General features: G+C 44.6%; 9 protein-coding genes across 16 annotated transcripts in view; 5 read left to right on the top strand and 4 right to left on the bottom strand.

Moving 5' to 3' along the window:
• wrap53 (WD repeat containing, antisense to TP53) overlaps window positions 1-4,394 on the bottom strand; it is a 361,447-nt gene extending 357,053 nt beyond the window's left edge. For 2 of the 3 annotated variants that reach the window (XR_011078122.1, XM_068588412.1), the window contains exons 1-6: window positions 4,209-4,394; window positions 3,353-3,807; window positions 3,051-3,237; window positions 1,705-1,800; window positions 693-801; window positions 1-24 (exon numbers count right to left, since the gene is read on the bottom strand). The exon at window positions 1-24 is cut by the window's left edge and continues 65 nt beyond it. Coding sequence is in view for 2 of the 3 variants with exons in the window: in XM_068588412.1 (XP_068444513.1) it covers window positions 1-24; window positions 693-801; window positions 1,705-1,800; window positions 3,051-3,237; window positions 3,353-3,629 (693 nt within the window). In the remaining variant the exon portion in view is untranslated. Of the gene's footprint in view, window positions 25-692; window positions 802-1,704; window positions 1,801-3,050; window positions 3,238-3,352; window positions 3,808-3,913; window positions 4,051-4,208 lie in introns of those variants that run through there. The other variant, XM_068588413.1, reaches the window with a different exon arrangement.
• Window positions 4,395-10,248: 5,854 nt separating this feature from the next.
• On the bottom strand, window positions 10,249-27,469 carry gigyf1a (GRB10 interacting GYF protein 1a). Of its 3 annotated transcripts, none has more exons than XM_068588030.1 (25): window positions 27,222-27,469; window positions 22,924-23,558; window positions 22,773-22,836; window positions 21,002-21,131; window positions 20,142-20,237; window positions 19,833-19,950; window positions 19,104-19,212; window positions 18,030-18,235; window positions 16,644-16,921; window positions 15,944-16,073; window positions 15,586-15,774; window positions 14,954-15,099; window positions 14,680-14,845; window positions 14,271-14,560; window positions 13,826-13,923; window positions 13,637-13,737; window positions 13,474-13,547; window positions 13,234-13,371; window positions 12,898-13,113; window positions 12,577-12,797; window positions 12,296-12,453; window positions 12,039-12,202; window positions 11,691-11,735; window positions 11,142-11,286; window positions 10,249-10,396 (listed from the first exon to the last, which is right to left on the bottom strand). In XM_068588030.1, exons 3-25 carry the CDS (start codon window positions 22,805-22,807, stop codon window positions 10,329-10,331), a joined length of 3,321 nt encoding a protein of 1,106 aa, XP_068444131.1. In that variant the 5' UTR covers window positions 22,808-22,836; window positions 22,924-23,558; window positions 27,222-27,469; the 3' UTR covers window positions 10,249-10,328. The 3 variants fall into 3 exon arrangements, with proteins under 3 accessions (XP_068444131.1, XP_068444133.1, XP_068444132.1); XM_068588032.1 differs by having other exon boundaries at window positions 16,644-16,876; XM_068588031.1 differs by lacking the exon at window positions 11,691-11,735.
• A 1,044-nt stretch (window positions 27,470-28,513) lies between these two features.
• On the top strand, window positions 28,514-33,288 carry LOC137792616 (uncharacterized). The gene is made up of 4 exons (XM_068588357.1): window positions 28,514-28,870; window positions 29,304-29,948; window positions 31,675-31,944; window positions 32,701-33,288. The coding sequence occupies exons 1-4, from the start codon at window positions 28,514-28,516 to the stop codon at window positions 33,286-33,288; spliced, it is 1,860 nt and encodes a 619-aa protein (XP_068444458.1).
• Window positions 33,289-34,958: 1,670 nt separating this feature from the next.
• si:dkey-85k7.10 (endonuclease domain-containing 1 protein) lies at window positions 34,959-36,306 on the top strand. The gene is made up of 2 exons (XM_068588356.1): window positions 34,959-35,282; window positions 35,725-36,306. Exons 1-2 carry the CDS (start codon window positions 34,959-34,961, stop codon window positions 36,304-36,306), a joined length of 906 nt encoding a protein of 301 aa, XP_068444457.1.
• Window positions 36,307-36,688: 382 nt separating this feature from the next.
• ufsp1 (UFM1-specific peptidase 1) lies at window positions 36,689-37,896 on the bottom strand. The gene has a single exon (XM_068588052.1). It carries the CDS (start codon window positions 37,782-37,784, stop codon window positions 37,011-37,013), a length of 774 nt encoding a protein of 257 aa, XP_068444153.1. The 5' UTR covers window positions 37,785-37,896; the 3' UTR covers window positions 36,689-37,010.
• A 265-nt stretch (window positions 37,897-38,161) lies between these two features.
• LOC137792429 (zona pellucida sperm-binding protein 3-like) lies at window positions 38,162-41,623 on the top strand. 2 transcript variants are annotated; one of them, XM_068588098.1, is made up of 9 exons: window positions 38,162-38,748; window positions 38,840-38,973; window positions 39,624-39,727; window positions 39,805-39,982; window positions 40,128-40,245; window positions 40,546-40,637; window positions 40,733-40,851; window positions 40,932-41,050; window positions 41,429-41,623. In XM_068588098.1, exons 1-8 carry the CDS (start codon window positions 38,440-38,442, stop codon window positions 41,021-41,023), a joined length of 1,146 nt encoding a protein of 381 aa, XP_068444199.1. In that variant the 5' UTR covers window positions 38,162-38,439; the 3' UTR covers window positions 41,024-41,050; window positions 41,429-41,623. The 2 variants fall into 2 exon arrangements, with proteins under 2 accessions (XP_068444199.1, XP_068444198.1); XM_068588097.1 differs by having other exon boundaries at window positions 41,362-41,623.
• A 6,258-nt stretch (window positions 41,624-47,881) lies between these two features.
• Window positions 47,882-54,473, top strand: epoa (erythropoietin a). 2 transcript variants are annotated; one of them, XM_068587950.1, is made up of 5 exons: window positions 47,882-47,931; window positions 51,391-51,521; window positions 51,670-51,756; window positions 51,934-52,098; window positions 53,118-54,473. In XM_068587950.1, the coding sequence occupies exons 1-5, from the start codon at window positions 47,919-47,921 to the stop codon at window positions 53,268-53,270; spliced, it is 549 nt and encodes a 182-aa protein (XP_068444051.1). In that variant the 5' UTR covers window positions 47,882-47,918; the 3' UTR covers window positions 53,271-54,473. The 2 variants fall into 2 exon arrangements, with proteins under 2 accessions (XP_068444051.1, XP_068444049.1); XM_068587948.1 differs by lacking the exon at window positions 47,882-47,931 and adding an exon at window positions 48,233-48,335.
• Window positions 54,474-55,181: 708 nt separating this feature from the next.
• On the bottom strand, window positions 55,182-57,450 carry pop7 (POP7 homolog, ribonuclease P/MRP subunit). 2 transcript variants are annotated; one of them, XM_068587953.1, is made up of 2 exons: window positions 57,317-57,450; window positions 55,182-56,357 (listed from the first exon to the last, which is right to left on the bottom strand). In XM_068587953.1, exon 2 carries the CDS (start codon window positions 56,287-56,289, stop codon window positions 55,834-55,836), a length of 456 nt encoding a protein of 151 aa, XP_068444054.1. In that variant the 5' UTR covers window positions 56,290-56,357; window positions 57,317-57,450; the 3' UTR covers window positions 55,182-55,833. The 2 variants fall into 2 exon arrangements, with proteins under 2 accessions (XP_068444054.1, XP_068444053.1); XM_068587952.1 differs by having other exon boundaries at window positions 55,183-56,342.
• Window positions 57,451-62,904: 5,454 nt separating this feature from the next.
• Window positions 62,905-66,572, top strand: LOC137792614 (GTPase IMAP family member 4-like). The gene is made up of 3 exons (XM_068588355.1): window positions 62,905-63,007; window positions 64,690-65,582; window positions 66,567-66,572. Exons 1-3 carry the CDS (start codon window positions 62,992-62,994, stop codon window positions 66,570-66,572), a joined length of 915 nt encoding a protein of 304 aa, XP_068444456.1. The 5' UTR covers window positions 62,905-62,991.
• The last annotated feature ends 1,926 nt before the right edge of the window (window positions 66,573-68,498 follow it).

Below are 68,498 nucleotides of genomic sequence, written 5' to 3'. Positions count from 1 at the left end.
CTCCGCCATCCTCAGCACCGGACTCTGCCACAGGAGGAAACAAAGGAGAGAAGTCTCATCAGGGAGGTAAAGACTCGTAGTGGCGGCTGAGATGCCGGCACTGAACGGGCGGCTGCCTCGGCTTTGCCTCCTCGCAGTACTGAAAAAGCCAGTGGCAGCGTGTGACAAATGAAGCAATAAAAGCTCAGTTTCTCTGTTAACAAGCGGTGAGAGATCTCTGTAATGGGGGGGGAATGGATTATGTTTCAATTATTTCTGTCCAGTGATCCCAATCTAGCAGCCTGCAAGAAGATTAAGAGACTGGCTCCACACTTTTATTCTTTCCCAAAACCTAAAAAAGGACAAAATGTCTTTCCTCGTCTAATGATTTTCTATTGCCGTGTTTTTTCTTGGAACGCAACATACATGGAGGTAAGAACTTAAAACTGTAAACTTAACTTGAATCATGCTTTACACTGGATGCATCTTCTCATGAGGGTTGTGGTATCGTAGCACTTTAAATGAAGTTAAACAAAGATGTGCTTCTGGAGATAATTAAGGAAACGTTGCTTGCCCTTCGTGCATAAATTCCCTATTTCCTTTAACTAGACTTCAGTCCCACGATCGGTACGTGAATGGTCACTGATGCATCGTGGTCAGTAAAACTCCATCGGTATCGTGCGTCCTCTCCTTCAGTAAGCGAAGCCGCTCACCATCTCATGGAGCAAGTCCCAGCTGTAGCTGTAGATCTCTGCAGGCAGGTTGTACAGACGCAGCACGTTGTCAGCGCTGTTGGTCAGGATGCAGGAGCCGTCAGGAGCCCTGGTGGAGGACAGGTGAAGGAACACAGCGGTGAACTACATGCACACAGTTGTACATGCACAACTACGAGCAACATGCACACAGCGTGTTCCACGTTACTGGAAGTGAAAGTCATCCAGGACCCACGTCTGCTGCTGCTGGGCGCTTCAGAGAAGCACCGTGCGTCATCTTCTTGGACAATCCTGACTTCTGTGATATTTAAAGTCTGACTTGCAGATCTAAGAACTACAACTTTTCACCACGGCCCCAAAATTATTATTTCAACCTTTCTGAAGTCAGTGTGAACCGTGAATATTTGTAAATGACATCTAAAGTGGTTATTTGCATAGACAACACACTTGTGTGTTTTTTATCCCAAAAAAACACTAAATACACGTTTATATTTTCATTTAAATATGCGCTTTAATTGCATGAAGTTTTAGTCTTGTTTAGTTAGTCTTTTTCACTCAAACTAAACATCACAGACGTGTGTGTTTCTGTGTGTGTGTGTGTGTGTGTGTGTGTGTGTTACCAGCTGTGCGGCAATGTAAAACAATCACGTGTGTAAATTAAGCAGAACTAACCGTCTGGACGTGTCATATTTTATCATAGCAATTAACACTAAGCCTAATTATTATCATTTTTTTTGTGCAATACTGTTATTTTTTTATCATTATTTTTTTACCTTAAGTTTATTATAATTCTGTGTTAGGAGGACCGAGCAGAAGAAGCTTTTCATTGTCTAGAATAACTGTGTCATCTATGCTTATGACAGTAAAAACATCTTGAATCTTGTGGCTGACTTGTTGAGAAGCAGCAGATCGATCTCTTCACAGAACGTACCAATCTAACGATCACGTTTTTTAACGTGCACCATGAAAGCCTGGTCCACATGGGCGTCGTGTCGGTTTTAGAAGACGTTACCATTTGCAGCCTTTGAGGTAATTCTCCGTGAGGTTGGAGTACTCGGTCCAGGAGCCAGTCAGCATCTGGGGGTTCTGGGTAAAATCTAGGCCAAGGCTGGAAGCAAGAGGGAGAGCAGGGCAAGTCTTCAGATAATGCGTCTAACAGACGGGAGCGTCACACAACAAACTAAAAGATTACATTTTCCATCTCCCGAGCGCCAACGGCATCGAGTTACCGGAATGAACGGAACCGCAGCCGTGATGCGCCGCTCCGCCAAGACCTGTGTGAGTTCTGTTAAATATCATTTACGAGCCCGGCACCAAACACGGCGTCCAGTTGCACAAAGAAAACCAAGCAGTCGGTGTCACCACACAGTGGATGGGGTTGTTAATTACAGCTCGCACACATCAAAGGTTCTTTCCGCCATTTTCCACCTCATCCTCTCCAAATGTTGCGATGGTTGATGGTGGTAGATATGATATATTATTTATATAATCATTGGTTAATGCTGGTACAGTTAATGCTGTACTTACTGCAGGAAGCAGAGCAGCGTCTGACTGCATCACCATAATATTCTGATTATTATAACCTCGAGTCCCTCGCTCACCTACCCGCCACTTCCTGTTGGGCTGAAGAAGCTGACAACAGGGTCGAGTTGCTTCTAGATTAACAGTCTTCTTCATACGTGCGTTACTTGCATGAGAGGCCCAATTGACTTTGTCTTTGGTGGAAAGTCTGCCAAGTAAACTGCTTTGTTGACACTTAATGTCAGACGTTTACTAAAATAGCATATCTAATACCCAATATTGTGTCATGAGTTTACATTATATAGATAAATAGATAGATAGATAAATGGGCTGGGCAAGTTAACACGGTAATAACACAGTTGAACATGGACAAAACTAGTGGTTTGTCCCTCACAGGGACCCTTACTACTGAACACACTGTTTATGTTGTTTCATGATAAAATACTAATGATTCTTCTGGTTCCTGTTCAGAAAAACTGATTTATAAACTAGATATGTATGTATGTTAGCTTGCTGTTGCTCCAGAGTGCTGTTATGTTGTTCTGATAACATTACTTCAAAATAAAAGCGTGCAATACACTAGTTTGTATTTCCTTATTGAATTTGGCGAATAATGAGATTAATCGCAGAAAACTCATGTGATTAATCAGTTACATTTTTTCAACTTTAAATAAATATATATCAGTATAATAATACCGTCTCCCTCTATTTCAGAAACATGTTCAACACCTCTAACTCCACCACAACTTCCTCCTTTAAATAGCTCGCTTGTTGCTGTATCTTTACCCGTACTTCAGTGGAAAGAGGATATAAATAAACCTGACTCTTCCCCCTTACCGCTGTCCATCACTGGGGTCGTCTGCAGATCCGTTGCCGCTGTGCTCCTCCTCCTCTGCCGTCGTCTCTCCTCCCTCTAAGGGCGCATCGGGCCCTCCATCTCCCTCCTGATGGCGTTCTTCCTCACCTCCCACACCTATGGGCTCCTCTTCCTCCGCGTCCTCACACTGTGGTGGTTCTCCTGTTCCTAGCAAAGAGAGAGGACATGTGTGATGGTTAACTCAATCTGTAAACTTGATATGAAAGCCTTTTGGATCCATTTTCTTCACTTTATCTGATGCGATCAGCTGCGTATACGTTACTTTGTGCTGGATCTTCCTGCAGCGAGCCCGTCTCTGCCGGTGTTTCTCCGTGCACGCCGGCAGGCTGCGCCTCCTGCTCCTCCTGCTCCTCCTCGCTCATCCTGGGCCGCTTGGCACACAAAGGCACCTCGTCCTCCGAGGTCACCTCCACCTCCGGGCGGAGGGAGGGAGCCGGCGCCTGATGAGGGGGCTCGCTGTCTGCTTCTGCGTCCGGCCCGGCGCCCGCCACCACACCACCACCACCGCCTCCTTCACCACTTCCAGCCGAGTCGGACATCTCTCTCTCGGGTTTCCTCGATGTCTCCCGTCAAGTCCTCTGCCTGGCGTCTCTAAAAAAAAGGCCTCGTGATGGTCTGTCAGACGTGGGTGAGGTAGGTGCTGCTGGGGTAGTGCTTCTTCCTGCAGTGTGGGGGTTTGAGTCTGCTGGGGGTCGAGGACATCACGCACCGACTGGCCTGGAGGATGGAGGACACAAGGGGGAGAGACAGGGCCGGTGAGGACAACAACAAAGGGATGGATGCGAAATCATGAGAGCAGTTTGCAAAAGTCCGAAGACCTTACGAGAAGTGGACGTGACGTTTCCGGTCCGGAGGAGCAAATAACGAACTCCCAACTGCTCGTGCGCGCGCTCTATTGACACCTGTGGCTAGTCGTGACGTGCCGACTGCTCCGAGACGAGCATTAATGATAATGTTTAGCTAAGTTTACACTCGCACACAACCTGCTCCCGTCACGTAACTTAAATGAAGTTGGCAGATGAGCGGAGATGTTGTGAACAGTCGGAGCAAAATAACAGAAACACCGCAGCCGCCTCTCGTTAGCATTAGCCTGTGCTAGCAGTCCGAAGCTACCGTACCTGTGTTGTGGCCTTGTGGCTACGCACACTCGTTTCTCCTCGACGGCGGGAAAAAAAGATTCACCGTGAGACGCAGGCCACGAGGGAGTCTCAGAAATATTTTCGGCGTCCTTCTTCTTCGGGACGACAGTGTTGTTGGTCATCAGTTCATTGCGAGAAGTTGGGAGCACTGTGGGCGGCCATGTGTTTCATAGTCTCGCGAGAGTTGCGCCGATGACGCTGACGCGCTCTCGCATGTTTCACACGGTCTGTGCTCATAAGCGCTCATGTTATGTATTGTAGATTCACTCTTTTTACACACAGTCAAAAAAAATCACAAAGAAATACTAAGTCAGTCACTGCTAAATGCTATTTATTTAGTATTTATTTTGTTCTTCAAACAAAACAAAAAAAGCCAAACTATTTACACATCTTTAGTCATCAGTTGTTCTTTTCCTAAACAGTTTCATTACAAGTATGCTGTTATTTTAACAACATTCAAAGACGTATTAGGCAAAGGAGCTGAGCTGACAGGGATACAAATTTCATTATGTCATTTCGGGCAATATTGTTGGAGCTACTTTCACCAGAGCTAAAATAAACCAGATGACCTCGTGCCGCTGAGGAGACTCTTTTCTAAGACCGCAACCAAACATCCAGGGCTTCTTGGACAACATAATATTGGCGTTTACCTGATCATAAAAGTATATGTAGTGCGGTTAAATTAACTGCAAACAACCTCGTTTTACTTCTCTAAGACTGACCGACTGACAACTATTAAAAATGTCAAACATAGGTGTTCTTTAAAGATATTCACCAATAAGAGACTTTATAGTATATTTATGGTTTTGGCAACTGATCACATTAAACGTAGCAACTTCTTTCTTTAAGCACAATTTGACAGTTATGTCATACTGGAGCTGTTGCTACTTCAGCCCACATCGTCCACCAAGACCCCAAACTAACGCACTCGTGTACAACAAGTCCAAGCTGAAGATATTCATTGAATATCAGCCCTCATTTGGATTAAAAACTGCATATTGTTCAGATATCGACGATACAAAAATAAACTGGTCGACTAAAAGCATTCGTCTCTTAAATCCAATTACATGTACGTGGAAACGAGACACTTTCCCAAATGTTCAGGACGCAGACTTCCCTTTGAGATGACACCGACTGACCGCTCGGCTCCTCGTCTCTTCAGCGCTACAACAAACGGTCGGCATGCAGCGGCGCTAACCCGGCTCACCGGCTCGGCTGCAGCAAGCGTGACCCCACCTCAAAGGGTTAAAGCGTCCAAAAACCCACAAGTATTACCAATCGTGCGTCCTACAAGCCTGATCGGACAACTCAAAACTGTAAGAAAATTAAAGAATAAAGTACCTAGTTGCTTCCATGACATTTCAGACCCCCCCCCCTCCCTCCCGGAGTGTAAAAACACAACAACCAAAAAGCCCAACTTAATCTCTGGTTTAGTTTGGCCTTGAGCGGCACATCCACCAGCGTTGAGTCCCGTCAGCTCAGCCCCGGACAGCGCAGACTCCAGCCCTTTGTTAAGCCTGCAGCTCCAGCAACAATCTAAACAGGAAATCTGAACAAAACCACTCTCATTTTTTTTTTTTTTTAAAGAAACCAAAAGGGCAAAAAAAAAAAAAAGCTCACTGGCAAAAATCAGCTCAATCGAACAGCGCTCGCCGCGCGCCGTGTTACACGTAGCACGCCGGACGCGCGGCGCAGCGGTCCTGCTCGCCAGCAGTAAACAGACGCGTAGAAAGCTCCCATCTTTCTTTCGCTTCAGAGGACAGTTAAGGAGGTGGCTTCCAACTTAAATCCCTCGTTTGGAGGACACTTTCAGTTCGCCGTTCAGGACTGAACTATACAATTTAAGGCATGTTTAACAGAGAAATAAAGCAAAACCACTGAGGGAGGAGAAATCAAAACACAAACATTTACATTATTTACAAAGCTATTATATTGACGAGCAATGATGTGTGTGTGTGTGTGTGTGTGATGTTGGTGTAGCCCTGTTATGTATGTGGTTCCAGAGAGCCACTGTGACTAAGTGTACGTTGCTTTTGCAGTGTGTGTTTCTATGTGTTTGTATGTAGTGTGTCTGCAACTCCTTTTGAGCTCTGGAATCTATGTGGCATGTCGCTACGAGTTTGTGTTTTTGTCACGTTTTAAAGTCTGTTTGTACAATTCTTTCAGTTCCTCCGGTCTCGCGCCCGCCGGAGATTCCTGGTGACTTCGGTGTAATCCAGTCACAAAACCCCCCTCTCCTCTCTCTCTCCTCTCAAGTCTCGGACGTCTGGGAGAGTCTTCTGTCCCGCCGGAGAGAAGTCGTCCACACAGCCACCGGAGAGTTTCAGGCCGAGGGAGGGAGAGGCGGATGATCCTCTTTGACCTCCTGCCCGCCAATGAAATCCCAAATCCAACACAGACGGGGGATCCACCGGTTGGTAAAACCGTCGACGTCGTCTGGTTGCTGTCCAACTGATAATGCCGATGGCCCGCCCCGGTCCGAGGGTGAAGACAGGAAAGTTCTCTTCGGGTTTAAGTTCAAATGATAGGTTAAGGGTCAACAGGTTCATGGGTCGGCTGTAGATTAGATCCTCCTCGCGGAGGGCAGCAAATAAAAGCACAGCCAGACTCCTGCAGGGGAGGGGGGGAGACAAACACAAGACTCACTACACCGTCCCGACACAGCGCCACCAGGACCAAGAAGAGCCAAAAGAACGACAGCTTACCATTGCCGAAGCTCGCTCCTCCTGCAGTCAGTCGAGGCGGTCGTCGGGTTGGGAGGAGGTGGACGCCTCCTCGCCCGGAGCGCTCCAGCCCGCCGGCCTCCTCACGGTGCATCTTGATCAAAACTCTCTTGGCGGGGCTCTTTGTCGCGACCGCAGCATCCATTTTGATAAGTAACTATCAGTCAGTCTTGGAGCCGCTGTTGCATGCCCGACGCCTCAGTCCTCTCTTATTTTTCTTTGTTTTTTATTTATTTTTAGATCTCCCTTCCGTCCCTGATTATTTCAGGGTTACTGGCAAACTAAGGGAGACTCACAGCGAGTCTATCTCAAACTATATTCAAAAAAAGATTGGTTTTCTTGAAGAACATTCGCTCCATATAATCAACGTCTCATGAATATTTTCCTTCATCCATTTGCACATTTTCTTTCTGCTCTGAAAGATAATACAAAAATATGGTTATGTACAGACGGGAGGTTGGGAGGAGACGCGCTCCCCCGAGTCTCTTATTTCAGTTATCGGTGACTTTGTCAAAAGTCGTAGCGATCCTCCCGTTGTAAATTTGTGCTCCCATCCCCCCCAAAAATGGTACCTCACAGCTTGAATGAACAAAAGTGCATAGGTGAGTCGGTGAGTGGGCGGGGTGCGAGCGCTCAGGAGGGTCGAGGCCAAAGACGAGCGCACTAACCAGGTGGACTCGCGTGAAACCCTCTCAGTCAGTTCCCTCGAGGGGTTAAAGCGGCCCTGCGCTCCGTTCTCCACCACAAAAAAAAAAAAAAACACAAAAAAAAACAGAGCCCATCCTTGATTTTTCCCGCCTCCGCTCCATGGTTGATCATCAAGTCTCAGGATCCACAACCACACACACACACACACACACACACACAGAAGGTCCAGTCGGAGGATCTTGTCCATGTTCTTGTGATACCTGCCACTCTTCCTCAAAAAAAACAACAAAAAAAAAGAAATAAAAACACCACTCAATGTCCATATGGCAGAAGCGCACTTTGCAAACCCCACCCGTCTTCCGTGGGAAAGAAAATGAAAATAAAAACTGCACCCACAGATATCCATGTGGTTTGTAAACAACCAAAAGCTCCAGTCTGGAATAGAAAGAGTCCTTTCTTTTAATTCTTAGTCACCATTTGTACGACCAGGATTGTAGAGGCAGTGTGTTCAACTGTTTCCATCCAGAGGTTTCTTCTTCTTCTTCTTCTTCCTCTCAACTGTCTTTTTTTTTGTGTTTTTTGTGTTTTTTTTTTAAAGTTCTCGCTAAATTCTTTGAAGCTTTTTTGTATTTTGTTTCCATTTTTGAAATCTTCAGAGGAAAAAAAAAATAAATCTGGTATCAGCACGGGTTTCTTGTCATTTTTTTTTGGAATACATTCAATATTTTCTTAAGAAGTAATACACACACTTCACATGGCGATAATGAAACAAAAATGAAAAAAAAAAAATTAAGGAAAAGAAAATTTTAAACACACAACAAAAAAATAGCAGCCCCAAGTGCTCATTATCTTAGTCCAAATACTTTTTAAACTTTGTATATAATGTATATATTCATATATATTTTTCATTAAAAAAAGAAAACTCGTCATTATCAAATTGCAACAACGAATGAGTAACACAATATGCTAACATTTCATGCACCGCTCTGTGCACGTGCACATTAAGATGCTGTTTTGTATTTTTTTCAGTCAGCAACTCGACACCTTTCATTCACAAGTTCGAGAGCTGACAAAAGGCAACGTGATCACACCCCCAGGACGACAGACTGGACTAACCTTCCGATGGATCACCCCTAGACTGAACTAGAAATATTGACGATATAGAAACTCACGCTCGCTTGTACATACACTGTGCTGAGCACTGACGCACGTCACACTCGCTCTCGAAGAAGAGTTAATGTCTCAATGGCCACGCACCCGATCCAAGTTCTTAGGCACAAATGTGCATTCATACGCATACAAAAACAGCACATGTATTCAGAAAAAAATGAGTACCTGTAGTCTTAAACTCATTTCTATGAACTGAAAATGAACATGCGCACCCACACACACACACCCACACACACACACAGTCTCATTGTGATGCACACACAGTAATGTCCCTCATGATTCGCCCTGCCTGCTTGGCCTCACAGGCCCAGAGGCAGCTCCCCCTGCAGGGGGAGGCTAAGGGAAATAAACCAGTGGTGGTCATCGTGTGATGAGCGCAAAGCTAACATTTACAAATGTATGCATTTCTAATTTTGTCAATCTGGGGATGAAGAGCTGGTGAGAGAAAGGATGTGTTGTGCAATTGCCTCCTCTCTCTCTCTCTCTCTCTCTGTCTCTCTCTCATTCATTCATTCAAAACATCTCGTCACTCGTACAGATCAAGTCCCTGTTTGGAGAAGGGACACACATGGACACACAAACACACACAGACACACACACTCTCTTAACATGAGAATACAAAATTACCATCTGAACAAAAACAAAACAAAAGACAAAAATGGCCTCTTATGTTTCATACGTCTTGGTAAGCAACAAAAGAATGAAAAGAAATGAAACACTTGTGCAGACTGGTATATTACTGACACAAACCATCAGGCGTTCTCACAGTCGCACCAACACATTCACAAAAATATTCACTTCTAGAACTAACCCCATTTGTTTGATTTTTTTTGTTGTTTTTGTTTTTCTTTTTTTAGGCAAGTGCAAATCTTCAAGTTTTTTTATAATCCATTTTTTCAATAGCTTTACTTTTTATATAAATGTAAAAAAAGAAAAAAAAGAAAAGCTAAACAAGAGAAATATCAACAGTGTTTGTCTTTCGAGAAAAGGATTTGCTCTCTGATACGGTTTCAACTAAAAAGGTCCCCCTGACTTTGAAAACCTCACAGCCCGACCATTCGCCCGCCGCCGCCGCCGCCAGCGCCGCCGCCGCCTTCCAGTTGTGACGCACGCACACCGTGTGTGTGTGCACACGGACTGGCTGTGCGCACTGATTCCCAACACGCTCACACACACACACACACACACACATGAACAAAAAAATAATATTCAAATCCCATCTCAATAAAGTGCATTAGTTCAATATAAGGTGCTTAATCTTTTGAGTGCCAGAGGATACCCATCTTCCTTTTGTATCGCCCCCCCTCTCTCCTCTGCTCAAGTGATCAACTGGTGCAGCAGGGAGCCCTTTTGTTTGTCTTGCTAGAGAGAAGGAAAGAGTGGAAGGCGCAGATCCAGGCGCCTCCACACCCTGCACATGCCCTCACGCTCCCCCCTTCCTACCCCCACCACCCCCCACCCCGCCCCCAGTTCCCCCAGCAGTGCACATTCGTCATCAGGTTTGTCTGATTAAAAGACAGAAGGCCTCAGGTAGCTATTGCTGCTGCGCTGCGTCACATCAGTAATCCTCCACCATCTCCATCTCATTCAGGCTCAGACACTCGCCCGTGTTGTGGAATGAGTACCCTGCAGGGGGGAGGAGGGGGGAGGAGGGGGGAGAGAGATCAGAGGAGGATCGGCAGAGGATGAAGGAGACGCAAGCCAGAAACTAGTTGAGAAGAAGAGCCCTCTGCTGAACTAATGTCAGGGAGAAACTAACTCATGACAAAGTTTACAAATTACATTTACGCTCTTGTCCTGAGTAATAATCAATTGTAGAGAGCATCCGAGCCGAGGAGGCAACATGCACACGTCACAATGTTTAAACGTTTTAAAATCATCTCTTTCCTCTACAGAATGACATGGAAACCGTATGGATGGCATCGGCTTTCTCTTTTGGCAATATCACATTTGTTCGGCCGCCTGTTTGCATCGATTCACCGAGGTGTACGCTCAGTAAATACACCTCAGACATAAAAAATAAAAAAAATCACTTTTAAAAGATATGTTGATGGTAACTATGAACATCCAGCATGATATGAGCCAGATTCCCCAAAAAAGCCTCCTGGAGCGTCAATAAGACACCTTTATGGAAAGATTAGGACCTAAAGAATCAGAATCTAAAACAAAAATCACAATAAAACAAAGTCTTGGTCTGTTAGGAAGGAGCTTCAGTCAAGAAAAACGGTCGTTCGGTTAAAAAAAAAAGGAAAAATATTACGTTTTTTATGCTAAAAGATTGTCTGAATGGGGCATGCTGGGACTTAAAATTGGAGCAGGAGGATTTTCGCGCACGGTTTGCAAAAGGTTAAATGGCGGCGAGGCCGCGTACCTAAGATGCTGGGGTCAGAGTGCAGCATCATGGGCTGTTTCTTCTTCATCTTCCCCCCCTGGTTGTCGTACAGACCAGCCTTGCCCATGTGGTTGGCTTGAAACATGGACTGCAGGGTGCTGGGGTTCATGCCTCGCATTGATTCCTGAAAGGAGGAGAAAGAAAAGAAAAATAAAGACAATCCTACACATGATAGTCCAGACATTCTCAATGGAGACGCCATCTTTAAAGCTACGACCCTGAAATGAGAGACGTTCTTAGGTCGCAGCCTTCAGTAACCGCTAATGCTTTCTCTGTCTTGACTGCTAACTTAAACATCAGTCTTGCACTTGGACAGTGATGCTGTCTAGTTGCTGTGTGTGCGTATTGGGAGTTCTCATGGTTTCCCCTGAGGGGCCGCGTTCTCCTGCAGGATGGTCAACATGTGGACTTGTGTTTCAGGCGCCCGGGTGTGACATTCAGCAACAAGTCCACAATTGAACAAACAGCAGCGGGAGGCATGGAAACAACTCCATCAGTGTGTGCACGTACAGAACAATCTGCATTTACCTGCAGAGGGAAGTTCATGTTCAATCCAGCCACTTCCTTTGATAACTGGGATACATAAAGAGGGGGAAGAGGAGGGACGTATGAATTTAAATAGCACACTTCAAAAAGGCGCCTCCATTTTTAATCTGACCTTTTATATAAAAACACAATTATGCTCTTTTCTTCCCTCTTCTTGACAGGAACCATTTCCCAGATGTGTCACTCAAGATGTACATCAGCACATCCCTCGCCATGGTTCTAAATATTTTGTTAGATGTATTTTTATGTCCGGGCGGCCAACAGGGAACGTTTTAGACATGCACGGTCCTCACAAACAAAAGAAGACAGGCGGGTGGAGCTCCAGCCTACCTGCTGCTGCTGTCTCTGTTGGTTGGCTTTCTGTTTGGCACGTCGCTCCAGAAACTGTTTGGCGAACTCTTTGGCTTCCACTGTGTCCCCTAGGTAGGACCGGATGAAGTCCAGCACTGCATAGGGAGACTCCACCTCCTTCAGGTAGGACACAATTGTGGCGACTGAAGAAAGACGAAGGGTTGGAATGATTAGCGAGGGGGAAATGTGTTGAAATCAGTTTACTTGGAATCCAAGTGTAGGGTGCAAAGGCCTACCATCCAGAGAGGGGGAGGAGTTGGTGACGGAGGTGTTGAGAGCGTGCAGCATCTGTTCACACCAGGTCGTGAAGCCGTCCTGAGGCTTCATGCCCTGCAGCAGCTTCAGCAGCTTCTCCTCATCCTCCGTCCTCTTGCGGCGCATCATGTACTGCTCGCTGCAGGAAACACGGGTTCAGTGAGCCTTCAGTGCGTTAAACCGCGAAAAACAACAATGTCTGCCGCCGTGAGGTGTGGGAAAAACATGGCTTTGGTGCGCATACACCATCTGCTCCGTGTACCTGAGCGATGGGCTGCTGCGGCTGTTCTTCAAGCCCATGTTGTTGTTGCTGTTGCCGCGAAGGCCGGCCTGGTTCTTCACCGCCTCGTCCCACATGCCCATGCTGCCCGACGAGCTCACGCTGCCACCTTTGCCCTCCATGCTGCCGGGCCCGCCCCACATGCTCACGCCGTCCGCCCACTGCCCGCCCATGGAGGAGCTCCCCATCGACAGGGCGGAGTGCTGGAGAAACAAAAAGTAGAGATAGATAAGCGTTGACGAGGGTCTTTTTCTACGGAAAGCTTTCCGATTGAAATTTCAGAAAACGGGTCCATCCACTCACGCGCTCCCTCTGCTGCGCCCTCTGCTGCTGCTGCTGCTTCAGGAGCCGCTCCGCCTCCTGCTGCATCTCCAGCAGAGCCAGAGCCGGCGGCTTCCCGGACTTCCCGGACAGCCCGGAGGAGGGAGAGCCGCTCCAGCCTGAGCCGCTGGCCCCGGGGCCCTGCTGCTGGGGGGTCTGCTGGAGCAACTTCATGATCAGCTCCTGCTGCTGACGACACTGCAGCGAAACAGAGGGAAACACGTTGGAAAGAGGTCGTTCAGAGCTCTTTCATCTTCATGCAACATAAAAGGTTAAACATTTGGAGCCCGAGGCAACAGCGTCGGTCCTTCAACTCACCTGCTTGCGTCTGAAGAGCTCCTCCTCCTCCCTCCTCTTCTGCTCCTCCTGCAGCCTCCTCTTCTCCTCCCTCCTCTTGCGCTGCTCCTCCTCTTCCCGCTTCGCCCTGAGTTCAGCGTCTCTCCTCTCCTGCTGGAGCTGAAGGGGGAAAACACCGGGAGTCAGATTGGGTTTAAAAAGGCACAGATTAAAATAAAATACACCACGATAATCTGGTTTTGCGTCACGAGATGAGCCCACCTTCTGAAGCTGTTCGAGAGTTGGACCCTGAGTAGAAGGATTCATTGTTATGTCCCAAAGACTGGTTTCACCGCCTACACGGACACAAACATTGGAATTAAATTTGGCACAATCGGGTGCACGCGCTGTGGCTCACCAGCAGGTCGCAGTGTGGAAAACGCACCTGACGACTGTGAAGCTGAGGTTTGCATGTCCCACATGGACCCTGTATCTGGCACTGACATCGACCTGTTCATCGAAGGCATGATACCCTGCTCGCTGCACCTGGAACCAGCAAAGCAAAGTCAAACACTGGAAGAAGAAGCCGCTGTGAAAGTTGCAGAAGCTAGGAGGAGTCAAGACAGACGTCTACCTGTTGATGAGCTGGTATAGCTGCTGCTGCTGGAGCTGCTGATAAAGAGCTGTTGCCATCTCCTGTTGCTTTTTCAGGCGATCCGGGTCCAGGTTTCCCTGAAGACGATTACCATGTCATTACTCAAAGTCAAGACACCAACACAAAGACATGTCCATGTAGGGTGAGAGATGGCTGAGAGAGAATTGCTCGCAGGGAATTTGTCTTTGAGTTACAACCGCAGACTGCGCTCGACAGATACGCTACAAACGGACCAAACAAGAATTGTGCATATCCTAAAAGATGCACACATCTGAAACTGTGCCACGTCCGTAGGTGCTCAGGAAAACATGTGACACTATCTGCAGAGCTATATTCCAGCAGGGGATGCAGGTTTGGAAACTCTGTTCTGCTTCATTCATTTGCAGAAATCGCTCAAGAAAAACGAAATGAATCATCATTTTACCGTAATCTGCCTGTCGATCTTCCCTCTCCTCTGCATCCTCCCCTCCCCGTCCTCCACGTTGGCGGCGCTCTGGCTCACGGAGCGGGCGGGCTGCGAGCGCTGCGTCGGCGGCTGCTGTCTCACCAGCAGCGGCGGCGGCGAGGGGCCGGGGGCGAAGGGCACGCGGCCCCACATCTTGATGACGTCGCCCAGCGGCTGGAAGCCCTCGTCGCAGCCCCGCTTCACCAGCAGGGTCATGGTGAAGTAGCCCGCCTGGAACCACTCGCACATCTCCACGGTGGTGAACGGACCTGGACGCCGAGAGAGAGAGATGAAGAGATGAGTCTACAAAGCAAACCCCTTCGCGTCGCTCCTTTCAATATGGATGAATCCTGTGTGCAGTGCGTGGACCAGCGTCTCATGAATCTACCCTGGATCTCCCCCTGCGGGTCCTTGTAGAACCACTTCATGGCGGCCTCGTGCGACAGCGGCAGAGCGGCCGCCGTGTTCCTGCTGTCCTGCTGCTGCAGCGCCTGGGTGAAGCACTCCTCCTCCAAAGAAGTGTCCTGCAGCGATGCCACCATCTTTTCTGCCTCCTGCGTGTGCACACAAGACGGGTGTGGCGTTACACCATGACACATACAGCTCATGGACTAGATTCAGATGGAGGTTCTGGTGGTTCTGGAGGTTCTGGGGGTTCCTACCTGCTGCAGGTGCTTCATGCCCTCATCGTCCTCCGCGTCCCCTCCGGGTGGAGGGAGCAGAGGAGCAGCAGAGCAAGGAGGTGGAGGAGGCAGAGCGGAGGAGCCGGAGCTCAGCTGGACCTTGAAGCCCCCGACAGTCACCATGTCTGACACAAAAACAAGAAGGTTTAGGGTGTGTGTGTGTGTGTGTGTGTGAGTGTGTGTGTGTGTGTTACTGGCTCTGTATCTGACACGGCAGGAACAGCGGGTTCAGTAAACAAGATATTAAGTGACTGGGACTAAACATATTGTGTATCAAACCAAAATATCAATATGGCTGAATTTCCTTCCACACACCACACACACGCACACGCACGCACACGCACGCACACACACACACACACACAAATAGTCCTGAGACTTGAAGAGCTTGGCTCAATGCAAGAATCCAGAAGCTCTAAAGTTACAGAGCCAGAGACTCAGAGGAGCTAAACGTTTGAGTGAAGGCAGTAAACTGTGTGTGTGTGTGTGTGTGTGTGTGTGTGTGTGTGTGTGTGTGTGTGTGTGTGTGTGTGTGTGTGTGTGTGTGTGTATATATGATATATATGACACGATAACGCTGCTCCCTCAGTGCACGTGTGCAGCAGGCGTACCTTCGCTGGCGCTGCTGGCCATCACCAGGTGGCTGTTGTTCAGCTGCAGGTTGTCCGGCGCCGGGCCGGCGTTGCCGGGCCGCGGCTCCAGGCAGGGAGGGGAGCAGTGCCGGAGAGCGGGGGGGGAGGAGGAGGGCGTGGCCCGCTTCGTCTCTCCATCGCCTGCAGCGGAGCTCGCTTCTTTACTCTCTGAGAGGACGGAGCGAAGGAAAGGAAGTGAGGCGCCACCAGCGTGAATAACTTCAACTGCACGGACACGGAGCCGGTTCTGTTCTGCACATGCAGGACGCAGAACAGAACCGCCGACATACTCAAGAAGCATTTCAAAGTCATGAACTGAAGAGGCGTCTTTCCTCACCCTTGTCTTTGTCTCCTTCAGCACTGTTCCTCTCAATGTCAGCGAAGCGGTCCTCCTCCTCTTCCTCCTCCTCCTCCTCGTCTATGCCCTTGAACTCAAACTCCTCCTCCAGGATTATGTCCTTCCCACCCTTTTGACCCAAAGAAAAAGTGGAAATTAAGAGTGGAACAAATAGTGATGAGGGTCGAGTCTGACAGGGTTCATATGCATTTTGACCAATGATTTCTATGACTAAAAACCAAATTTCCATATTATAAACCAAATTTCCATGACTATAAACTAAATTTCAATGACTTTTAACCCAATTTCCATGACTATAAACCAAATTTCTATGACTTTGAACCAACTTTCCATGACCATAAACCAAATTTCCATGATTATAAACCACATTTCCATGACTATAAACCAAATTTCCATGACTTTCAACCAAATTTCCATGATTATAAACCACATTTCCATGATTATAAACCACATTTCCATGACTTTTAACCAAAGTTCAACATATGAATATAACATTTACATTACTTTTACGCAACCATTTTTAAATTCCATGACTTATACAGGTTTTCAATGACTGTGAGGACCCTGCTCTGATGCACATACTATCTGAAATACAACATGTCCCAGGTGTTCCAGCACATTGTGAATATGTGTATTATAATATATGTGTGTACAGAAACAAGATGAATGAAGAACTCACCTTCATGGTCATGAACGCTCCAGAGGAGTCGAACGTGCCCATCTCCCCGTCCTCGTCGTCCGTGCACCACTCCGGCAGCCCGTCCCGGTCGTCGCCCGGTCCCTCGCTGCCCGCTCGCCGCCGGCCTCCGCCGACGTGGACGCCGTCGGAGTCCCGGAAATCGAAATCGAACTTCCGACGTCGGCTCTCCGGGCCGGTGTGTTCCCGCCAGCCTGCTGAGCGAGGACCACCATCTGACAACCCCAAAAGAAATGGGTTGCCATCAGTGTCAAACTGGACTGGAGTCACAAATGTAAAGTATTAAAAAAAAGGGTACAGGATGAAGGTTTCAGGAGATGCACATTGCTCAATGACAGCAGCTGACTGGACGATCGTGTGGTTATGTGTTGGATCTGTTACAGCTCACCTACTGAGAGTGTAAGGAAAAGAACAAAGCTCGTGGTCTTTTAACCCGACTGTCCTCAAACTGTGGAGGCTTTAAAGTTCAGCTACAAGCTGACTGAGGATTCACTTCACTGCCACTGGGTGTCGCTACATCTTTTCTTTAGCTTCAATCTGTTGCACAGTCACAACATGAATGCAACATCCACTATGTTTAAGTACTTTTATGCAGATTTCTATTCCATCTGTATCTTTCAAATTCTTCTTACTGTCATTTTTTTGATTTTTATCTGTATTTACTTGTGAGCAGTGCTGCTGTAATCCTGCAATTTCCCCACTGAGGGACTAATAAAGGATTATCTTATTTTATCTTAATCATTTTCTTCTACTCAGGATACTGATGTATATAAAATCTTCCACCACCTAGACAGATTTAAAGGGTCCCAGCTGGTGGTGTAACAGCTGTTACTGTGTTTGTTTGTGTGTTTTAATCAGTCAATTATCACAATACAATAAGCAAAGCCACAATGCAATATATACAAGACAAATGTAGAAGCAAAAATGTTCATATTCCTATCCTAAATTATGATTTCAAGCGAGTTTCAAGCGATACAAATACTTATATTTGAATTGTGTGTCTTCATAAAGAACTATAGATGACTATAACAAAGCTAAATGATAACATTTAGGATGTTTCATGGTTGACTTTGGAGCGGTGCAATGGAGCTTGTAGACCAGTTACTATCGTCAAACAACAAAAGGGAACTGTGTCTGCCAACATGGATCATCAGTGATCAGCAAATAGTATCAGGGATCTCTAAAAGTTCTGTTTGAGCGGATCCGATCCACACCGTGCGTTTTATGATCCGTTGCACCGCCTGTTCCACCTGTCTTTATCCTGTAGAATAATAACTGTATCGCAGCACTTCTCTGCACCATGAAAATGCCATTTTGACACACACACACACTTTGCCTTTAACAAACGAATGTCTGAGTTTCTCGTACCATCCCTGCGGAGTCCCGTCAGCCTCCAGTTGGTGCCCGGCTCCGCCCCCTCCTCCTCCTCCTGCTGCTCCTCCCGGAGGATGCGCCAGTTGTCGCTGTCGGCCCTCGTGAACTCCTTCCTCCCGGCGACCACGGGAGCGACGGCCTCTTCAAAGCCGGGACGCGCCACCTCCCGCCGCACCGGCTTCTCGAACCGGCGCTCGCCCCTGAAGGAAAGGAGAGAGAACCGAGATGCTGAGCGATGAAGAGAGAGGGAAACCGAGCGCATGGCACCGGCAGGTTCATACACACTATGGACAAGGGATTCCCATGACTTCTAACCTAGTTTCCATGACTTTAAAACACATTTTCATGACTTTAAAACACATTTTTATGACTTTAAAACACATTTTCATGACTTTAAAACACATTTTCATGACTTTAACACCAAATTTCCACGAATTTAAACAAATTCCCATGAATTTAAACAAATTTCCCATAAATTTAAACCAAATTTTCCATGACTTTAAACCAAATGTCCATGATCAGACATTGTGTGAAATGTGTGTGTAAACAGTAAAAAGTGATAAAATGTAGTATTTAAACTAACAATGAGGATTCAAAGCATACAGTAAACCTTAAATGACTCAAATGAATGAGACAATAGTTTGATTAAAAGAATAAACATTTATATAGACGCCTGTATGTATGCTGCTGATGTTTTTCTTTTAAAAGCATATTAATTATTTCAAGCTCAGCGTAGATGAACGCCATGAACACTTGAATATAACACATTTACAGGACTTTCACACAACTTTTGGGGATTTTCCAGGCCTGGAAATAACCATTTTATTGTTCCAGCACAGTTCCAGGTTCTCCATGGCCGTGTGAACCCTGATGAAGTCGTTTTCATCTCACAGAAATATGGACAAAAACTTCAATCTCATCACCACGGACAACTGGAGAAGCTAAACGACGTGCAGATACTTTAGTTCGGCCTCGGCAGAGACGAGAAGACGTCTGCGACAGTGAGAAAATAAACTCCAAAGCGGCCGTGACATATTTAAACCTCGGAGCGTGCCGGGTCTTTCTTACCGGTCGTCCCAGCTCTGGCTGCGGTGTATCTCTCGGACGCTGCGTCCGAAACCCACCTCCGGTTCTTCAATACTTCTTTGGTAGAATCCACCTTCTCCGCGACCTCGTCCTGGTTATGTACACACGGAGAGGAAGGTGTTTATTTAATACCATCATCATCATCATCTGAATGAGAGAACATGTGGCTTCACCATGCAGTCAAGTGTGCTCTCTCTCGTTCACTATCGGCCCAATAATTCAACGCTCGTCTTGGAGCTGCAGATGGAAACAAACAACCGGCACGTGCGCACACAAATTCATGAAAACCAGCCGGCACCGCTCTTCCAATCTGTTTCCTCGGCCTTTCCTGAACCGGACGGCCGGTGTTTACGTTGGCCGCTCGTGTGCTGCGTGAGTCACAAGGTGAGTTCACGAGCACGGACCTTTTTTAGACAGGTGTGGCTGGACAAAAGCAGGGCTGTGTGCAGCCGGGCCAAGAGGAAGTGTGCTGCATCAAGATGGTGGAAGAAAAGGGGGAAATAAACACTTCATTGGTCGGCTTGAATAAACTGTTACTATCCCTGGATGACAGCCATTGTACTTCCAGCCAAGGGGTTTTTTGGGCAGCGTTTCTGTTGCTGTTGGACTCGTGTTAGTTTGAGCACAAGAGGCCGAATCAATGCCGCTCTATACGTGTTGCCTAATGGGTGTCTGGGAGTTGTTGTTGTTGTTGTTGTTATTAGTTTTTACCTCGACCGCCTCGTGCGGCCCCTCGTCCTCGGACCACTCCAGCTGGGGCGGCCCCGCCCACCCCTTTTCCCATGAGCCTCAGCACAGCCACACTGTTCACAGACATGGAGAAGTTCCTCTGCAGAGAGAAGGAGGGAGGGAGATAGAGAAAGAATGGAAAGAGCAGAAGGGAGGAATGTGAGCAATGTGAGCTCACAGACGTATTCGTTAACCAACAGAACAGCATTCAAACGCCGGTTGTTTCGCTTATGAGAAATCACACGGCGAGCTCAAAGGGCTCGCCGTGTGCAGGTGTGTTAGAGGACGGACCTGCTCCTCCTCGGTGAGTGGCACCAGTGCCAGCGGCTGCATGGGCTCGTCTTGCAGAATAGCAGCAAACTCCTTATCCTGCATGTCCTCTGGGACCTGAAACAACAACAATGGGCTTTCAGATGAAAAAAAATATCTTAATACCATTTTATTCCTCTTCATGACTTCAAAAAGCAACCGATATATATCGGGCTGGGCGGTATACCGGCTTCAAATTTCCATACGGTATGAACTTTTCATATACCGTCATACCTCTGCTCTTTGGAAGGCAGCTACTTTTGTCATGGTTATAACTTTCTAACAATTAATAACCCACAACTAAGGCTATTTGAACACCATGACACAACAACACATAAACATTCTGAAACACCAATGATTGTACATTTATAAAATGACACCGCCGAACTGCATTCTGGGTACAGCTCGCCCACTATCACAACAAGAAGAAACTCAGGAGGAACGACGAGACACCAGAGATGCACTAGTACAACTAGACACGTGTACAACGCTGATTACTGTGTGGTGTTGGTTATAAATGTGCGTTGGCACATAGAGGGTGATAAGAACATAAACATGGAGGGACTTAGGACCCAGGGGAATGTAGGTGAAAAACTTCAGTCAATAAATAAATGTGTTTACTCAAAAAGAATGCTTTGGTGCCAGAAACGTACCAAATACCGTGATATGAATAACTGACAGGTTTCATTCTGCAGCTGGGGAAGTCAGCGGTGGTTCAAAAGCAATCTGCACGCGTGTGTGGAGAGCGTGCATGAGCACTTTTAGCACCAACGACTTCCTCAACATTGCTAAACGTTTAAAAGGCGCTTCTTCGGCCCCGAGAGAGAAGCTTCCCCACCAACCTTGTTGTCTTTGATATAAAGTGCTAACATCTCCTCTCGGCCGTAGCGGTACTCGGCCAGCTTGTACTTTGGCATGGCGGGGGAAGGAGGGGGGGAAGTCACACTCCCCCCACTGGACAGTGCACGGAGCCTGTGAGAGGGAAGAAAAATGAAGGGAAATCTCTTATGAATAACACGGTGTAAATTCCTTGCACCGGGTCCACTATGCAGGTCCCTCTGAACACACTTGGCTCAACACAGATGATATATTAGCTTTCCAATCTCAAGATTTCATTTTTTTTTTTAAAGCCATTACGAGCAGCCCAGATTCCAAGGCCTGCTGTTTAACAATGGCTCCATTGACGTGCCTCGACAAAACAGGTCATTGACTCGCAGCCTCACATCAAAACCACATGGAGCTCTCAAGAGGTATGGAGGGAGGTAAGAGGTAAAGGAAGGAATCATAAAAGACCAGTTGGTGGCGTATCAAAGAGGATAAAAATAAGTGGTGCAGCGAGGAATATGAATGAGAAGAGAGCTGAGGAAACAAGCCAGTGGGGGAGATACTAAGAAATATGTTTGCATTCACCTCTACCTTTTTTCTGCCTCCCCTCAAACAGGACACAACATGAATCCTAACAGGCTCTTCCACACTTCAATCCATACATTCACAATCCTTTGTGCTCTTCAAGAGCAAAGGTTGGTGCCATAACGGTGAACATGAACGCGAGGTTTGAAACACAATGCCTTCACTCTGAAGTCTACCACACGGACCGGCCTCCTCACCAACTAAACCTCAACTGGTCGACATCATTTTTTGCAAAGCCAACAGGCATTAAGAGACTTGTAAACACGCTGGGCAGACAGCTGGACGTGGTGAGCACTTGAACCGGCCGCTGGGTGAAAGTGGGCGAGGGAAGGGCCGCCGAGAGCAAAGCAGCTGCAGATGTGCAAAAAGGGAGAAATACTGTGCAAAGCTGGCACCGCACCAAGAATGCACACAGCAGTCACAGGCTGTTAGCAGATTGAGCGCGAGCAAACTGAAGGCTACGCCCCCTCCCACGCGATAATCCCAACGCAAGCGTTCGCTTGAAGAGGCGGAGGAGAAACATCAGAGGGACTGACGGAGAGATGGACAGCGATACCTCCACTCTGACCTCAGGCCAACCGCCTTCCCACAGTCGGTGATAACCAGAGAAACAGTCTTTAAAAGCTGCCACTGAACACAACAACTTCAGACTGAGAGCGAGGCAGCCATGAGGGCAGTTGTAGTTATTTGCTGGATAGATGGATCCACATTGTGTACAAATAAACACGTCTTAGCCCCAAGGACCATGCAATGTGGGTTGATAATTATTATTTTACATGATCAATTGGTCCGACCATTATTCTCTTGGTTAATAATTGTGTTTACAAAGTGCCTAAAATATTTTGTAAACACACAAAGAATGACCTTATCACGAGAGCAAATTGGCATTAAATGTAATGGACACATTCAAGAAGGAAAAAGCTCACAATAATGTCAATTTGAACACCTACACGTTTATAAATTGGAGAAATATCTGCTGGTGAAGAAAAGGCAATAAGGTCAAAAGCTCCACAACAAGCAAGTCAAGTACATATTGAGCCAAGTCAGCAATAACACACACATTGAACTTGATCACAACTTAAAAAGCTTAATATGCAGCAGAAAAAAACATATATTCTTGAGGAGAAACAATCAGGAGATACTTATACTCTGTATATTTACAAATGTTGCAGAAATAAAAAGGAGAGAAATGAGATCAGTTACCATTCTGGGCCGAAGTTTAGAGTCTCAGCAGTCATATTCCTCACGTCCACACAGAACTGAGTATCTGAGAGAGAAGATATAACATTTCAGTTTTCATTTTCAGGAGAAGATGCGACCTGGAGGCCATGTTGAAACAAGAGCGCGCCCTCACCCTGTCCAGATGATCGGAGCAGGCTGGACTGGGCTGGACCCGGCTTGGGCTGGCTGGCTTTAGTTAGGCTTAGGTGACTAGAAGGCTGAGTGGTGCTTAAGCTGTGGTCACAGAGCTCCCCAAACACACAGACACAAAGAGAATAGCTGCCAGTTTCAGGTGCTTGAGGAATACCAGGTTATCAGGTCCTAACTAGATAAGGAAGGGGGTTCGACTATAGTTTGGAGAATGGAAGCTCCTGCTACTCACAGCCGAAAAGGGGTCGATGAACATAAAAAAATAAACAAAAAAAAGAACCTTGGAAATTAACAATGGAACAAAATAAAACACTCTTGCTAGTATTAATGTTTTCTTTTCTTTCTTTCTTTCTTTTTTACAGCAGTTATAGCTCACATTAAAGTTAAAAATATCAATTGATTCATCAAAAAAAGTAACGCAGGAACGAATCAACAGCCAAAAAAACACTGAAACCGGCTGCTGGAACAGCTGCCGAGAGCAGTAGGCGACTCGCACTCCTCTTTTCTTTTGTCCCTCTCTCTCCCTCCGTGCCTTTTTCTCTCGCTCCAACTGAAATGTGGATTGACGGAGACCCTCCAGGTAACTCCTTTATATCCTGTCCTCCTCCCTTTGCACCACTGGAAATGAAGCAGAGTTGGAGAGAGGAGATCAGATCAATCAAATCATTACAAGACAAATAACAATGTCACAACTGTACACTTAATAAATTAGCTGTTGGCAAGATTCATAATCACAGCTTGGCAGTCCGCCTGCATTGTGATAGGAAAACAATGTGGTTTGATTTTTCCGGTGTCGCCGCGACACGCAATGCCACCGATGAACCCGTAGCGTACGGCGAGAAAAAACGAATTTCAACGCTCATATACTGTTAGCATGTGTGTATGACACAAAGGTACACGTAGGATCCTCTTATTTAAACATTTACATCTTCTTTGCGGTTGTATTTACGCCACTAAGCCATGTCCGCGTTCAGAAATGTTAATCGTGACGTACAACGGGGGCTTGCAGAGCGCACATTGACAACCTGGCCGTTAGCATTAGTCACAACTTATACCAATGTTTACGACGGTAGATGCAGTCGCTTTAAAACCTAGACATTTCCTCAACGGCACGACATTCACAGCAGTCGTCACATTCCACGCGCACGGCTCTCTGACGGACCCGATCTCGCCGAGCTGAATTCAAGATGTGCCGTCCAAAGCGATGACACAGATTATGTTTCATGAGCGCCGGCGAGCATTCGCTTATGTTGTTGTTCAGAGCAACGTGTTCCAGGTCGCTGGGCTTTGTAGGATAATCTAAGGAGAGGATCAGTAAAATTTAAAAAAAAGGCATTTTAATTAAGGCCGCCTTTGATCAAGCAAGACGTTAGGAGGGTGTTTTCCTCTGCGAGATATAACTTTAGGAACACGATCTGGCACTAAAAATGAATCAGGCAATAGTCGAAACCATGACGTCAAAACAAACCAAGCACACGTTCACATGTATGTCTTCGGCCTTTAGATCGATAGTACGGACTTTAAATTCTGGTGACTTTTATCAGCTGTACCCAACTTTGTAAATTGATCAAAAATGACCAGTTGCTGAGGGTTTTGTGGGACACGACGCTACAATGTGAGACGATCAGAATTGTGTTTAACAGGCCGGGATTTTTAATAGTCCGCATGCAAATTATGTATTAATATGCAGTTTTTAAAATCTGATGTTTAAAGCAAACTCAAACTTCTCATGTCCGATAAGTTATGATTCATAAAAAGAAAAAAGCATTAATTGGACTTAATGCAAATATGAATACATCTGCATCCCTCACATGTAACACAGACTATGTTAACATGCACACTAATAATCTAATGTTATTCCAAATATGACAATATTCAAAGTCTGATATGGGTCAAGTAAACAACATATTCTGTTAGGAGATTTCCAATTGGAGTCTTATTCTAAATGGAGCACTTCCTGATTAGGACATGTGAGATATGAAAAAGATATTCAGGTTTTAGAACTATTCTTCGGACGTATATACAGCGCATTGAGAATCTGCGTGTCAATGGTCTTTTTTTAACCGCAGTAGGTGACACACGGCCTCTTGCCTGTTTGTGCAGTAGTTGTATGCAAACCAACTACCAGCAGTGTGCAGAGATGCAAGCCCAAAAGAAAAGCCATTTCTGGTTGGAAGTAAAACACACACCTACTTTTAAACATTATGACACTCTTGGCTATAAACAGGTTGTTATTTTTAAAGCATTGTGTGAAAAGTCCCCTCATGTCGAGAAAAGCTTTTGACACAACGGTGGCGCTCGTCCTCGTTTAGGTGCACTATTTACATCAAATCTTTTTCAAATCCAATACATTCCAACAGTATTTGATTTATGAAAGTTGTTGTGAACGAAGCTGGCAGTCGTCGTGCCGTTCGGTGCCGGCGTTGCACTTATTATGCCACGCTGCAAACCGGTTAACACTATGCAATGACTGAAAAACTACTACAACGTGATTGCAGTACTCTGACAGTCTACGTAGCTCGACCAATATCCACTACCGTAACTAATATATATATATATATATAAATATATATAAATATATATATATATATAAATATATAAATATATATAAATATATATATAAATATATATATATAAATATATATATATATATATAAATATATATATATAAATATATATATATAAATATAAATATATATATAAATATATATATATAAATATAAATATATAAATATATATATATAAATATAAATATATAAATATATATATAAATATATATATAAATATATATATAAATATATATATATATATATATATATATATATAAATATATATATATATATAAATATAAATATATATATATATATAAATATATATATAAATATATATATAAATATATATATATATATATATATATATATAGTTTTTAAAATGCATCAGATGGAGATGAAGTTGGCCCAATTTGTGTGTGTGTGTGTGTGAACTGAAGATATGTCAACTTGAAACTTAAAAAAATATAATTGTCATGAATATGTATGGCCAAAAGCCCAAGAATTGTATCACACTATTTCCATCAGACCTGGTTGCATAAACTTCTTTAAACTACAGATGTAAATGCTTTAATTATCTGGGACATTTTTGATAGTGGTAATCATACTTAAGAGGGGATGTTTGGTAATTTGGGGAGCATTGTGACACCTACATGTTGCAATCCTTTGTCATATATTAAAAAAAAGGAAGCAAAACAAGAAAACGTTACGACATTGTCATTACTTGGCGATTTGAAATAATCATAATGATTAAATCGACGGAGAACCGCAGCAATTAGGGACATTTAACTTGAAGCTGCACATCTGCAGACCGCATGCGGACAGTATGGCTCAAAGTTTATTAACTTTCCTCTGTCCGGGCCGCAAACGCAGCATGCAAATACTATCGGGCATCTTTGGTGTAAAGTTGAAACTTTGTACCGACGAAACTCAAAGCAAGGTCACGCAGCAATAACGTTGCCTCTGCACAACATTGAAATGTCTCCTGCATTTGGACATTAGTGACTGTTGTGCACCTGGAAATGTGGCGGGACAACGAGTTTAAGTTGCGGGAATGCCGACGGAAAAGCTCCTCCGAAGCAGACAGTCGACGCACACCAATAACACACTTCAACAAACTCACAACACGGCCAGTTGTTTCGTCGTACCGATGGCTAACGTATTGACAAAAAAATGACGTTAGCCACCGCCAGCGGTTGCGAGCTACATTAGCAGCGCACATCGTTACGTTGTTCGCCTTTCAAGCCAATTACCGCACATCTACTCGCGGGTGAACGAACGCAAATCAACCGCCTGAACGGCTCCCGCGACCCACAATCTCACATTTACGTTGCATAACAGAGACAGGTTGGACAGCTCGCCACCTAAGCTAGCACAAAAGGTACGCTCCGCTCGTAAAGGCCTTGGCTTCTAGGTTCAAATGACACCAGATATGATGGCGGAGGGGGCGGAGTGCTGGGATCAGACTCCCCGGCCTTCTCCGCCAATGTGCGGGACGACCACCTCCGCTCCGTGGTCGTGTAAAGCTCGGGCTAAAAGGCGACGTAAACAAAACACAATGGCGGACACAGCAAACGTTTTAACCATAACAAATAACTCTAAAAGCTTGTTTTCCTTTTTTCGATATACGACAGATAAATACAAACCGCTGCTGCTGGAGCCGAGGTTAGCATGTTAGCTCCCGTTAGCCCGCTAGCTACAAGACAAGCTGCAAAGAGGAACCATGGCTTACCTTCACTGTTTATAGCTAACGTTACCAGACTGGGTGTCTGCACGGCGCGTCTACAGCCAATATGTCGTATGCATTGGTCTCTTTAAACACTGTAAACGTATTCATTCGACAGAATCGTACTTTCAGAAAGTCGTGCTCTGTATTTTATTTATTATTTTTTCCCCTCTCCTCCAACGGTCGCTGCTGCGTATCAGTATGTGTCTGCTGGCTCCTAGTCGCTGCTCTTCTTGTTGTTTGTGTTTCGGAAACATGGCCGTCCGTGTGATACCACGTGACTGGACATTGACAAGCGGCTAACCAATGTTGTAGCAGGGCAAACACACCCCTATTTAAGAGCCCGGACGCCGTCGCGAGTGCACTTTGCGACGGCGTTTTCTAAACGTAGCGCGTCTAACGATGCGTTTAATTAGCCGGTGAACGGCGCAGCGAGGCCCACTTTAGCGCAAGACTGTGTTTTAGGCGCAGACCAGAAAACAGCCAGTGCAATACAGATGGAGGCAGGGATGCGTAGTCACAAAATATGGACATTAACTTCTGGCAAAGTTGTTTTGCGAACTTCACACTCGGTAGCGTCATGTGTGACATGCATACTTAGTGATTTAGAGTTATTAGCCATTAATACCCTTGAAAGGGAACTGAATGACTGGTTGAGTATGTTAAGCAGCAATGTCGAACTGCGCATGTGCGAGACTTTGTGCACGGCAGTGTGGAGTTGAGTCAGCAGGGGGCGCTGTTGCATACAATTAATGAATATGTACTTTATTTACCCCCAAGGGGAAATTAGTTGACGGAGTAGCAGTTTACATGACTAAATAAAATATAAAACAGGGAAGAAAGATATATACAATAATAGAAATTAAATAGAATGCAATATAAATAGTTTGGATGAGAGATATGTACAGCGTAGTAATTTAGGAAATCAATGTAAACAGAAATGCAAACATGCAAAGTGTGTATGTGTAGTGTATAAGAAGTGTGGTGTAGTGCATATGAAGTGTAGTGTTTATGAACTGTTCAGATCTATCATCCTATAACTTGCCGTGAGGCATCCAGGATGGACAGTACAGACTATACGGGCTCATGTACAACATGTGCACACGCTGTCAGAGGCCTGTGCAGAGGTGCATGGCTGCACACACACTGCAGATAAGTCAACTGTCCATCCAAGAGCACCACCCTGAGCTGCTGCTGCGGCTTTGCATGTCTGTCCAACCGTCATTACACTCCAGCAGATTGTGACGGCAACATCAACGCTCGATGACACACCAGCCAGAACGTTCCCTCGTCGCCTCATGGAATCCCTTCGCCCGCTGAGATGTGCGACAGGCCGCGTCCCCCCCACGGTGTCGCTGTTGTTTTGTTTGCATCCCTTTTGGGTCCTGTCCTTCTTCCTGCTGACGGCGCCGCCCCCGGCGAGCGCCAGTGTGGCGAGCAGCTTCAAAGGCTGCAGCCACTTCTTCTACATGCAGACGCCACCTGCAGGGATGGAGGGAGCCAACCCGAGGAGGGTCTGCCAGAAGTACGCCGACAAACTGCGCTACGCCACGTTGTACGACGCCGAGCGCCGCATCCCCCTCTTCTCAGCCTACATCTTTAAGAAGTCGGACGGGAAGAGGAGGATGGACACGCCGTGGATGTACGAGCCACAGGTAGAGCCCAATGTATAGCAGTAACGACAATGACATAACAAAAGCAGGCATCACTGATGACATCACCAGATGGGTTTGCAAAGGGATCTTTTTACATTTAGGATTATACTGCTTGCTGCCATTTTGCTGGTTACCAGTGGCAGAATTTGGTAAAGAAGACAACGCATGCAGGAAGTTAATGCCGGACCGACAAAGAGCAAACGTCTCTTTAAAAGGAAGAGTCACAGATAAAGGATAAACACTTTAGAGAAAGTTCATCAAGAGATGTCTTTTGCTTTACTTTTCTTTTGTGGCAGAATTAAACTCTATGATTTCTCTGGTAGAAGGTTCTTATGTGGCTCTTAGATTTGCAGAAGAAGTTCTGCATTTGAAGGATTTTGGGCATTGTCTTAAATGTCTTTAAATGTCTTGAATCATTTCCTTTTCCCTACAGTTGGTGTCAGACGATGAGGGTGGCGACATGAGAGCTCTCCCCCTGACTGAGGACACGCCCCCTCTGATTGAGGACAGCCAGGCCGTGTTGGAGGACTACACGGACGCCGTCGAGTACAAACGCGGCCCGCTGAACCCCGACCTGCACCAGTCAGAGCCGGACGACAAATCCTCCACGTACACTCTCACCAACGTGGTCCCGTTGATCACGCACTTCCTGGACACTTCCTGGAAGCCGTACTTGGACGCGATCCGGCGCCGTCTCAACAACTTCTGTCACGGCAAATCCTTCATGGTGACGGGGGTGACCGTTTCCGGGGGGACCCTCCGACGAGATAGCAGGGACCGCCTGGCGATCCCAAAACACATGTGGTTGGCTTACTGCTGCCCACGGTTTGACCACAACTCCCCTTACGAGGTGAGGTTCATGTTCCCCGGTTATGGCGGCTACGCCCTGAATGACCGGACGGACCACAGTGTGGTGGAAGTCCCTCTGAAGACTCTGGAGAGCTTCCTGAAGAGCCAGACAGACGCAGACAGGGACCTGGCGATCTTCTACAAGGGTTGTGTGTCCGAATCCAGCTCCAGGAAGAAGAGAGACCTGACCAGTGTTTCACTGTGGTGGGGAAGGATGAAGCCGGCGAAGGCAAATAAACTATAATAGAGGCAATTTGACAACCACAACATTCATAGAAGCTGTAAACTGTTCTCCATGTGAAGATGAAGAGGAGCGAAGTCGTCCTGAGCAGAGGAGGAAGTAGCTCTTCCTCCGGTGTGTTGAAATCCAAGCTGTTGCTGTGGTGACTTGGTCGTGAAAGTGTAGCGTCCACCCTGTAAGATATCATCAAATCCCCAAGAACTCTACATCCTGCATTTCCCATCATGCAGCAAAAGAGGAGAAGCTCATGTCGACTGAATCAGATTAAGCGCTGGTGTCAGTAATTTGCCTTCACTGGTGATATGGCGGTGCTGAACAAACAAGACAATACTATCTATGAGTGTCTTGAACAGGAGTGAGGTGTGGTGTGTGGGGAAGGTGCTAAAACTATCATTATCTTTACGGCTTGAACACAACGAGTTCCTCTGACACTGTGGTTCTGCAACAGAACCGTCAGTGAAGGCAATGACTCATGGAACAATTGTCTGGCCCTCACTAGTCCACCGCATCCTGCACCTTCATGCACCTTCATGCACCACACAGGAGGGTTGAACATATGTTTAAAGTTAAATAGGTTAACGTTTTACTGAGGATATGGTTTTTTTTCTTTTTTTAGCTGATGCTTTTATCCAAATCAATGCACATGTTTGCTCTATGGAGGACTTAAAATGACTTAAGTATAAATAAATGCATGAATAAATACAGGAATATATAAATAAATGCATAAATAAATAAATACAGGCATAAATAAATATTTATTTTAATGATGTCCTCTTTAGGTATAACTTATATTCATATATGTCTGTATTTATTTATTCTTGAGTCATTTTAAGTCCTCCTTACTATAAACCATGGACACAGGAACGGGGAGCAGTTCAGGTTAAGAGTCTCGCTCAAGGACGCAACAACATGGACGAGAAGCGCTAAGAACCCAAGATATGTTTTTTCTATCTTTGCTTCAGTTGTTAGATCACAACGTTTGAGATGAATATTGTATCTGTAAAAAAACAAATAAAATGAAATGAAAAAACAAACATTGCATAGTGTATAATATGTGTGGTTCAGAGTGGATGTCTAGTGTTTCTCAATACATTTAAAGTCACTCATCTCCCTTTAGGAATATATAAAATAATGTGACACTAATTCATACCACAGTGCAAGTTTTTTGGGGGGAGACAGAAGTTTGAAATGTGGAACCCAAAAGTTTTTCTAAAAGCCACAAAGAAGTTTAGATCTCTGTGAGCATTTTAAGGGCTCCATGACGGTTTCACTGTTACAGACAAACACCTGCACCTGCACCCTGGAACATACGATGTTGTGTGTTCAATGCCCTAAATTATAATAGAAACATACCTGTGCTCATTGAAGCTATGTCCCATTTTTACTTCATATTGAACCTGATGCTAACATCTAAAAGGCCTTGGAACTGAGGTAGAGTTTGACACATTTACATTGTTGTATTTGAGTTGTGGTTGACCTTGAGATAACCTTCTCCACCAATGAGGACCACGCTGCCGTCCCCGCTGGAGCCGCTGTGGGTGGATCAGCCGAGGTGTAAGAACTGCTTTGCATATGGAGTCCTGATCACAGGCGGCGCTGGAGGGAAACCTGCGTTCCACTGAGCTCTGAGGGCAGCGAGGGAGACGCCTGCCATCACCCGTAGCCGCTCACAGAAACCCTGGCAGCTCGCCTCGCCATGGCCTCGTGGGCTCAGACTCTGCTCGTGTGCTTCACGGCGTCGGCGGTGAGCGGGCGGGTGGAGAAGGAGCTGTCTCCGGAGTGCCGAGCGTTCCTCTACATGGGAACGCCGCCGTCCGGGCTGGTGCACCAGTCCCTCCGGTTCATTTGCCAACGGTACAACAAGAAGCCGCGCTACGTGACGCTGTTCAACACCGCGGACCGCGTGCCGGTGTACTCCGCCTACACGTTCAAGCGCTCGGCCGGAGAGGCCTGCGTGGACGTGCCCTGGATGTATGAGCCGCAGGTGAGGACGTCTTTCACCATCAGGCTTCACTCAGTGATGGAAAACGGTTGAGGAATCTTTGTTTTTTATTCGAGTACCTTCTGACCAGTGCAGAGCATTTTGGGTTGAAAAAAAAGATGTTATACACGGCGCCGAAATAACTATTTTGAAATTATTTTTTAATGGATGCTCGTTTTAAACATTTTAAAACTTAAAAACTCTGGAACTAGTTTTGTCTCCAGATCTCTTTTCCCTGTTTGAGTCACCGTAGGAACTTCAAATTAATTCCAATACTTGTGTTTATTGTATGTATTTGTTCAGCAAAGTCTTGGGAAAAAATGTATATCTGCAAAAAAAACACACTTTTAAAAGATATTTTGATGGTAACTATGAACATCCAGCATGATATGAGCCAGATTCACTAAAAAAGCCTCCTGGAGCGTCAATAAGACACCTTTATGGAAAGATTAGGACCTAAAGATTCAGAATCTGCAACAAACATCACAATAAAACAAAGTCTTGTCCTGTTAGGAAGAAGTTTCAGTCAAGAAACTGTGTCGTTTGGTTCAAAAATGGAAAAATATCACGTATTTTATGCCAAAGGATTGTCTGAATGGGGCATGCTGGGACTTAAAATGGGAGGATTTTGCGCACAGTTTCCAAAAGGTTAAAACAAAATCTTGCGTACCCCCATGAGAGAACCACTGCTTTAGCTCATACGGATGTTGCGTCGCCACATTGCACCGTCCTCATCGTCTGCCCGTCTGTCCCACGCAGCTCTCCACGTCCTCCGACACCGAAGACATGCAGCCCTTCCCGCGCGGCTACATGCACATGAACTTTGAAGACGCCCAAGCGGTCCTGGACGACTACACCAACGCCATCCTCTACGAGCGCGGCGCCCTCAACCCGGCCGAGCATCAGGACGACCCGGACGACAAGGCCTCCACCTACACCCTCACCAACGTGGTGCCCGTGGCGCCCGACTTCAACGACCGGGTGTGGAACAAGCAGGAGCACGTCGTCCGCAAACGGCTCAACAACTACTGCCGCGGCGCCGCCTACGTCGTGACGGGCATCACCACCTCGGGCAACACGATCCGCCGGGAAAACATGAACCGCGTGGCGGTGCCCGCGTACTTGTGGTCGGCTTATTGCTGCGTGGACTACGACCACAACGCCCCTCACAGCGAGCGCTACAAGTTCCCGTCCTTTGCGCACTACGGCCTGAATGAGGAGGACAACGAGGTGGTGGAGCTCTCCGTCCAGAAGCTGAAGGAGTTCCTCAAGAGGACGACGTTCGTCCAGCAGAACTTTCAGATCTTCGCGGGTGACTGTGTCCCGCCGGGGGCCTCCAATGTTTAGCCGCGAGGCCGCCATGTGAGGTCGGGCCGTAACTCACTTCACCACCTTCTGTTTCTTCTTCTTTAAAAAGGGATTGTTTCACCTGTCATCATAGGAAAAGCACAGGTGTAACGTTAACAATGGTTTTGCTCGAGCGTCGCAGTCGGCCATGACAGCTGGCATGCAAAGTACCAGGATGTAGAGAAGCAGCTGCGTGGTGTTGGGCCACGATTCAGTCTATTATTCAATAACACCTGCGCCTTTTCTGCTGTGACGTGACAGAATGACTCCTGCCTAATGTAGGAGCTCACAGGAAACATTCATGAGCTTCACGAGTAGCTGTACAAACTCAGAGTTGTTTAGCGGTGCTTCTATTGTATCTTAAACCCGTCACTGAAAGTGTAATGCAAATCTATACCTGCTTTGTTTAATTGATGGTAGTAAACTGTTGCAAACTATCATTAAACTGTCTCTAAAGTTTTATTTCACACGTTCAAGAACATCTCTGATATTATCTGAATCATTTATGATCACTCACTAAGGTTCAAATGAAAATGTTAAGACTCTAAATCAATTTCACACTTCTCACTATACGTGTGTATATGCGCGCGCGTGTGTATATACACACATATATATATATGTGTGTATGTGTATATATATATATATATATATATATATATATATATATATACACATACACACATATATATATATGTGTGTATATACACACATATATATATATGTGTGTATGTGTATATATATATATATATATATATATATATATATATATATATATATATATATATATATATATATATATATATACACACACACAGTATGTACATTTCATTTAGCTCCCACTTTTATCCAAAGCGACTTACATTTTTGTTTTCTACACATATACATGTATATCAAATACACACACACACACACACACACACACACACACACACACGCCTCCATGAAACAATCACCAGCATTATAAGTGAACTCTCTTGTTTGGGGTCACTGCTGTTAAAAGCTTCATATTTGTGTAAATAAACTAGCATCTAAAGCTACGGGATGCGATCTCCTCTCATCAGACACATGGATTCTCTTTGTTCCTGACCTGCATCATCATCTCCAACGCGGGTCGAGTGTTTTCTACATCTTTCACACTGCTGCTGCAAACCGCGACATTGTTGGGGTCCCTTCATGGCGGCATGTTCAAGGACATCTGGTGGCTGCAGCTCTAAACTCCTCTTATTGTCTGAAGCTTTAACCCCTCGCTCACTGCTGTGAAGCGGCCACAGGGTGTACACATCGTAGAGCCGAAGCCTGAAGGAACGCCTGAAGTTGTGGTTATGGCGGCGAGAAACAGCGTATCTGAGTATCTGAAGCCTCGCAGGCTGAAGGCCAAACTGTACAACTGGAAGGAAAGGTGTAATACTTTGTACTGCGAGGAGTCCGTCATCTTCTTCCCCTCAGTGATAAAGCGCTCACCGGGGTTGATAACATTCACTGCTTTTTGAATTACTGCCACGCCGCTCGTGGAGCTTTGAATATATGGAAAGCATTCACAATGGGAGGCCAGTCTGCTGCACGTAGAGACGAGGAGGGAGGGACATGATGACAGAGCTGGAGAGAGGCAGCGGGTGTCAGGCCGCTGAGAGGACTTCTAAAAAAGGTGGAGGCAACGAGCGCTTTGGGTCATGACACCTGCATCGAGAAACGGCGTCTCTCCGCTGGCGGCCGTCGCGGCCCTGCTGACCTGTGCGTTGCTGCGGGGCGCTCGGGCCGGGGTGGTGGGGGACTTCAACCACCAGGAGCGCTGCAAGGACTCGCTCTACATGGGCACTCCACCCAGAGGCTACCTCAGCAACTCCTTCACCAAGATCTGCCAGAGGTACGAGGACCAGCCGCGCTACGTCACCCTGTACGACCCCCGCAAGCACATCCCCATCTACTCCGCCTACACCTTCAAGAAGTCAGACGGGGAGAAGAAGGTGGACTTCCCCTGGATGTTTGAGCCCCAGGTCAGTGCTGCTCCACGCTCGCAGTGCAAATGTTAGCAAAGATCCATTGGTGGTTGCTGCATTGTATTATATTATTATATTACATATTACATGTACCCGTTCATCAATCATTTAATTATGTCTGAAGACACAAGACAAATATTTCAGATATACACTTACACGCAGTTTAGAGAGTCCTGTTGCTCCTGCGTGAGATAAAAGGCTTTATTGGCTATGATATGATTTCAATGAGATAGCGTTGCCTTGAGCTGATGCTCCTGTATTCAAATGGATCATTTGCTCTTCTTCATTGTGAATGTGGCAAATGCTCAGAACGTAAAAGTAAGTGAGTAAATATGACTCACAGATAAACTATTATTTGCTCCAACTTTTAGAACAAAACTAAACTAAATTCATGTCATTTCCTGCATCCCTGAGCCTCTCCTTGTCTCGCTCTCCCCAGCTGGCCTCGGAGAAGAGCAGCAGCAACATGGAGCCCTTCCCCCAGTCCTCCAGCATGCACATGAACTTCGAGGACACCCAGGCCGTGCTGGAGGACTACGCCGACGTGGTCCAGTACGAGCGCGGCCAGCTGAACCCCGACGAGCACCAGGCCGACCCTCTGGACAAAGCCTCCACCTACAGCCTGACCAACGTGGTGCCCCAGAGCCGGGAGTTCAGCTTGGGACCCTGGGCCGAGCACCAGGACCTCGTCCGCAAGCGCCTCAACAACTACTGCCGCGGCAAGGCCTTCGTGGTCACCGGGGTCACCACCTCCGGGCACACCATCCGCCGCAACAACCTGGACCGCGTGGCCGTGCCGGAGTACATGTGGTCGGCCTACTGCTGCGTCGAGTTCGACCAGAACGCGCCGTACTTTGTGCGGTACAAGTTCCCTGTGTTTGCTGCGTACGGGCTGAACGACCGCGTCAACAACCACATGGTGGAGGTTCCTCTCAAGAACCTGGAGAAATTTCTTAAAGGGAGGATGGATGTGGATAAGAACTTCCAGATCTTCTACAGTGATTGTGTGCCAGATAACTGAGATACAGGTGGCTGTGGCCTTTGTTGTAGTTCACGTTTAAATTGAGTTAGAAATTTAGATTAACACTGTGGAGAGGTACATGGTCCTCACTCATATATATATATATACACATGGATATACGATGTGTGCAAATCTCAATATATATACTTTGAGCAATAAAATGTTTAATTGATTGGAGTCTGTCTCATTAAGTCCAAATACGGATATTTTAATTTAGATTCCTCTTTAAATTTTTTCGACTATTAGTTAGGTTCTCATGTAAAAACAGAAATTAAAACATCATCACATCTCTCGGGAACCAAAATGTTGCTTTTCTTTGTCAAACCGACAGTCGTAAATGATGAATATATTCAGTTTACCATCATATAAGACAAAGAAAAGATACATCGTCATATTTGAGAAGAATCAAAGTATATTTGGTTGAACAATCACTTGATTCATTGATGATCAAGTCCAACACATTAGCATTAATTAATGTTCGTATAAATAGTGGTAACACTTTTTTTTAATAATGAATACAAACTAAAGCATCATCGAGGGAAATACTTGAGATTCAGCTCAAATTTGAGTAAGGATTATATTTTTTTAATCGCCCTGTTCTTGTAATTGCTGATTTCATCCACAGGATGGCGCTGCAGTAAACTACAAATGATGTCCTCACAGGACACTTTCTCGAGCTCGTCTTAATAATTATTCGTGACGTTTTAAGTTACAGAAACACATCTGTCGCTTGGTTTAAGTCCCCGTGTTGCGGTCTGAGGCATGCACAGGTTGTAGAAGGAAGACTGGTCGAGAGACGACACTCTTCTCCACGCCACCCAGCCGCGCTCCTGCAGCTCGCGCTTCTCCAGCGGACCTCCATAGTAGTGAGGGTCCACGACTAGCAAGTAGCTCCCAGTGTCCCCAGTGCACACCCCCAGTATCCCCTTGGAAGAGTTGTCCCTGTCCCCTCCCATCATGGCTGGAGAGCCGTGCGTCTCAAAGTGCCGATGCAGCGCCTCCACGGCCACGCGCTCCAGCTCTGCCCCGCCGCCTCTCACGTGCACCAGTTTACACGGGACGTCATAGTGAAGGTCGAGGATCAGGGAGGCTTCAAATGTTCCGATCCACTCCCTGGAGCGCGAGAACGAGCCCGGCTTGTCCCCCACGGTGACTAAAGCCTGCTGCATTTCCGGGAGGCTCGGCGGAGCTTCGCGTTTGTCCTTCGACGGGAAGCCGTTGCGGTCAAGCCAGGAAGCCATCGTCTGAACGGTGCGGTAGCCACATCCCCAGCCCCGGTCATCTTGTCCGTCACAGCCGTAATGGAAGTAGAGATAGTCCCCTTTTATCAGAGAACATTTCACAGGGTGTGTGAGGGGGTCGGGGACACCGGCGTGGATATTACTCGATAAGGTGTCGGTCTTGTTCATGATCATCCGGTCTTCAGCTCTACTTCCTCCCCAGTCAATCTCCTCCACTTCCGCAGCATGTGTATCCATGTTGCCTATACGTCTTTAACGAGAGCACACACTACGCACTTAACACACTGCATTTTAATGTGTGAAATGTTTCGAGCGGTTCATTACTTCACAACATCCGCAAGTATTCCGGTGTAACTGCGATATCCGTCCTATCGCTGCACTGGGAAAAACATTGGTTCCGCCTAAGAATTGTTCCCACTTGATGGTGCCTTCAGGAGCTTTTTGTCAACTCACTTTCATTCTTGCGAATATCACCATAGCTTGTCGTTTAAAAGTTAATTTATTTTCTTAATTCAATATTTACTTATTAAGAAAATATATCTGAACAACCGTGGGCTTAGGAAACAAAGTGGAACAAAGCAGCAGTAAAAAACACAAAATGCATAACGGTACCGGCAAATTAAATTCCCGCACAACGAGTACCGCTGACATAATATTTTATAAATAAAATCATTATGAAATACCACGTCGTTTAAAGTCGTGGCCTACAATGCTATGTATATTCCGGCTATTTGAGACTTATCTTTTCAGCCGTCTTTAAAGGTCGCATCCGCGCTCTCCGGTGCACGCGAGCACCGCACCTCTCAACACACCTGGCTGCAGTATATTTTATGATAATCAGTGAATCACTAGCTTTTTTTCTGGAAACAAATTAAAACAAATACGTAGATAAATGGCGATCCGGGTAAAATACACACGGTTCGTGCACTTATTCGTGCTTCTGCTGTCCGCGTGCGCTGAGAAAAAACACGTAGACCTCGGAACTAGGGAAAACGTCGGACTTGAGATAAAATGCGGAGAAGTGGAAGTGACAATAACCGTAAAGCGACTGTTTTTTGAGAAGAACCGTGTTCCCTTCAAACCTGAAAATCTTCGTCTTGGAGCGGCCTCCGTGCAGCAGAGCTCCTGCGGAGCGAAGAGCCCGCAGCCGGACTCCATGCTCATCTCTGCGGGGCTGCAGGAATGTGGGACCGAGTCCAGCGTGAGACAAGGCGAAGGCAATTTAGTTGTTTTATTTATGTATTTATTTCATTCATGGTTTGATGCATGTCTTCATAAATGCCTTCACCCAGGTCCGCGGTGAGTGGCTTGTGTATTCCAACCAGCTGGTGCTGCTCCGCGCTGCGGGTCCCGCCGCCTCTGCAGGCGGGGTGATAGTGAGAGCTGCTGCCGCTGTCACTGTACCTGTGGAGTGTCACTACAAGAGGTAGAGGCCTCGGCAGGGCCGGAGATAAGTATCTATCTCTAGATGGATAGATACTTTGCATTGTGCACACTCTATTGTTTAAATTCAATTTCCTAAATGAATACACTCTGCAGCTGCACATATATCTCAATTCACTCCAGTTATTTGCTTTCTATGTATGTATGTATGTATGTATGTGTGTGTGTGTGTGTGTGTGTGTGTGTGTGTGTGTGTGTGTGTGTGTGTGTGTGTGTGTGTGTGTATGTATGTATGTATGTATGTATGTATATATATATATATATATATATATATATATATATATATATATATATATATATATATATATATATATATATTATTTTGTATATGTCTTTCATCCCTGTTGTTTTGATAAATTTGTTTATTTTGTGTCTGTAAGGTTTTAGATGCTACTCTGATAACAAATTTCCCCTTGAGGAATAATAAAGTATAGATAGATAGATACTCTTTTAATCCCCAAGGGGGAATTTGTTATTAGAGTAGCACCAAAAACAATACAGGCAATAAATAAATAAATATATGTGTGTGTGTGTGTGTGTGTGTGTGTGTGTGTGTGTGTGTGTGTGTGTGTCAGCTCACTGTCTTCGTATAACCGGTGCCTGATTATCTCCGTTATCTCCGTGTGAGCGCAGGAAGCAGACGGTGAATGGGGAACCGCTGACCCCGACCTGGCTGCCCATGACCTCCACTGTCAGCGCCGTGGGCCTCCTGCACTTCTCCCTCCGCAGCATGGCAGGTGAAGAGGAAGGTTTCTCTGGACGAGCGGCCGTGTGGTTTCTGTCTGGGCTCACAGGTCCGTCTGTTTCCCGGCAGGCGGCTGCACCGCGCTGCGTAGTTCCTCTGTGTATCAGCAGGGGGAAGCGGTGTTTTTGGAGGCCAGCGTGGAGGCCCCGCTGCACCCGCCTCTGGCTCTGTTTGTCGACCGCTGTGTCGCCACGCTGACGCCGGACCCCCTGTCCCTGCCAAGCTATAGGTTCATCAGCAAGCACGGGTACATTTGTCCTTCTGATGGGAGGAAATAAAAACACTTAATCCTAAAAACTATTCTCATTTGCGGGTAGTTCAGCAGCAGCTACGCTCGGTCCATCAAATGCATCATGTCTGCATTTGATTCTTGTGCTGCTCCTCCAATGCAGATGTCTGATGGACAGCGTGTTGCCGGGCTCTTCATCTACATTCCTCTCAAGGAAGCAGGAGAACCGGCTGTGCTTCAGCGTCCAAGCTTTCCGCTTCAACCCGGAGTCTTCAGAGCAGGTACCAACCCCTCGTCTAACAGAGCCTGAGTATCTAATAGTTAGAATCAGAGTCGTCATTTCAGCATAAAGTTGTATTACTATTCCTCATGCATGTGTTCAATCAATCAATCAAACTTTTATCACAGACTCAAGGTCCAGATAACACCAAAGGCAGACAAATATAATAAAATATATAAAAGCACAATTCAAATTGTTGTATTGTTTTTAAAGCATTTTGTTGGCCTAAAGCTAATTGTTTTTGCTGTTGAAATGAATCCTGCGTGATCAAATGTGTTTTATCTGTTTGTCTCTCTGCTAGATGTTCATCAGCTGCCACATCAGAGTCACTCTGAAGCCAAACTCTCCCAGCCGGCTGCAGAAAGCCTGTTCCTTCCACAGACCCACGTTCAGGTGAGGCTGCCAGGCCGTTGGGGCCCTTCAGGTGTTCGTTCCCGTGTGTGATTGTTCTTCTCAGTACCGGCTCATACCGTGTGTCTGTCATTCAGCTGGAGAGCCACAGAGGGAGACAATGCTCTGTGTGCATGCTGTGACTCTGACGACTGCTCGGGAAGGACCGGAGAGGAGCGCGTTGGCCTCGCTGCACACACAACTCCACGAGATGCAGGTCGCTCAGCCCTTTTTATTCATTCATTCATTTATGAAGTGTGCATGTGTGTCACTTAGCCAGTCGTGTGTTTCCGACAGTAAACAACCACCACGAGGCGGACACAACAGTTGGGCCGCTTCACACTCTGCCGCGCTCCCATTGGACGGGCCGTCTGTCAGTCAGCCAATAGAGAGCCTTGTTCCAGCTCTGCTATCAGGTGGGTACGAGCGCCGAGCCCGACGCCAGAGGAGACAATCAGGAATGACCTCACCGTGAATGTTGACGTTCTGAAGTTTTGGCTCTACTGATTAACACCAAGAAAACTATTTGAAGGTCTGACAAGCTGTTATTCATAATGTTAGAAGTCATGGAGGCCAGCGACAGCAGTATTGTGGTGACACACACACCACTGCCGGGTTAAAACCTAAACCATTGTTAGAAGAGACGAGTCTGCCAGAATGTAAAGTGAGCAACAGGCTTGGATACTTTTCTGTGAGGAGTTTGTTCCTTCTTCTCTCTGTGGCACAGAGGTGATCGTTATCACGACGGATGAAGAATAAAGGAAGCTACCCAATTGTGTTTCTGTAAACTTCAGCGGAGCCGCAGACGGTCATACCTCTGTGTGAGCGCAGCGTTGTAGTAGTACAACACTTCCTGTTGTGACTGAGGACGCTCCTCTACCGAAGCTCGGTCCGGGACACTTGGAGGAAGCTGAGGAGAAACAGACGGAGCAGCACAGACCCGATGGTTTCATGTTTGTGCATTATACAAATAAACATGCATTTGTGAATGATGTGTTGAAGTTACTGTCATACATGTCCGGGAGGTCGTAAATATACTTTTCTTTCCTCAAAGACAATAACAGAAACCCTCTACGGGTCGTTTTCAGTCATGACGACGAAAACAAACCCGTGAGGAGTTTCCACAAAGAGGCCGAAGAACTACAATGGAACCTAAAATATCTCAGCAACAAGTGGACGAGAATAAACATCTGAGTAAGAATGGGAGCGTTCTGCACTGTGTGCGCTTTCCATCCCCGCCTGCAGGAGCAGCACCGCTGGTCCCGTGAGAGGAAACGTGATCGACCACAAGGGAAACCTGGAAGTTCTCACTCGGCGGCGTCTTGGTCCGTGACGGCGACCAACACTCCTGGAACTGTGTCTCTGAAAATATAACACCATATTAATGTGATTAACGACTTCATTTTAACACCAGAACACTAACGTCAGGTGACTTTCACCCGAGTGATTGTTACGTTATCTTCATTGTGTTGCTTTTGTCTCAGTGTAGCTTCATGGTGCTCACTGATGTTATTGAAGGAGGGCGTGTCTTATTGAAGGTGGGCGTGTCTTATTCAAAGTGGGTGTGTCTTAAAGGTGGGTGTGTCTTATTAAAGGTGGGCGTGTCTCATTTAAGGTAGGCGTGTCTTATTGAAGGTGGGCGTGTCTTATTGATGGTGGGTGTGTCTTATTGAAGGTGGGCGTGTCTTCCTGCTTTTTTCTACAAGTACGTGTTCGGGTGATTTTCACCTGACGTTAGTGATAGTGTGACTATTCTTAACGTTGGTGTTCTAGAGTTAAAGAACATCTTTTCTAGACCTATAGAATATGCTGATATGAGTTATTTTTTAAACACATCTAAATGCATAGCTGAAAATACAATGCACAGGCCGAATGGGAGACTCAGACGGGCAGATTTCATGGTAAAATGACCGTGCCATTACGTTTTTGATCAAGTTCAACACTGGAATTGTTTTTGAATGTCATATAAATTATGTTTATAGTTCAAATGACTGGCAAGGAGCTTCACATGCACAGAGGCTAAGTGAAATGAATGAATAGTTTCCTCTATGATATATTTGTGTTTCATCAACCCAGGATGAGTGTGACTCCTGTTACACTCGAGAGTGTGACGCAAGTGTTGGTCTTGGCATGACACATGAGATCGTGTTTGGTGTTTGATGTCTCTCAACACCGACGGGGAACATAAAGTTCCTCCTCGCGTGTTGAGGCCCAATCAGAACATTTGGAATATCTAGAGCAGCGCTGCAGAATAAACCTGGAGTTTCAGGTTGATGTTCGTGGACCTTTTGGCCATCGGTCCACTACCCCGTCTCCTTGAAACTACATGTCAATACTCGCTTTCAACAGCTAATGTTTTTCTGAACGCACCAACAAAACATTCCATTTGTTGTCCCTACAGTATGGACAATGACGGACAGCGTCCGCATGCAACTATAGAGCATGATTGACATTATTTATGGTCGTATTTAGGGGTTAAAACCACGTGGATCAACGAAACTGTTAAACGATGAACAGTGGAAGTAAGGGAAGGACACAAGCAGGAGTTGAGATGAGGCGGGCAGGTAACAGAAAACCACATGGCAACTTTGAACTGACTGGGACCGTTTTATTTGAGATATATACTCAGGTGGTTGCAGAGCAGATGAGGGAAGTGGGGGCAGATTATTGGGAAAGTCTGAGGGTATCTGATGGATCGATGGAAAGAGAAGGGTGATGTGGGACTGTAGCTGGAGAGGAGAGACCGGGAGACAGTCAGGACATACAAGACATGCAGTGTTTACAGTAAAACCAGGATCTTTCCTTAAACCTTGGCCAAAGTGTTTTCGTGGCCTCGTCCTCGTCCACACTCACACAGGTATTCTCTTTCCCAAACATCTTTTTCATTCCTCTTTTAAAAATATCACGTGAACACAAATGCTGCAATCGTGACGGAGGTGAACCCCCGCCTCCGGTGCCGTGACGTGTGTTTGGAAAAACAAATTAGCAGTGTAGTTGTATGACGGCGTTGGAGGAAGGATGCCTTTCCTCTCTCACATGACACAATCATGGACATGACGTACGCAGCCGAGGGCAACGTTACCTTGCACGGCAGCCGTCTTCTCACACATCACGATATCACACGGGGAATCACGGGATCTCACGACAATCCATCAGGCTTCAAGGAATCGCTATAAACAGATTACTGCATTCGCATGCAGACGCTGCGGGCCACTGGACGAGCTTTCTTTGAGTCAAAGGATAGCCTTCCACAAAATAGACAAACAGACTTGGCTCTTGGACTGCCGAACTGTTGTTTCATAATTGCTGCAACTCAACCGAATCCTGCACAACGTGGCTTATTTGCAGTAAAAATCAACCTCGCTCGCAATGTTTAGGTTCATCGATAATAGGAAATAGAAGAGAGAAATTAGGTCCAAAAAAAAGTGACGTGAATTAATTGCACAGTAAAAAACGCCACAGGTGTGTAAAGGCTTTGAGTCTTGTTAGTGTGGGTTAGTGTGGGATTGTTGCAGGATGGGTGGTCTGTACAGTCATACGCACTCCGGCAATGTTTCTCCACACTGTCTATCGCCATGCAATCCCATTATGTTCAATAGAGGGATACGATTCATGTCACTGTGGATGCCTGAAAGCTGAAACAATAACTTCCGACCTCGCCGGTGGCGGCCGTCTTGCCTCCCGCCTCGGCTCCTGTGTCCCTCACAGACAGTCCCCCCCCATTCTTTTATGTCAGCTTCCTGTCTTGTGTCGCGCCAGAGGAGTAGACCTCGCTGGCTGCGCGCCCAAAACTTGGATGAGAAAAACAAACACAAACACACACACACACACAAACACACAATCCAATATAACATCTGGGCACTTTCACTGCCTTGTATATAGTACGATGAAGCCTCACCCGCCTCATCCGGCCCGTCAGGTAGAGATTGTTTGGATTCACGGCGAACTTTGCATCACCCCTCCACTGTTGAATCATCCTCGATTCAATAAGCGTGTCCCCTTCCAACCGTGGAGTCATTGTGACTGGACTCCCTGGCCCCAGTTCTCCTCACGCGTCCCTCGCCTCCCACCCACAATCCCCATGTCCTGGTCACGGATCATGGCTCACGGCACGTACCTCGTCTACGCTCTCCCCCTCATGTTGGCTCAGACAAAAGCAAACAGCCCTTTGAGCAAATAGTACAACCATTTTTTTGTCAACATTGCCTTCACCCCGGGACAGCGGTGACCATGTCGTATTAAAGCTCTCTCATGTCAGAAGGAGTGGATCTATACGATGAGATGAATATGCAGGACATATTTTAATACCTGGAAATGTTGAATGGGTATCAGTCTTTAACTTAAGGAGTCACATTTTGGGTATTTGGGCAATTTAATGTTGAGAAGAAAAGCAAAAGTCCAGAAATATTGTTTGAGATTTGATTATTTATACATAAAATAGATAGAACGAACATATTACATTTAGGAACATTTAATAATAAAGAAAAAGCAAAAATGCAAAGTATATACAGTGGCTATAAAGTGTATATAAGGTATATACAGTAAAATAACTAAATGACAAAAGGGTTATTGATATTGATTCAATTGAAGGAGGATCTGGACAGAGGGCATTTCATTTAGACACAATATAATGTTGTTATTGCAGTTCGTTTCAGTACATTTCTATATTTGACCTTCATGGTATTTAACTTGCATACACTAGCACACAGCATGGGCTTATGTGCAAACGTGTGTTTCCACGCGTGTGTGCTCCAGATAATGCAAACATGTTTTACTTCTGGTGTGGAGCAAGAGACGTGGGCGGCATCCCCTCCTCTTTGACACACATAGGAAATTGCTCTACGTTTCCTTTGCTCTGGCTCCAAAGGGGCGTTCAGGGGTCAGGTCGGTGACCTCGGACATGGACGAACCTTCTTGAAGTGCGGAGATGAGAGCGTCTGTCTGCCATCACTGCACTGGGTGCTGCACATGGACCGATCCCTTGACTTAGCCGGCACTTTCCTGTAGCACATGATGTGTTTTGATGAAGGCACAGAAAAGTCGTTGCTACGCCTTGTACCTGGGCCAGTGTCATTGTTATTTTGTCATATGAAGTTAATTTGAATAACTTTAATTATTGGTAATCTCATTCTTGTCATTCTTCTCCAGCTGAAATGTTTTTTGAAATACGTGCATGCATCCACTAGCAATGAGCATTCTTAACATTGGCCAAGAGAGACAATTTGGCTTTGGAGTAAACACACACACACACACAGACACACACACACACACACACACACACACACACACACACACACAGATCCATACAGATCAAATCATTCAGCGTTCAACTTCTAGGCTTAGCGTTTAACTTTTAGGGTCATTTTCTGTAAGCATGCGTGGGGTTAGCAAGCGAGCTAACTCGCTATCTGCCCACTAGCTAGCTTGCTGATTCCACCATGTTTTATTGCTACCCCGGTTACAGAAAATGAGCCAAACAAGTTTGGTGCTCATCTGGTACTTTCCTGCGCTGTTCCAGGAGTGTGAATAAAGCATTAAGTTGCTAAACTTGACTCATTCACGCCGGCTCTCTACGCTTCGTTACTGCTAAAACCTCACCTCAGTGAGCTAGCAACTTTGCGTAAGTTGGTTAGCGCCGTGTGGAGCCGTGCCTGCTTCACTGGACAAGATTTGTACTCAAGTTTGTCTGATAGACAATAACATTAAGCCAAGTTGTTGGAGGCCTACTGTGTGTTTTCAAGCCCACCAGTTGCTCACAGCTCTCTCAGTTCGTCCACCAGCTTTTTGGTCTTTTCAGGTGAAGGTAATTATCCACATAGAAGGTCCTGACTACTACGAATCTCAGCTCATCACCTGTTTCAGTGTGGTGTGCCAGGTAAAGTAAAAATATATCATATTCAATGCTGCTCTCCAGGTTGACGCCACACAAAGGAGGTATCTTCAGGTAGCAGTGGACCAGGTGGACCATGCCTGTCATGTCCCCACTCATCGCTGCCTGATACTGCTGGTAAACCAAGAGGAGCACCTGTAAGTTTGGGGTTGGGCCAGGAAGCAGATGGTCGTGGTGGTTTTGGCCCTTGAATGTGAAGGAGATGTTGGACACCACACATAAGTAGGTAGATATGCAAGGATCTCCACTGAGATCACTCATTTGGTTGGATGATGTAATGTTCAGAAAATTTGTGTTAAACAATATTTCCTATCATTTTAAGACCATTTTATGCCACTGATCTAATAACGATGTAATGGCGTAAAACCTTTGAAAGATCAATACCGTTGGCATTAGAAAAGATAAATCATGAATAAGTCAAACATTAATAAAATATAATCACAAAATTTAAACAATGAATGAAATGGACTCCTGGGCTCCGTTAATGCCTCGGTCTCATCATGGCGGTGCTGTTTCTTCTGGCAACAATTGTCTAAAATGTTGTTTACATCCTTATATGAAGAAACACAACAAGGAAAAAAAAACATCCGCAAAAGTTGACGGATGGCACAATAAGTCTCTAACATACAAATAATGTCATAAAAGTTGATAATGTAATCCAAACAGTTAACAAAAAACCTCACAAGATGGCGCCTGAAGTATATGAGTGTGATTTATTGATCTACTATCTATTGACTATACAACTGTACATCATGCATTCATTCATGACTCTGAACAATGATAACATAATCAAGGTGTTACACGCTGACTGATCTCACCAGTGATCATTTTCCATCATAAAGTCAACTTTTTGATTGTGAAGAAGTTCGATTAATGTCAATTAATCTTAACATCAAACCTGTATTTCTGTTTGCATCACTGCAGCCACATGACGGGCCGCCGGCTCTTTGATAAAAGTGTGATGCTTTTGGCAATCAGGGCAAATTAGCCCATTTGAAATATAATTTCAATATCTACACAATCAGTGTTTTTGAAAAGATACTAAACTGAAATGAAGGTTTCTAACAATGCCGAACAATGGATGGGAAGTCTCCGCTTCTCCGAGACATTCTTCCCTCATTAGGGCCACACGTTTCATAAACAGGGATAGACTTTTATTTGGATGACAATGAAAGAAAACTATTTTGCCTTAAGGGAGGAGGTAGTTTAGATTGTCATAGAAACAATGCAACTTCATTTTCAAAGTCATCAATACAAAAAATCAAACAGGATCAGTTTTTAGAAACACCTCCCGGATAAGTGCAGGAGATCCACAAAAGAGCTTCGTTTCCAATTAAGCAGCAATAGACGGACCCAACCGCGAGGACCCTGCGAGGGGCTATGTGCACACCGCTATGGAGTTTCCCAGTGAGTTGTGGACATGATTTGTTTCTCCTTCTCTGTACACAGGCTTTAGTGGTGTATTTACACGCTTTGCTGCATGCACGGGTTGATGTTTTATCGCTCACCGTGATGCGTGAAAAGGCGCGTCCTCGTACTTGCGGACTTATCTATATTAGGGGAGGTAAATACAGGGTTTTGCCAAACACAAGCGGTGATGCAAAGTCTAGTAGGTGACTGCTCTCACCAGCAGCCCACATGGATTTGACGCAGACACACACGCCGGTCGGACCCGCGCACTTGGTTGTATGCTGGATTTATTGGATGTAGTGCCTTTAAGTGAAGCCGTACAGGTCGTGCACACATTTTAACACACGATGCTCCTTGAAGATGTGGCACCTGTTTGCGAATGTTGCAGAAAACGAATCGAGGTAAGTGCGCCTGGAACACGGTGTGTGGTCTCGTGCGTTACTTTGTGTGCCGCATCCGTGGATTTGTCTTTTTGAACACGTTTATGAAACAGGACGCGTGGACGTGGGCGTGCAGCTGTCTGTACAACCACGAAACCTGCAGGAAAAGAGTTGAGCTTTTCGGGAAATACGCGTCCGCTCCTTAATTTATTGATGTGTATGTGTGAAAAACTGAACCGTGAGGTCGTTTCTTCATTTTTTATAAATGCATATATTTCGAAAGCTGTCCTCTTTTCCTGCAAACGCAGTTCATGTGAATACTGTCTAATGCCCCTTCATATAACGCTGCTGTACATGAGGTTGTAGAGCCTTTTTAAAGCCTTCTTAAAGCATCATGTTGGTATTGGACCCGTCGAGCAAGGCACTACATCAGCTGGAGTTGCAGCGCTGGAGTTCCCACTAAAGATGTATTATTTCCTGTTACTGTAAGTAACAGATACAATGGTCTCCTGATGGGTTGCTGAGCTTTGCCTTTTTCTGCCTTATCCACTGGGGGAAATACATCTGCTGTCATTACTCTCAGCATGACACAGCAGCCTGAGAAGTCAGGGCACTGATTGTGAATGCTGAATCTGCAGTTTTTGGCGCAGCCGTCGCATACTTCTGTCAGCAGAAAAAGAGAAAAGGGTTTTCAAAGGCGAAGCCGGACAGGAAATTATGTCACACCTGTGTCATCTGGTAGCTACAACTCTACACTTTGTGATGGGGAAGACCTCTTCAAAATAGGAAGGAGGTCGCAGAGCATTCAAAGGCAACTGCCCCAAAGCTGAGACGCACTTTTAATAGCATCCTCCGATCAGCCCGCTGTGACATTTAGTCTTTAGTGCCACTAGATGGTCTAAATTGCTGAGCTCTCTCTCTCTCTGCACCTGTTTGACACAACTTTAAAGTCGATGACACATGTCAAAGGCATCAGCTCACGTGAGCATCCGGTCACATTTCCAGAAGCATCATGTTTCATACCTGGCGTTGGAGCTCGCCATTATCCAGAGCGCTGCCACTCGGGACGATGGCTCCCAATTCAAAATAGCAACACATGATGTTGGCAGATAAAGGTGTTAACCTTCAGTTTGGCCACAGCCCTGAGCTGCGAATCCCACCAGAATGTAGAGCGAGAGAGAGAGAGAGAGTGTGAGTGTGTGTGTGTGTGTGTGTGTGTGTGTGCGTGTGTGCGTGTGTGCAGCGTTTAGATTGATGCATTCTCACGTAGGCAATGGCCAAGGTAAAAAGGTCAGCGAGTGTGTGACTTTATAGAAGTCACACACTTCTATAAAGTTATTTATAGCGGCCACGTTCTTTTTTTATTTATTTTTTTTGGCAAACGTCCGAGTGTTTGGAGAGGAGGCCTCTGGAGCTGATATTAATCGGTGTGTGGGACGAGATTGTCGATCAGAATTATGTGAAGCGTGTTGGTGAAGTTTGGTCCTGCGTGTCGTTGACGGTCTCTCCATGACGGTGGAGCGACGGGGTCGTGGAGGTTAAGGTGATTACACGCTTGGCCTCAGTGCTAGCAAACCTGCAGTATTAGCTTAACCGTTCTTTTGCTGCCGCTCAGATTAACTTGTTCTCATTATCTGGGAGTCTGGGGACTTAATCTAGCCGGTGTTTGACCTGTCTGCCTTGGGAAGATCTTCAGTATTTCCTATTATCGTCCCTGCGTCACACAGCCAGGCCTCTGTGAAAGAGCGCATTCAGCATGTGGCACAGAGGAACGCGGCCGGATGCCCACGTGACCCACAACAGCAGAGACGCTCTGCAGCGCACGCTACGAGCTCAGTGCGCTGCACTCTCCAGAAATATGTCGACATTTGTGAATAAAGCTGACGATTATGTAAAACAAGGGAACAGTCATTTCTGCACTGTCATGGTATCGGCAGGTTTCGGTTCAGGATCCAGGATGTCACATGGTTTCCTCGGCGTCACGAAATGAATGAGCTACTGCTCAGTCACGCTGACTCCACAGGACACGAATAGTCCCTAATCTGTCGTCTGTGACATCTGTGGACGGAATAATCTCATATGGTAGTATGACGGTCATGGAAGTCAGATCCCAGAGCAGCTGACTCATCCAGATACCGGCCGTACGTGCGAGCAAAGGCTCGGTATCCCCCCGCAACTCGAAGGGGTATTGTTTTGGTAGTTGACCTTTGACCTCACAGCAAACAGAAATGTGGGATTTTGTGAAGAAGATCAATAATCCGAAACAGGAATATTTGTTCGCATACAAACTTATCTGAAAAGCCCTGAATCTGAGTAGGTCATAGGATGTTAACGGCGGGAAGAATGAAGTATTTGTAGACAAAAGATTCACAGAGTGAAATCATATGTCATTGAAGTTCAAGCCTTTCGGTGAGATGCATGAAAAAAAGTGTCTTTTCTCGTGAAGCCTGTATATATAATGATGAAAGGCCTTGACGGGCGTCACCGGGCGAGGGCGGTGGGCAGAGCGGAGACAAAAGACACACTTGTTCCTAAAGTCTTGTGGTGTTCATACGTTCTAACGTGCTCATTCAAATATTTGAACCTGTGGAAATCAATGCAAAGGAGTGGGTGATGGGTTACTCTCTCTTCTCTTCAAAACTGTTCAAAGAGATCCAGAGAATTTACAAGTGGGTGGAATAAAACAAATAATCCCATTTCTTAGAATGCCGATGTTAGTTTCTGAAAGCGAGCCGGTCATGGCCGGGCTCATCCCTGCAGGAATGTGTCCTTAATTCACGGCTGTCACCTGTCACAGGGTTCTACTTCCCCTCAGTACACTGTAAAAAAAAAAAAAGGATTTGAGGTTTTAGTTAAACTGTATACAACACAGCTTTCCTTTTGTCAGCCCAACTACATGTTCTTAGTTGAATGAACTTGAATTGAAGTTCAGACAATTTAAGTGTCTTAACTTGTCTAACTAGCTTGACTTTTTTACAGTGTAGTTATAGACCGAAATGACATCCAACAGCTCCGCGTTGACGTTCAGCAGCATTTGTGTGACCGTGTCCGTGTCTGTCGTACCTGTTTCTGCCAGGACTGCTCGCCTTGCTGCTGATGGTGTTGGAGTGGACCCGGCCCGGCCTGCCGTCCCCGCTGAGGCCCATCTGTGACCTCAGGGTCCTGAACCATTTCATTAAAGAAGCACAGGATGCAGAAGTCGCTATGGTGAGAGGGGGAACATGCGTGCACTCTGATGTCAGGGCCGGGTTCCTCAGAGGTCGTGCGGTCCAGGATATCGGCCGTAGCGAACGTCGACGCACCCCTGGGTGAGCGTAGCCTAAACACTAACACCGTGCCTTTCTTGTTTTCTTAGAAGTCATGTCGAGAAGGATGTAGCCTGCCAGAGTCTGTCACCGTTCCTCAAACCAGAGTCGACTTTGATGTCTGGGAGAAGAAAAATGTAAGTATAGCTTCAGAAAACAAATCTGTCTGGTAAACAAGAAGACAACAGGGTTAGATCAGCTGGGAAGTCCATAAGTCCATACACATTTGCTGCCTTCTGGGGACCAGAAACTGGAGGTAATTACAATGACCTGCTCTTAAACTCTTGTCCTCTGTCTCTTTTTTTTTTGGCAAGGGATTAGATCAAGCCCAGGAGGTGCAGTCGGGCTTATGGCTCCTGCAACAGGCCCTCGGCTTGCTACGGACCTCCGTCACCAACACAGCACTGCACAGCCACATAGATAACTCCATGAGGAACCTGCTCAGCATCAATGCCGTGCTGCGTAGCCTCAACATCCAGGTGAGGGGCAGCGGGTTCAGAGGTTCAGATTCACCAAATCGGAATCGTTTATTTGCCAAGTACGTTGCACATACAAGGAATTGGACTCGGTGAAAGGGGGCCAACTGTAGGCAAACTGCAAGGGGGTCCAGGAGTGAGTCAGTGAGGGTTTTAAAGGCGCTCAAAAGACCTCATGACCTCAGAGGTCAGGGAGCGGGGCCTGTAGTCATTAAGTCCTGTGATCCTTGTGTTTTTTTTTTTGTGGACGGGGATGATGGTGGAGGCCTTGAAGCAGGCTGGTACGTGACAACGTACATGTTGAAGATGTCGGCGAACGCCGGAGACAGCTGGTCAGCACAACGCTGAGCTGGGGGAGGGGGAGCCGGTGGGATGGGGTCACGGGGGGATGGGGTCAGGTCTGGCCCATTGTTGTTCAAAGAGACAGTAAAACTTGTTCAGCTGTTTGCATTCATGGAGTGAAGAAGGGGGGGGGGGGGGTTAGGCTTGTCGCTGGTGATCTGTCTGAGGCCTCTCCAGACAGAAGACGAGTCACTTTGCTGGTTGTTTAGCGTCTCTCTGGGAGCCCTTTGTCACCTCAATGGTGTGAAGGAAGCCTGAAAACAAAGGTTTGATTTCTGTGCATGAAGTGCAGCAGCATGATTGATTTGATGAGGTTGAGTTGCTTCGGTTGCTTCTTTGAAATGAAACGGTGTTTTCTCCGGTAATAAAGGAACCGAGGGATGTCATTGGACGATGCCCTCGCAGTGTGACCCTCAGCCTTTTGCTGAAGATGCTGTCAGAGTTTGTTCAGGGCCAAGCGGAGGCCTCGTGGATGGGAAACTGAATGAATGAACAGCCTGTGTTCTGGCTCAGGGGTTAGAGTTTCGTCATCAGGAACAGTTCACAGGGTTCTCAAACGTTAAAAACAAGACAATGTTGTCGATACCAAGACATACAAGCCAAAGGGTCAGAGGCATTTATATTTGGCTTTCTCCCTCAGGAGGAAATTAAGACATGTTGCTTTGTATATTGTCTTTTAGGAATACACCCCACCAACGAGTTCAGCGGGACTCGAGGGAACATGGATGGCGTCCTCAGCAACTGATTTGCTTCAAGTCCACGTCAACTTCCTGCGAGGCAAAGTGCGCCTCCTCCTGCTGGACGCGCCGGCCTGCCAGCAGGATGTCAGCTGATCGGCTGACCCCCCAACTCCAAGCGGAGCTCATTTGTGTTTTACGAAAGGCAAGAGGAGGGAACGTTGACACTGTTGACCTGCACGCCGGCTGCTGGAAGCGGCGTGCAGAAAGAGAGAACGCGAGGAAGCGGTCTTTGCGCAAGGGGAGGACGTGGAAAGGAGGGAGACGGTCCCAGCCGGGCTTTGGATGGACGGGAGATGATTGCACCTTGGAACGTAGATGTGAAACATGGACACGGTGAACCGCACACTGACCAAAAGGAGGCCCGTGGGGAGCACCGCTCCAATCGCTGGTCTACTGGCACTCTCTTGCACTTTGTGTGTGGATGTTCTTCTATGTGTGTGTGAGTTAATGCTGCAAATTTTAATATGTATGTAGCGTGTGTGTGTGTGTGTGTGTGTGTGTGTGTGTGCACATTTGCAGGGAGTTTGACCCCTGCACGCATCTCTTTGGAGTGAATCATGGAGTGAAACACCCAGAAAATATCGATTGCACCTGGAAATGAGAACTGTGAGGTTGCGACAGGGCGTCATTTTCCACGACCACTGCAAAAAAGGCAAAGAACGAATGAGGCCTCATCCCACAAGCCTTTTCAACTATCTTTTTTTTCAATGAATATTTTTATATATTTGTACAAGTTGTGCGATTACTATTTATACAGGTTTTCTACTTTTAAGCTCCAGTCTTAGTGTTGTTTAGTGTCTGATCTTTAACCCGTTAAACTGTGGAACCAGTTCTGTCTCCAGACCTCCTTTTCTGTTTGAGTCGTTGTAGGAACCCCAAATTAATTCCAATACTTGTGTTTATTGTATGTATTTGTTCAGCAAAGTCTTGGGAAAAAAATGTTTATCTGCAAAACAATCACATTTAAAAGATATGTTGATGGTAACTATGAACATCCAGCATGATATGAGCCAGATTCCCCAAAAAAGCCTCCTGGAGCGTCAATAAGACACCTTTATGGAAAGATTAGGACCTAAAGAATCAGAACCTGCAACAAACATCACAATAAAACAAAGTCTTGTCCTGTTAGGAAGGAGTTTCAGTCAAAAAACCTTGTCGTTCGGTTCAAAAACGGAAAAATATTACGTATTTTATGCCAAAAGATTGTCTGAATGGGGCATGCAGGGACTTAAAATTGAAAAGTTTCCAAAAAGGTTGAGATTGCAGTCAAGCTCTCGTTCTCCTGCGTAACACTGAACACATCACTGAACACATTTACAGAGCTGTTTGTTGGCATCGTTTGCTTCATTGTACCCGACTCGCTCTTGGTTTCACATCAAATGTTCCTTCCAACTAACAGAATAAAGGACTGAAAAGTCAGTTCGCAGTGAACGGGAGGTCGAGGAGGCGGCTGGAGGGTCGCACGAGACGTCATTATCTGTGTTTTTGATGTTACACTCGAGGCTCCACACACTGATAGCCAGACTGGCCGGAAAAAGGCTGTTTACCTTTTGCAATTAACATCCTGCGAGGCTCTAATTGCAAATTGTTTCTCAGTATCTGACGTTAACGCGGTTCCTTGCATCCCCTTATTTGTTCGTCATCAAACCGCAGGCCGGCAATTAGTTAGTCATGGGAACTCGAGGCTTTCTATAAAGCTCACGCTCAACTCCTTCAGACCGGTTCAGTGTCCTTCCTTGTTTTTTCCCCTATTTTTTTTTATCTTGTTGTACAAGTACAAGATGTTTTTAAGGATGTTTGTACTTGTTGTCCTTCCTGTTATTTTTTGTGTTGTGTTGTCACTGTATTATTTGCTATTTAAATACAAAATATTATTCTTGGATAAAGAAAAGGATGGATGGAAACACGACAAGGGGAAGTCTGTCCACTTCATTCATTATCTCGGTCTTGTCAGTGGAGTTGAAGAGGTGAGAGTGAAAAACACATTCCAGCACATTTTATTTAGTTATACAATTTATTCTTTTGTCAAGAAATCAAATACACTGTCTTCCTAAAAACGGTCCATTACATAATCATGTTGGACATGACCGCCACCAGCAGATCCGACGTTCTGGAACCAAATTTAAATAGATTTAGCCTGCTGACATCTAGTGGACATTTACTGCAACAACACTTTGAAAAGAAAGCTTAGTGTTCCTCAGTTTAAATTGTTTGCATTTTCGACAACATCCAGATATGAAACTGTAAACACTTGAACAGCCACTTAGTCTGGCCTCAAAATTAAGGATATTTGTACGTTTACATTTGGCACAGCCATGTCTACAAGTATTTAAATTATACTGAGGTTTCACCTGGCAAACACCTCTGATGCTTCAAGACATGCAATGTAAAAAAAGAAGAAGAAGATACAACAGCGACATTTGCAAGTGACACACAAGCTCAATATAATTAGTCAACTGAGATTGTCCGAATTGGGGTATTCCAAACGATTAATGAATAACGTTCAGCCAACAAATTGTTAATTCTGCAGTCCTCTGCTGCTGTCCACACACACACACACACACACACACACACACACACACACACACACACACACACTATTGTATTAACAAGGAAACAAACAGGAGCCTCTCTGCCTCACACGCCTCTATACAGCTCACTGAGGGTCTGGGTAGAACACCTTAATGTGAATGGCCGAGTTGTTGCGTGTGCGCGTCATCGGCTCCCCGGCCTCATCTGGATCTTCAGGCTCCAGGTCGTCCACGAGCTCCACCGTGGACGTGTTGGCCGCCAGCTGCAGCGCCCCCTGGCTGCTGGCCTGCAGTTGAAGGGCAATGTTGATAGCCCTGTTGATGGCCAGGCCCAGGCCGTGGACACAGATCTCCCTGTGCCCCCCGCCTTCCAGCAGCTTCTGACAGCGTGCCAGCTGAGCGCGGAAATCCGTCTTCATGTTGACGTAGACGTCGTTCCGTCTCTTCGGGAGTTTCCTAGGGAGACGCTTCCTCAGGGTGTACTCCACTGGGTCCATCTCTACAGCCGGAGAGGTGGAGTCCGTGTGCACTGGTGCCGTCTGAGGAATAGAGGACATTCCTGGGCTGCGTGGCTCCGTCATGTTTCTCAGTGTGTGGACGTGCTTTATGCAGCAGCTGCGGCCAAACGAGCAAGCTGAGAAAATAAAGTCTGTGGGGAGAAGTTTGTGAAACGGGATCATGATACCTTCCAGCAAACAAATAGGTATCGTATTTGGGGTAACCACATTATTATCATTAGTAAATATTAAATAATTCACATCATGATCCCCAAGCAGTTGAACATTTCTATAACTTCTGCAACCAGTCAAAATCCGAAACACAGCTTAAAGTGATGACTCATCAGACCAAGAAAAGAAACAGATCCTTAAAACTGAGAATCTTTAAATCATGGAATAGTTTGCATTATTGCTTTAAAAGAATATCCAAAAGGGTTACATGTGATTAATTTTGGTCAATCAAACAATAGTTTCAGCTTCACGATCCTGCAGAAATTATTACAATGCAATAAACAATGCAACTGAAGGTAAATTAATAGGATCACACAAATTTTGCTTAATCAAAATACCAAACATTCCCTAATTTCACCTTCTTAGAAGTGATGACAACTAATGTCTTTGCACTGATGGTTGGACAAAACCTTCAAGAACATCTTTATGCCCGAAGGATTAATCGAGAAAATAAGACGATTCATTGATTACAATACTCTAGTAGTCATATATAAATGTATTTAATAAACAGGAATACAACTATTACAAATAAATAACGGTAGAAATCCCATATTATGAGACCAATACACTGCTAATGCAATACAGTCATGTATTATCATCTTTCACAGAGCGTTCCTTACGCAAAACTGAGAGAAATCATTAAAACGGTGTTTTGTTTAACGTGTATATCAGTGGTCTCACAGATATCTGGTCTTCCTTTCGTGGTGAAACATTTTCCCGCAGTGAAAAACAAAACAAAAACACGTTTAAATAAACTATAAATGCCGCTGTGTGACTGAGGCTGTAGCATGTTACAAGCAAGCTAACGAGCCGGCTAGGCTAGGTTAAGCTAAGCTAGCTCGCTTTACTGCGACGCGCGAGCGCAGTCGAGCACACGCACCTTCAGAAGAGGATCTCAGGTGGGAAAGGGACGCTTCATAGCCTCGCTACAGTCCTGTCAGTTTCGTCACACGCATTTCCGAAAAGGCAGCATTCGCTTTAGCCGACTGGTGCTGGCCTGGCTGTTTGCTTCCTGCGTGCCCCGGAAGTGCACTGCCTCGGTGTTCTTCTTCTAAGGTTTATTGGCGGGCAGTCGGTAAACAACTGTTCGGTGCATTACCGCCACCAACTGGTATGAAGTGTGAATCAAGATGTATGAAGTGTGGATCAAGATGTCTAGCACTTACTCGATCAACAAATAACACTACGACATAAAATACCGAATACCAAAGGAATTATCTATCTGTCTGTCTGTCTGTCTGTCTATCTATCCGGCCAATCACAGGAAAGCAGCGTCCGTTTGGTGGGGTTGTGGCCTGTGATTGGTGGAGCAGGGGGAGAGGCGGATGTTTTCGGGGCTAGTACGTGTGTTCTGGGTTGCTTTTAGGTGTAGTGTGTGGAAAACGCTTAGTGAAGGTTAAAGTACTGCTAGAATTCTTAAAGAACACAGGGGGTTTTCACAGGATATAATAGAAATGTAGGGATGAGGGTTAATTATTTATTTTCTTTTCCCTTTTTAAGTTGTGTGTGGCTCTATATATATATATATATATATACTGTCTGGATCTGGACACGGGGCGGGACTCTTGCTGGATTGCGTTCCCTTGTCAATGGCCCCAGCCCAGTAGTTACCTCTGTATCTCCACAATCTGGAAGTTATCTTCTTCCATTAAACGGGAGTCCCCATTAAGTGAATAAGTAGACTCTTATTCCAGACTATATAAGATTTATATATGCAGAAAGAGAGCTGACAGTAGTCTGACACGGTAAGCTACTAAAATACACCAGGAAATAATAAAGTCTCATATTAGTATTTTGTTTGGTCTCAGCATTGATATTTTTGACCCCTTTGTGCTTTGTAGATAAGAAAATGCCACCAAAAAAGAAAAGAGATATCTGACGTTTTATTCACCACGTAAGTAGCTATCAAGAAGCTAGGTTGTTGTTAGCTAGCTAGCTAGCAGCAGGCTAACTGCTCACACAGTGCAAACCTGCATTATTTTGAAATGCATTCAGGAAACTCAGGAGTCCAGTGAAGATGCAGTGCAGGTTGAACCAGCTGCACCAGCAGGGCTTCAGGTGAGATCCTTCTGGCATTTTGTTAAGAATTATCTTGCATTAGCAATGACATTGAAGGACATTTGGGGAATCTGACCTTATGTCAGAGCTGCACCCTTAAAACGAACTGTCCACCAACACGTCCTTCTTCTGTCATAACTTTTATTAAAACAAGTCCCAGTTGAGCACAAGCACAGGTTTTGGTCTCCAGCCTGCATCCTGCACGTCTTCCTGCTCTGATAGTGAAGAGAGAGAGCGCTCTCTCCTCCAGGGTGAGGACAATACTGTCTTCCCTTCAGTCAGGATGTGTACAGGTCATCAATGTTCCCAAACATTGGAATAACAACTTGTGAATTAACTTAAACACACATTTAAAGTAAATTATTCGAAATGGACACAGCCATATTGAATCAGTAAAAAATATGAAATGACATATTTCCAGGTGCTATACCAGCACTTTGGATTGTGAATTATGTGATGTTGAATAGAAAACAAGGCTGTGCCATAACATCTGAACCTATTACCTAAATGTTCTAAATTGCTTTCAAAATAAATACATATACTACTCATAAGGTTACATTTTGCATTATTTTGAAATGCAGCTGGACCATCAGGGCTTCAGGTCTCACATTGCTTCTGTGTTGAGGTGTATTATCATGGCTGCCAGTGTAAACATTGTCTACCTGTTTTAACTGCATTATTAATATGTTAAACATGTTCAGACGAGGCTACGTTTCCTTTGCTCTTCAGGGAACAGTCAGTTTGAGCCACAGTGATCGTCCTGAACATACCAGCCTGATCCCAAATTATTTCATTTATTTTGTCTTTTTTCACTCCACAACTTAGAAAAGTTAATATATTTTGGATATACAATATACTGTTACTGCATATTGGCATTTTTTAAAATTTATTTAGTTAACTATTTATTATTAGTATTTATTTGGTGCAGAATACAGTTTTGTATTTAAACTAAGGTTGTATTAGTGTTATTATGTTTAAATCAGTTCCAGGTTACATAAATGTTAATATGTTTTAATAAAGTTGGCCTGTTCGACATAATATCAACGAAGTTTTTTTTTTATGGCGGGGGTCCCTACCAATGCTGAGACCAAACCTACGCCCTTGGTCAGCCCCTCAAGACCTTAAAAGGCAGTCAAAAAGTAAGATATGTTTTTTAAACAGTTAAAACACTGTGCCCCAAATCTCTTATTCCTTGGGGGACAGCCCCTCAGGACTAAAAGACTCAGTTCATTCACAGCGTAAGAAAGTGGTTCAATCTCGGGGACAGAGCCCGAGGAGGAACTGGAGAAGTGCGCCGTTATCTCTGTATTCGTAGGCAAGTGCGAGGGGGAATCCATGGTGGGAATGACAGTAGACAGTGATTTACTGATCTGATGTTGGTCACACGCTCAATGCACGTTTGTAGATGCAGCTACAAAAAACTTCCAAAACGGAGTCTGAACAGGTGTCAGTCAGACCGGCGCCTTGTACGCAGAGTTGGCAGACGAAACATGCCGATGCTGTTTGATGGGGTCATGATAAGCTTACAGGTGTCAGACCTTTCATTAGTGTGAGTAATGGGTGTCTGTGGTTGAACATGCTCTGCGCTCGGTCACAGGGTTCAATACCTCTTTGCAGCAGATCTTGCCATGACCATATTTAGACCTGTCTTCCGTATACTGTAGGATCCATCTACTATGACCACATTTGGACTTGTCATATAAAACAGAAGTATACTTAAGCATATGAATGCAGTGTGATAGAAAACATTTTCCCTCATACAAACAGGAATGTGCCAAAGCGTATGAATGCAGCACTATAGAAGACATTTTAACTCTTAAAACATGAATGTAATAAAGCGTATGAATGCAGCACTATAGAAGACATTTTAACTCTTAAAACATGAATGTAATAAAGCGTATGAATGCAGCACTATAGAAGACATTTTAACTCATAAATTTCATAGTTATTTTCAATAAAGAAGAAGGAAAAATAAAAAGAACCTTAAAAAAAGTAAAGAACTCGTAGTTTACACGAGCCAATCCTCTACACTCTAACACACGCAGACTGTTTAATTTAATCAATTACTCATCATTACAACAAGCCAAAACCATCATAGCCTACCTAGATGCAGAAAAAGCTTTTGATAAAGTGAACTGGACTCACCAGCACATTAGAACGATTTGGCTTTGGGGAATCATTTATTAAATGGTTAAGATTTTGTACACTGCACCTACAGCCTCTGTTATCACCAATGGACAAACTTTAAAAAAAAAAAATCGCACTGTACAGAGGGACTGGGCAAGGATGACCACACTCTCCCTCACTTTCCACAATTTTTATTGAACCATTAGCAGCAGCGATTCGTCAGAACACTCATATGAAAGGAATTCAAACACTTAACACCCATCACAAGATTAGCCTGTATGCAGACGATATATTGCTCTTCCTCCAAAACCCATACTCATTATTACAGGAAACAAAGTAATTGAATCATTCTCAAAAATCTCTGACTACACTATGAACTGGAACCAGTCATCCATCCTTCCACTCGTGTAGAACAGTTGGGATGGGGCAGGCTATGCACCACATATCCCTTTTGGGCTGTCAGAGCTGTTCACACTGAACTTCACTTCGCTACCTGAAACAATAACTGACGAGCTCCTCCGTTGGATGAACCACTTTCACTTATGGGCAGAATAGCTACAGTTAAAATGACAATACTTCCTAAAATAAATGACCTATTCACAATGATCCCATCCCAGCCCACCCACTCCTGGTTTAAATCTCTTGACTTAATCATCACACAATTCTACTGGACCTTCAGCTCCTTTAAATCCAGACTGAAGACTTTTTTGTTATCTGCTGCCTTTAGTAGAACCAGACTCAATTTCTGCATCTCACTACTGCATTTTATTTCTTTTTTCTTTTTGACTGTTTCAATGTTTTCTTAACTGTTTTAAAATCTGCTTTATGTTTTGATGCTTTTAATGGTTTTATGTCAAGCAATTTGAATCGCCTGGTTGTTGGAATGTGCTATACAAATATATTTGCCTCGCTTTACATGCGGACCTTAAACGTTCCTCCCCCTTCCTGACCATTTACAAGAAATGTCAGCACTTCTTCAGAGACGCACACAGCTCCCCTCCCTTCAGTATTTACAGGAAAAGGCAGCAGTTAACTGAAATTCTACTTGATGTGTTGGACTTTAAATTGTTCTTTGACCTAGGCAATAAATTATGTAATGATTAACAAGCATGACATGTTTCAGGACTGCAAGACATTGCAAGGCAAGTTTATTTAAATATGACATGTATACACAAAGACAATTCAAAGTACATTTCAAAATGTATTAACTACATTAACTAGAAAGTGCATCAATGGAAATTACAGATAAAAACAAAGACTTACAAGACAATACATCTGTAGGTTCTTTAGTGGTGATCAACATATCCACACTGAGGACGTACTGCTGTGACATGATGCTCATGGTGGGAAGAAATCCCCCTGAAACTAGTCAAACTGCTAACTATGGCCAAGCGGTGCAAACATTCGCAGCTAAATGTTGAGGCAATCGACATGTGGGAAGATTTGTCTGTAAAGATCCCCAAAAGAATCCAAACAAGTGAAAACAGCAAGGTTATTGTAATATTGCTCATGAAACCCAGTGAGCGCACACTGATATATTAAACTATAAACGTTGTGCTGCCAACAAGAAGCTGCCAGGACGTCGTGATGAGAGCAGAGTACATTCTGTACCTTGATATGAAATACAGTTTGTGTTTACTGCTGGAACTCACATGCACTTTTCCTGTAAATACTGAAGGGAGGGGGAGCTGTAAAGAAGCGCTGCCATTTCTTGAAAATGGTCAAGGAGGGGGAGGAACGTTTAAGGTGTAACACAGGGAACACAAGACAGACAGGAGACAAACTGTGATCCTGAATAAACCTTTTTTTCAAGGCAGACTTCAAACAGAACGTAAGTCAAACAACAGTGTGAACTGACGAAGCACAGTTAAGTTTTAGGAAACGCGGTGACAAATGAGCCAGCAACAGGTCATCGAGTAAAACTCCACACAAGTTTCATATTTATCTGGGATATACTAGTCATTATCATGACTGTATGCAGAGTTAAATGATGTTTTTTTTATTATCAATATTTTCAACCTGAGGTCATGTACGTGTTTTGGAAAGGGCTCAAGGTTTAAAACATTTGAAAGTACTCTTAAAAATGTATACTACACTAAAGCTCTAGTAATAACTGAATATGTTACGTGACAAAGCTTGTGTCATATGTTTAAGCTAATAGGTGAACGATCTTGATCTTAATCTACAATAACTAATGTATAATGCTTTCTTTTTTAGATGAAATACAACACAGATATATAAAGATATAAAAATATTTTCTTTCTATTTGTGGGTGTGGTTAAGTACATAGAGGCTCGTTCTCCTGCAGCAGACACACTCTGAACCGTCTGGACTTCAGCTGCAGAATCTTCTCCATTCTTTGACCCAAACATGGCCAGAAACTTAGGTAAGTCTTAACCTGTATCCATGTTTAAAGTACAGTGATTGTAGTACTCACTGCTGAACCTCATGTCATGAGATGTTCCTCTGTACCTCCTATAAACTAATACTTTATTAGACTTACTGGGTAGAACTGCTAAAACATGATCTAGTTTTTCTGACTTTAGTACCGAGATTGTAACTGGATGACACACTCTGTAATACTTCTTTTCCCTTTAAATTCACCTTGCGGTGAAAAATACAGTGAAATGTCTGAAAACGTTATCCTCCATTTGCAGCTTGTACTTTCTCTGTGATTTTTGTCACAACAGCGACGACACCGACACAAACACTGAAAGCAGTGCTTTTTCTGTAAATAACATCACTTTGTGACTCCATCTGCGTCTTCATGAATAACAGAATAAAGAACATTGCAATCACTTTTAAGTAAATCAGATTGCTCCATCAGACCAAAGAACAATGAAAATAAAGTTCTATCTGAAAGAGAACTTTACAGGATTCTTATGATCTGGCGCCGGAGAGAAAACCACAGGGAGGCGAGGGTTTCCCCCTAATATAACGGTACGGCAAACAGTATTCCTTGTTAGGCTAATGTTGGTAAAAGTATGGAAGTCCATTTCTGACACACAAAAAAAATAAAGAATTAGAACACACAACAAAAAAAAAATTAGGGCAAAAAAAAAAAAAAATTGACTTTTTTTCTTTGGTCGTCTTTTTTTTCCGTTGACTTACGGAAAAAAAACAAAACTGTTTCATTCCAGGAGAGAAATGAGAACCTGACTACTGACTACAATTGTCAAAATTACAATTACAGCCTAAATATAATTGCAGCTAACATATGTACACACAAAGTACATATTTGTCCTTCCATTGACCATTTTTAAGAACTGAGTAAAGTCCACACATATATTAAATGAATTGTTTACTTTAAAGTAACCATCAACAGGCTGACGGGTGGTTGACATTGCCAAGTTATCTTTTGGTAAATAACAAGAGCACTTGAATATAAAACAGTGCTTGCAATGTGAAATTAAAAGAATACGTGAATTGAAACAAGATTGGACTATTATGTGACTTGAACTTGTTTTGTTGTTTGTTTACATATTTACATTTAAATGAAGGTATTGTAAAACCAAAGTGATGGAAAAAAAAAGTTGATTATTATTTTTTTTTTATTGGCCCCTTTTTTGGGGGGGGGGTCCTAATTTTTTTTAATTTTTTTTTGGTTCTAATTTTTTTTTTGTGTGGCAGGAATGGGCTTCTATACAAAAGCCTGTCACTTTGAAGAAAAAAAGAAATTGGATTTTTTAAAAACTTTTCAAAATGTTAAACAAAATCCGGCGGGCCGAGCTGGCCCCCTGGTGGCCCGCATCCGTATGTTTGACACCCCTGCATTAAGTGATGTGACTGACATGAACAGTTTTATTATTCACATTTTATCAAAAAAATCTTTACTAAAAGTGGTGAACTGAACATTATTTATGGAAGAAGCCACATTAGATCATGGAGAGAAAGCCTGATAGGAACATTGATTTGTCTCAAATGAAAGTCCACAAGAAAAGTTGTACATTTGAACCTCAACAAGTGAAACTTGTTGGCTCTGTCACAGCTGCAGAATGATGCTTCTTTTCTGTACAATGTGTGCACAACCTGATGTAGAGTCTTATTCAGTGTCATTCTTCTACACAGGAAGCAGCGGAAACAATGAGGAGCTGAGGATAGTGATGGTGGGGAAGACTGGGACTGGGAAGAGTTCCACTGGAAACACCATTCTGGGACAACTGTGCTTTGAATCAAAGTTCGCTGCACAGTCTATCACTGTAGAGTGCTCCATGGGCAAAGCTACAGTGGACGGGCAAAAGGTTGCTGTCATCGACACCCCGGGCCTGTTGGACACCAGGTTTAGCAAGGAAAATACCATTAAGAATGTGACCCGGTGCATCTCTTACATTGTTCCTGGACCCCATGTGTTCCTGGTGGTCATCCGGCTGGGCAGATACACTGAAGAGGAAATGCAGACAGTGAAGAGTATTCAAGAAATCTTTGGCCAGGCTGCAGACAGATACAGCATGGTCCTCTTTACTCATGGTGACCTTCTTGAAAACACTATTGAGGCCTTCATGGAGGGTAGCCCAGACCTGCAGGAACTTGTGTACAGATGTCACGGTCAGTACCATGTCTTCAACAATAAGCTGGAGGATCGCTCTCAGGTCACTAAGCTGCTCCAGAAGATCAGAGATGTAGTCCAGAGGAACGGAGGAAGCCACTACACCAACGAGATGTTCCAAGAGGCCGAGAGGGCAATCGAAGAGGAGAAACAACGCATCCAGAAAGAGAAAGAAGAGCAAATACGCAAAGAGAAAGAGGAAATGGAGAGAGAAATACAGGAAAAATATGATGAAGAGATGAAGAAAGTGAATGAACAACTCCAGGCTGAGAGAGAGGAGGAGAGGAAAGACAGAGAGGAGGAAATGAAGAGGGAGAGAGAGCGTATGAATGAGGACAGAAAGGAGAGAGAAGCAGATAAAAAGAGGGAGGGGGAAGAGAGAGAAGCAGAAAGAAAGAGTAATAGAGAGGATATGGCAAACATGATGAACATCATAAATAAAATGAATGAACGGCATGAAAGACAACTCAAAGAAGCATTACAACGTAACAACTGTAGTATATCGTAGAAGTGGTCTGTTAGTCGGGGATTATGTTTGTACCTGGCAACCTTATGAGTGATGTGTGATTGCGATATCTTGGAGCCGTAGTTATTAAACGTTACATGCAAAGTTTTCAACGTGAATCAGCCTCCGAGTACTTTCATTACTGAACTAAAAAGTACAACAACGATGAGGCCAAAAAGAAAGATGATTACCTCTGGTAGTAGTTGGTGAATCAGTAGTTGGCGGTGGACAATTGTTAGTTAATGGAGTAAGCAAATTAGGAACAGCATTTGGGAGCTTGTTTAAATAGAAGTGACTGTATAACTACAGAAGCTCCCAGAGGAATATATACATACATATATATAAATATATATATATATATATATATATATATATATATATATATATATATACATATATACATGTATATATATTTATATATATGTATATACATGTATATATAAACATATATATACATGTATATGTATACATATATACATGTATATATAAACATATATACATATATACATACATACATATACATATATGTATATATAAATATGTATATGTATATATACATATATATGTATATATATATATACACATATATATATACATATATATACATATACATATATATGCATACATATATATATATATATATGTATATATATATATATGTATATATATATATATATATACATACATACATACATACATACATACATACATACATACATACATACATACATACATACACACACACATACATACATACATACATACATACATACATACATACATATGTATATATACATGTGGCGCTGACAGGATCGCTGGACTTCTGTGAGTCATGAGAGTTACCTGGTGACCAGACGTCCTCTTTGTCCCAGACATGTCCTCTTTCTTCTCCAGACATAACAATGCGTCCGGGATTTAGCCTCGTGTGATATTTGTGTTTCTCTGAGTCTTTCACTAACTAGTTATTACGCTCTTGCAAGTTTTGAAACGGTATCTTACGTTCATCTTCTTCCGCGAGCTCTAACTGTAGAGAGAGCTGTCATTGATCGACCAATCTCAGGGTTGCCAGATGCAGGATAATTATCCTCCAAATACAACCATTGTGAGCCTTTAGTACGATACTTCTCCATCACCAATCTGCAACACTGAGCACCTCGTCACCTCCACTCCAGACGAACATCCTGTTACGCTCTGAAGAAACTAGTTCTGCATAAAACATCGCTGTGCAGCGGGATGAAACGAGAACGGGTTCACCTTACGGCCTATAGTTGCATTGTTTATAACAGCAGCCCAATGTATGTATCCGTCTTTTATCATAAATCTTTATGTTTTTACTAAAAATCACAGCCCTAATATATATATATATATATATATATATATATATATATATATATATATATATATATATATATATATATATATATATATATATATATATATATACACACATATATATAAAAGTAATAATGACTTCAGAACTATAATGTAAATGTCCCTTTTTTGATTATTGGGGTGAATGATGATGAAACTAATTTCATTAATCTAAGTAAGGCAAGGCAAGTTTATTTGTATAACACATTTCAGCAACAAGGCGATTCAAAGTGCTTCACATAAAAGCAGATTTAAAAACAGTTAAGAAAACAGTAAAACAGTCAAGAAAAATGAAAATGAAAGGCAGATTTAAATACAATTTAGAAAACATTAAAACAGTTAAGAAAAATACAAATAAAATTAATAAGAGTTGCAGTGCAGTTTAAGAAATAAAATGTAGTAGTGAGATGCAGCATTGAGTCTGGTTCAATTAAAGGAAACCTTAAACAGAAAAGTCTTCAAACTGGATTTAAAGGCGCTGAGGGTCTCTAAGGGTCTGTGAGGGTCTCTAAGGGTCTGTGAGGGTCTCAGCAGACCTGCAGCTTTCAGGGACCTTGTTCCATAATTGTGGAGCAAAAGAGCTGAACGCTGCCTCTCCATGTTTAGTTCTGACTCTTGGAACAGAAAGTAGACCAGAACCAGAGGACCTGAGGGGTCTGATGGTTCATCAGGTAGCAGCAGATCACAAACATACTTAGGCCCTAAAGCATTCAGCGCTTTATAAACCAGCAGCAGGATTTTGAAGTCAATTCTTTGTTGGACAGGAAGCCAGTGCAAAGACCTCAGAACTGGAGGTAGAGCTAGATATTATATGACATATTGTACTCCCACATTGATCTATTTTTTAACGATTTACTTTTAATAAGGCCTGAAGTGGTATTCAGTGTGGAACAATTCAAAGTATTACATTTTAATGAACAGCAGTTTGCCATCAAAGCACTTTTTTCATAAATGATGTAACGCTGTACATGTTCATATACTAAACTGAACCACTAATAAACATGTGATATGAACATAACCTTTTCCCTGAGTCATAATTAACTGTTCAACCAAAAGTTCAAAGGTCACAAGTCTTCATCTCAAGTTTGACTCATTACTTTATGTGATACTGTGTTTCTTTACATACATATATGTTTGTGTGTTTTGAAGTTCTCTGTGTTCTGCTTATATATAAGAAATAAAAAACAAAAGGGAGACATACATATGTTATATCTTTTTACTCCTATTACTGCATTCATGTGACAATATACCATCCTGGCACCAACCATGTCTGCGGCTCAGAGGGAGCTCTGATTTAACTTTTCTAAAGACGTATAAATTATGTAGAATTAGGCTGCTCACACAGGATGTACAATATGCAAGTTTAAGACACGTCTGCATTTGCTTCTTGCTTTTTAAAATTGTATTTCAGAATCAGAACCATTCATTGCCATGTGTGTTTTCACATACAAGGAA

Source organism: Clinocottus analis, unplaced genomic scaffold (genome assembly GCF_023055335.1).
Source record: "Clinocottus analis isolate CAN_PGR_092001 unplaced genomic scaffold, fCliAna1.0.p SCAF_21, whole genome shotgun sequence".
Lineage (NCBI taxonomy): Eukaryota > Metazoa > Chordata > Actinopteri > Perciformes > Cottidae > Clinocottus > Clinocottus analis.
The sequence above is the reverse complement of the archived record's forward strand: the minus strand, read 5'-3'. Positions and strand labels throughout refer to the sequence as shown.

Coding starts and splice junctions, on each gene's coding strand:
- gigyf1a (XM_068588030.1), bottom strand. CDS start 22,807: ATGACTGCTGAGACTCTAAACTTCGGCCCAGAATG. Junction 20,238..21,001: donor TTTATATCAAAGACAACAAG/GTTGGTGGGGAA, acceptor TTGTTGTTTCAG/GTCCCAGAGGACATGCAGGA. Junction 14,561..14,679: donor CCCGCAGGGGGAGATCCAGG/GTAGATTCATGA, acceptor CTCGGCGTCCAG/GTCCGTTCACCACCGTGGAG.
- LOC137792616 (XM_068588357.1), top strand. CDS start 28,514: ATGGAATCCCTTCGCCCGCTGAGATGTGCGACAGGCCGCGTCCCCCCC. Junction 29,949..31,674: donor GAAGGATGAAGCCGGCGAAG/GCAAATAAACTA, acceptor TCGTGGGCTCAG/ACTCTGCTCGTGTGCTTCAC. Junction 31,945..32,700: donor CCTGGATGTATGAGCCGCAG/GTGAGGACGTCT, acceptor TGTCCCACGCAG/CTCTCCACGTCCTCCGACAC.
- si:dkey-85k7.10 (XM_068588356.1), top strand. CDS start 34,959: ATGACACCTGCATCGAGAAACGGCGTCTCTCCGCTGGCGGCCGTCGCG. Junction 35,283..35,724: donor CCTGGATGTTTGAGCCCCAG/GTCAGTGCTGCT, acceptor CGCTCTCCCCAG/CTGGCCTCGGAGAAGAGCAG.
- ufsp1 (XM_068588052.1), bottom strand. CDS start 37,784: ATGGATACACATGCTGCGGAAGTGGAGGAGATTGACTGGGGAGGAAGT.
- LOC137792429 (XM_068588098.1), top strand. CDS start 38,440: ATGGCGATCCGGGTAAAATACACACGGTTCGTGCACTTATTCGTGCTT. Junction 38,749..38,839: donor AATGTGGGACCGAGTCCAGC/GTGAGACAAGGC, acceptor GCCTTCACCCAG/GTCCGCGGTGAGTGGCTTGT. Junction 39,983..40,127: donor AGGTTCATCAGCAAGCACGG/GTACATTTGTCC, acceptor CCTCCAATGCAG/ATGTCTGATGGACAGCGTGT.
- epoa (XM_068587948.1), top strand. CDS start 48,314: ATGTTGCAGAAAACGAATCGAG. Junction 48,336..51,390: donor GTTGCAGAAAACGAATCGAG/GTAAGTGCGCCT, acceptor TGTTTCTGCCAG/GACTGCTCGCCTTGCTGCTG. Junction 51,522..51,669: donor AGGATGCAGAAGTCGCTATG/GTGAGAGGGGGA, acceptor TTGTTTTCTTAG/AAGTCATGTCGAGAAGGATG.
- pop7 (XM_068587953.1), bottom strand. CDS start 56,289: ATGACGGAGCCACGCAGCCCAGGAATGTCCTCTATTCCTCAGACGGCA.